The sequence below is a fragment of the Amblyomma mixtum genome, chromosome 6 (genome assembly GCF_055824585.1).
Source record: "Amblyomma mixtum isolate Tamu chromosome 6, ASM5582458v1, whole genome shotgun sequence".
Lineage (NCBI taxonomy): Eukaryota > Metazoa > Arthropoda > Arachnida > Ixodida > Ixodidae > Amblyomma > Amblyomma mixtum.
In genome coordinates, this window is record NC_143017.1 from 40081875 (window position 1) to 40153963 (window position 72089).

The 72089-nt window shown below is 46.4% G+C and overlaps 3 protein-coding genes across 3 annotated transcripts; 1 reads left to right on the forward strand and 2 right to left on the reverse strand.

The window, feature by feature from the left end:
- Nucleotides 1-33479: 33479 nt before the first annotated feature.
- LOC149338813 (uncharacterized) lies at nt 33480-34614 on the reverse strand. Its single transcript, XM_089550368.1, has one exon. The coding sequence runs from the start codon at nt 34488-34490 to the stop codon at nt 33480-33482; it is 1011 nt and encodes a 336-aa protein (XP_089406494.1). The 5' UTR covers nt 34491-34614.
- Nucleotides 34615-37113: 2499 nt separating this feature from the next.
- On the reverse strand, nt 37114-38304 carry LOC149338814 (uncharacterized). Its single transcript, XM_089550806.1, has one exon. The coding sequence runs from the start codon at nt 38302-38304 to the stop codon at nt 37114-37116; it is 1191 nt and encodes a 396-aa protein (XP_089406932.1).
- Nucleotides 38305-40295: 1991 nt separating this feature from the next.
- On the forward strand, nt 40296-41854 carry LOC149338815 (uncharacterized). Its single transcript, XM_089550370.1, has one exon. The coding sequence runs from the start codon at nt 40296-40298 to the stop codon at nt 41481-41483; it is 1188 nt and encodes a 395-aa protein (XP_089406496.1). The 3' UTR covers nt 41484-41854.
- The last annotated feature ends 30235 nt before the right edge of the window (nt 41855-72089 follow it).

The window sequence follows — 72089 nt, forward strand, 5'->3', positions numbered from 1 at the left end:
AGGCAGCTTAAATAGAGATGGATTAAAAGACTTCTCTATAATGGCCTCCGACTGGGGAATGCTTTGACTACAGTTTGCTGACAAACGTTCCTATTGCTTTCTGGCAGCCTTCACGTGATGCCGATAAATTCTTTGACTTTACCTCACAAGCTGAATTTTCTACCATAATTCGTGGAGACCTCCACATCAATGTACTAGGAGCATTGAATGCCAATCGTCATCTAAAGTACACAATCACTTCCGATGGTTTCACTAAGGCTATTGCTACGTCAACAAGGATAACGCCTACCCAATTTAGCACTATTGACTTCTTTATCCTAGGTGTGGCTTCATCCGTTATTTCTGCTGCTACTCATACCTGTGACTTTAGTGACCGCTGTGGCTTTTTTATCCGGACCCTATTTATGTACTTTTCTGAGTAAAACACAGAAAATTCACCTTGTTTCCCAGTGTATAACTGACGCAACACTCGACCGTTTTCTTGAGTGTGAACGCGTTCCGACCTTAAGCCGTATTCTTGCCTGTCCTTGAGTTAATGACTCTTATGAACTGATTTTGATGTGTTTAAAGATATTTGCAATATTTTTATTTTGAAGACAAAGATATTAAACGCTGAAGTCTGTAAGCTATAGGTGACTCCTGTACACGTTAAAATACGGAATCACAATTTCACACTCTTCAAATACCTTAGCCTACTAGGAATACTCAGCACCTGACCGTTTTAAAAATATTGGAACAATTTAAATAGTCAACTGGGATGATCCAAATCTCCCTACTAATCGCATTACATCGATAGCAGTAGGGCTCAGAAATTTTTTCGGAAACTTTAAATAAATTGTTTCTAAAGAAAAAGAAAAACATTTGAGTAATCTTTTGAGTGACGGCTTCCCTGTTCTTATTCTTTGCCCAAAAAATTGAATTAGTTTTTATAGAAGCTTTAGACCCAGTCGTTGCGTCACTGACGCTCTTGGTTTCATTCCGAATACAAGGCAGGCAACTTTTACTTTCTAATTAGCAGAGAGTGAGGAAGGGGTTAGTGTCATAACGAGCCTAGAATCATCAACTTCTATGTATTTCAAGGCTTACGCATAAAGCCATTTAAGTTTCTTGCGCATTTGTTAGCCTGATACATAAACTACATTATTAACCCGTCACTCACGTTAGTCATTTCTCCTGGAAGAATCAAACGTGCAAGAGTGTCCATTATTTTTTAAAGGAGTTGATATGAAGAAGTTGACAAATTGCAGACCAATTTGTATTCTTAATGTATTTTCGAACGCTCTCAGAAATGTAATGCTTAAGAGAACCGGTAGGCTTTTCTCCAAATGTTCTTTATAAATGTACACTTAATTTGGATTTCCGATGGCGGACTCTGTAATCTGCTTTAGTCCAGTAAAATGAAATTATTTTATGTAATATTGAAGCTGAAAACTTGACGCTTTGTATTTTTGTGTCTTTTATAAAAGCATTCAACCTTCTTAATCATGAAATACTCCTCTGCAAACTCAAAAGCTATAGAGTGCGTAGTCCTTATCTTGAAATTTTTCCGTCTTATTTAAGCAGCCCTACGCAAGTCGTTATGGTCGATGATTAAAATCTGGTTTCTTTTTGATTCAATGTGGTATCCCTCAATGGAGACTTCTCGGTCTATTTCTCTTTGATGCCTGTGCAAACGATATTGCAAGTATAGCCCATAGCGTAACCTGTATTCAGTAAGCTTATAATGCAAGTTTTTGCCATAGCTGCTCTTTTGTGGACGAACTAATTATTAGAGGACATCTGATCCTCAGTTCCCTCAGAATTGGTGCAGAGGTGATGGCTTGGTAGGTAAAGCGAACAAGAATAACGCTGTCTGTTTTCGGTCCTGAGCATTGATGATATTCGAAGAAATGAACTAAGGCTAGAAAATAACATTATGCGATTTGTTGACACGTCTCAAGTAGCTAGGCGTCGTGTTCGGCTCTCGCATCAGATGGCCTGACCTTGTAATGCTTATTGAAAGCAAGCTTTCTAAATGTTTCGCCTTCCACTCAAGATGTCGCATAGAGTCTTCGCCGAAGCATCAGCTTACAACTTACCACGCGATGTTTCAATTGTAGAAGAGTTACAGTCACCTTGTTGGGGCACAACATGCAAAAGAAAACTGAACATAATGCTCACGTTCCAAATGGAGGAAATTAGACGTACCGCTGGTGTGTGCTGCGCTGCGCATAGGCGAACTCTATTTCCACAATATCAAATTTTTAGCTCGCAAGCCATGTTTCAGTATTGCTTTCTACATTGCCTTAGGTTCTCGCCGCAATGCTCTTGGTAGACTTAAGCTTAAAGAAAAACCTTCTTCCTCGAAAGCAAACAAGAATGAGACGTTGCTCGAAGGACATTATTTGGCAACAAAAACGCTATTTAATGCGTATTTGGATTCAGCACTCCCTCTGGCTCCTGTAGGAACTCTTTTTGAACGACATTGTTCGTTCCTAAGGCACCTTCTCACCCGCAAAACCTTTTTTTATGATCGACAGTATCCCATTGGATGTTTCCGTTCAGTCTTCTTTGTTTTTGTTTTCTTTTTTTCGTCGTTCGTGCTGCCTTTCTTCCTTTTTTGCTTTTATTACTTGCTATTTCTATTTTTACTTTTTATTTTATTTCTCTCTCTTTTTCGTTTCGGTCATTCCGTTACTCTTAGACTAATTTTGAGTTGTATTTGAGGAATAGGTATGGAGTTTTGTTACGCTACGCGAGGAACTTGTAATATCAAACTAAAAAACTTAGCTTCGCGTTGAAGTAACGTATTTATGCACTGATGTTCTATTCAACGGCTGCATGCGCGAGGGGGGGGGGAATCAACATCCATAACGTCAGAAAGCAGAAAACAAATGAGAAAAACGCCGTCGTTGCTGAAACTTCCATTTCCTGTAAAGCAGTGTCAGCCGGTGTACACGAAGAAAACAAAAAAATAACCCCCGGAATCTGAGAAAGACAAAGCGAGTAGACCTTGCTGCAAACCACGCAGCACGGTTAGCGTCTGGTGGCGGCTCCGCGCCTCGCATTATCCTTCTTGCTCGGATTTCTGAAATTTCCATTGCATATCCTAGACCCCCCTGTGTCGGCGTGAAAAATGTTCTGAGGATCGCATGGCCAAAAAGTGGAGCCCGGTATCGACCACAAGCCCACCCTGAATTCCACGGCGGAGACAGAAGAGAATGGATCGTTCATTCTGTCAAACTCAGTGCCAAGAAGGAAAAGAGAAGAAAGGTCGTCTTGCACGCTTTTTGGTGAGCAGCTGCCGATATGCCAGGGTACAGGCGGACATCAAGTTGAGTTAGATGAAATAAAAATATCGGTAAGTAGGTCAAGGTTCAATGCAAATCCCAGTAAATGCCAATAAAAACAAACATGGTAATGCAAAACCGAGGATCAGAAGGAGGGAATACTGGTGTCAAAATAATCTTAAAACGTGGCAAGGAAGCGGACCATATCGTTTTCCGAAAAGAGCTTAAATAGTGATCGAAGACGAAACGGAAACTTAATAATTTACTTATGGCTAAGCAGGACAGGAGAGGAGCAATGCGAAGTGCGATCTGTTTAATAGATACAGGTATTAAGGCGAAAGCCTTTAATGTCTCATCGTTGTAAGCAGCAGTTGTCGACAGAAATATCACGCTTTTCAATTGGTCGAAACGGTCGTGACGTCACAGTGCGCGAATTTCAAACGGGGCCAATTGTGCTTTGGCTAGTAACCATGCATCCAATTGAAGGGATCATGTAGTGATGCTCCAAGTAAGTGGGACTGAGCTTAGTTAATTGCTTAATTACCCAATTAGCCGAATTAAATTTTCTAGTCAGGCCATACAAATAAATAAAACCGAGTAGGAAATTGGTCGAGCTCGGGAATCGAACCCCGGTCTTCGGAGTGCGAGACGAGCATGCTATCCACTCCGCCATGCCAGCTCGATGGTTTGAAATAAACAAAGGCGCGTCTAGTGAATACGGTGTCTTCGCTCACTCCCATTCTCCTCCCTTCCCTTCCGGCGAGGTTTAGGTGTCCACCGAGATATGACAGACAGATACTTATCCTTTCCTCAAAAACCAATTTACCGACGAGCGAGGCGTAGAACCGAATGGGCGATGGCGTTGCATGGACTCCCTGGTAGCGTTGCAAGACGCTGTCGCGTTCCACATAGAGGCGAAGCTTAACATCTTAACCACACACCAGTGACCGCACTTTAGGTCAAAAATGTGCCCCCTTGAATTTTGACCGGTGTCCTCCGAGATATGTGAAACCGTTACTGCGTAATTTCCTTTCCTCATATACAATTTCCATTTTCTTCATAACGGCCAATCTTTGTCTTTCTTCTTTCACTCCCACTTCCTCCCTTCCTCTACGGTGCGGTTCAGGTGTCCACCGAGATGACACAGAATTACTGCGCATTTCCTTTCCTCAAAAAGCGTTGCGTTCAAAGGGAAACGGATCGCGCCGAACGGGTGGTGGCGTTCCGTGGACTCCCTGGCAGCGCTACAACACACTGTCGTGTTCCACTCCTAAAGGCGAAGCTTAAGCGTCATTAATTAGCAGTTAATTAGTATTCATGCATTAATCAGTAATTAACCATTAATTTGTGATTTGTCATCACTTAGTAATTAGTACTCAATTACATGTGACGCCACCAGTGCCACAGAAGCAGTCAAAGTGGTGCGGAAAACGCTTTCGCCTCTACGCACTTTAGACAGTCAAAGTGCCCCCTGAATTTTTGTAGCAATAGGAAAGTTAGTCCAGTGCGAGATCACCGAGAAAGAAGAGTACAAAATTCGAAATTACACGGGCTATAAGGAACATCACAGTGGAGGGCTCCGTATTAATTTAGATCACAAGCGGTCCTTGAACTTGCGCTTAGGCCTCAGATGACTAAGCCGTTTTCGCAATTCACCTCTATCTAAATGCGTCCATCGCGTCCGTGATCGAAAACCTGGAAACTTAGGAGCAGCAACCGAGCACCAGAACCACTGCGCCACTAAGTCGAGTTAGAAGGATAGAGGGAAACTGTACACCTTACCTTACACCGAAGAGGGCCGATACTGATATCACCGCCGGAATTCAACACACTGTTTGGTTTGGTTTATTAAGGCTTAACGTACCAAAGCGACTCAGGATATGAGGGACGCCGTAGTGAAGGGCTCCGGAAATATCGACCAACTGGAGTTCTTTAACGCGCACTGACATCGCACAGTACACTATTTAAAGGGACACAGGAAACAGAGGTCATTTAAAGAAGGAACAGTGACTCTGAGATAAACTGATAGGGAGAGTATTCTTGTCCAGTCTGTAGACAAGAAGAAATTGCGATCAGTCGCCCAAGCCGTACGTCGCTGTCCGAAGCAAAAGAAAGAACTTCATTTTAAAGCTTTTAAAATTACGATGTTTGCGTCTATTGCCTTGTAAGCAATAATTAAATTTGTGACTATAGGCGTAAGTATATTTCAGTATTATTCCATACTATCCTAAGGAAAACCAGGGCCAGAAACAGTAAGCTCTCATGTATGCGAAAAGTCACATGACCACCACTTAAGAGTAACAACAGGTACACTATGGCACAACAACAGGCACGAAATCAGAAAGTGGTGTCATGGTGTGCCGTTTCAAGACGACTGCTTTGGAGTTGTCTACACTACACGTTCGAAATCTGTGATCATCATCGTGCTGCACAATTCATGCGCATGAAGACGACGGTGCAGAATATACAATGGAAAAGGAGTGAAATACGAAAATGACTTGCGCGACTTTACTCTGATGTGCAACTTAGAGCGTTGTAGGGAACAGCGCCCGTGAGAACATGCGTTGACGGAGAGAGGGCAATGAGATGAAACCTGCGTCAAAAGTATAGAGCTCGGGGAGATTTGCTTCAAAGCCCTATACAGGGGCTCTTGAGGTATCACTGAAAGCCTTAACCATCGGAGCGGTGGAGAACGAAACTTACTCGTACTGTCAAGAGATTCCCAACGCTGGAAATGCATGATGAGCCTCGCGGGGCGGCCCCTAAAGCAAACCCTCCTTGGATATAAACTTCTGAAAAGGATGTGCGTGCTCTTGAAGGAGTTTTCTTGCGAGAACTATGCCACGACTCGGATCGCGAGCAAATCAAGAAGGCGGTACTCCGACTTCGCGGCGCCAATTCAGCGATAACGCGTTTGGGTTTACGTGTTTCGTTCGTAAAACAGTGTGGTGTGATAGACAAATGGTATCGATCTTATGACACCACTGGTTTTCACTTAGTTATAGCAAGATGCGACAGGCGCAGCACAATGGCAGCCATCCGAGGCCCCTGCATCAATTAAATTCCCACCTGTTCGACTTTCGCCGCTACCAGATACTTTAAAAGAATGGGAATTTCAGTGTGTGGCTGTTGGCTTGGTAGCCACTTTCATCACTAAGAACATAAAGACGCTGGGTGGAGCGCCCAGCTTGCAATAAAAATGGCAGAATATTTTCAGGTGGCTGACAATCTTTTGAGTTGTAATCTTTTATTATAATACCTCTTCAAGTGTTGTCGTGAAAGTTGTCTGTGGGGGATGTCTCGGGCAGGAAAAAAATGTAAGGTCACAGGATAAAGGCGCCCAAGGTCGAAAGCATCATTTGTAGTTCGAGAGAGTTCACTCTGCACCTTGTCATGAGCCTCTGCGTTACTTATTTAAGCGACTCCTTTCCCTTTGTGTATACACTGGTTGTTGGCAATATAGGGGATTACTCGTGCCACCCCCGCATGAACGGCTGGCCTCCTTGATGGCTCGCTTAATCGATGCGTCAACATGCGTCGCCCGGAAAGATCTCTGTACGTCACGCAAGCTTGGCCGCCAGCGCTGCCGTGGCGTCAATGGAAAAGCAACAAAACATCGCCCGGTAGACGCGCATAGCAGGCATTGCAAACAGCACCGAGTGAGCAGAATGCGCTGGGGAGCGACGATCAGTAGAGTCCGTTCTCTGTAGAAAACGAAAAGTGACTATGACCTTGGGACCTCCTAGATATGCCAAAATCGTGCGTGCGTATAATCATGGTGTGAAATTTTCTTTTCCGGCATGAAGAAGGCTGCCTTTTTTGACGCACTGGTCAATTAGAAAGGGATCATACTCTCTCTTGGAATGGTCAGCAATATCGCAAATTGTTGTTTGAAAGTTGAGCGTGTTGACTGGTCTTTTCTTCTTTCCCTGTCCTTTTGGCACTTTTAAGACAAAAGCCTTTCTTGGCTCATAAGTGGCGTGTACAGAAGTTTAGACAGAGGCTTTCCGCAAAAGTGGTCCGCTCGAACTGCAAATCATAAAAAAAGAACAAAAAAGGAAAGACACTTGGGGCACAGGCGGGTGTGGAACCCGAGTTGGAGAGCGAGACGAGGACTCTGCCACTCGATCACGACAAGACGTGGGCAAATGGCCTCATTTTCGCCGTTCCTCAATCACCCTCATCAATTAATCCTTGGATCTCACTCATGCTAATTCCCATTTTGTAATATTCTCTGGCCTTCCCTCGCCCTCAGCCTTTCTTCACAAAATTTGTTCGCCCATCCTCGCTATAGCCCTCATTTCATCGGCTATCCCGCACCCTCACAATCAGAATCTTCAACATTCAACATGTCCTTCGTTATCGCTAATATGTGCCGATGTTGCTGAGTCGCACAATGCGCGTACAGGTGTACAGCCTTTGTCAAAAAATTAGAGCCCAGAGGGGTTTGCGTCTGAAGCACACTGTCTGGTTCGTAATGCATCTCCAGTGCTCCAAATTTGCTGAAGGTAAGAAGATTTGTGGTCCTGCCTCCTCCAATGGGTAGGACTACCAAGAATGTTACAGGAGTCCCACTGCGAGTCTTGGAAGCAAACCACCTGGGCTCTAAACTTTGGACAAAGACTGTACGTTGCGTGCGTTTTCGGCTCCGTCCACTGACGAATTACAAGTTACATAACGGAAATTCCGATACTGCGCTAGAAAGCACGCAAAAAGAAAGGACATGTGCAGATTCTCAATTCGTTTTATCGGGACAAACATGCATGTATCGAAATACAGCCCGATCAGACTACTGTGTGTTGCCTACAAGGTATTTACCGAGATAATCGCTAATAGAGTGAACACAGCCTTAGTCTTCAGTCAACAAAATGATGGGCCGGGCATCCGTAAAGGCTACAATACAACAGAACATGTTAACGCTATCAGTGAAGTGATGGAAAAACACGCACAATTTAACCAACCCCTGAACTATATAACCTTCTTATATATAGCTATATAACCTAAGAGAAAATATTAGAAGATACGAGGCACAAAAATACTCCGTAAAGTAAACAATAAAATTCCCGTAAGGAAGGGTGCCAGGCAGAGAGACACGATATGAACAATGCTATTCACCCCCGTTTACTCAAGCTATTGAGAGAAATGAATAAAGAACAGCTGGGTATAAAAATTAATGGAGAATTGCTTAATAGTTTACAATTGGCTTATGACTGTTTTGCTAAGTAACTCAGGGGATCAACTGCAAAATCATGATCAATGACTTTACAAGTTCTGCTCTGCCTAGAGCAGAACGGTGGGGCTGAAAAATTGAAATACAGAAAACCAAAGTAATCCTCAACCGTCTCGGAGGGAAACAGCAGTTTGGAATTGGTAGCGGGGTGCTGGAAGTGCTAAGGGAATACATCTACTCAGGGCAGGTAGTGTCCGCAGATTCGGTTCACAGAAAGAAATAACCAGGAGAATAAGAATGAAGTGGAGCTGATTTGACATGTCGTCTGAGATCATGAATGGTAGTTTAAGAACATCCCTCAAAAGGAAACTATGTAACCGCTGTGTCTTACCCTAATTCATCTAAAAGGCAGGAGCGTGGCGGCTAGCGAAAAGGGTTGAACCTAACCTGAGGACAACCCAACGAGCTGCAGAAAGGAAAATGATATGTGTAACGTTAGGAGACAAAAAAAAATTATTGTAGGACCATAAAAAGAACGAAAAATAAAGCGTCCCTGCCTGTGCCGTTAAGTATATCGGCCGTGTCACTAAGTATAGACAGGAACACGACTGAGTAAGTCAGCGGACAAACGCGGGTGAAGGAAATCCTACCCTAAATCAAAGCAGAATAAACTGGTTACGAAAGGGCATGTAATCCGAAGGCAAGATAATCGATGCTCGTTAACGGTAACTGTTACCAAGAGAAGGCAAGCGCAGCAGGGGGTGGTAGAAGATTATGAGAATGGAGTCAACTTCTATAGTGCATGGCGCGAACTTCTGTTTTCCATGGTGCTTGCGCTCCCCTCTCTGTTAGCAAATTTTACCAAATTGCAAAGGCACGAGAGTTCGTTTGCAGTGGAGGACATAGAGTACACGTTGGCGCGTTGCCCGATACTCTTTAGGCGGTCAGAGAAATTGTGGTTGTAAGGAATGGTGTTGCGCGTTCTTTCTTTAGTGCGCAAGCACTAACACTTCAAGTTTAGAAAACCGCGTTGTCTGAGTGTCTGAGACCAGCTGGACCTGTAGAAATAAAATAAATATGGCCGCGACTGCACCGCGCTTGAATTTCGAACCCCCGGCGGCACAAACAGTACAGCCTCGCTGGCCACTGCATGAGAGCATTACGCTATCTATCAGCACAACTGATGATCACTCGTGTTTAACTCACTTTCTCGTCATCTTCTTCATCAAATTCCATCCGTGTGCCGTGGATTCAAAGCATGCCGCTATCGCATTGCCCTATTAAGGTGCATTAAGCGGTGTCAAAATATTATGGTGCGCTACCACTGAAGCCCGCAATCACCAATTTCATCGATCTTTGCTTGGAGCATGCTCTTGAAACTCCAGCCTCTAACCGAATGCGTAATTAAATAGGACGTGCTGGCGCATAAATTGACGCTGGTGCATATAGTAAGTTCATTAGGCTTTAATTTTTTCGATCTTTCTCTTTGCTTTTAGTACATCACGGAAACCAACAGCCACCGAGACCAAGGAGCATAGGGAATTTCTTTTGTTATTTTTATCACTGGGAGATTAATAAAAGCAGAAGAAAAAAACAACATGCCGCCGGTGAGATCCGAACTCACGACCCTCCAATTTCGCTTGCACGGTTCATAGTTTACCGAGGGTTTCGAATCTGGCAACCTTGATGCCATAGGTAGCATAGGAGGGTTGTAGCACACCTTCCGCCCTCACCGTTCGACACGTGGCACTCGCGGTAATGTAAGACATACTACGTCCGCCGCTATGGACGAGGTGGCGCTGGTGAACACTCTCTGCGTTCGGTTACATTACACATAAATATAACCGAAAGTAGACTGCACAGCCGTCACCGTAGCTGAGTTGGGACAGTTAGGAACGCGAAATTCGGAGGTCGTGGGTTCGAATCTAACCGTCGACATGCGGTCGTTTTTCCTGCTGCTTTTATTATTCTTCCAATAATGAAAAATAACGATAAAAAATCCCCTATGCTCCTTGCTTTCGGTGGCTGTTTGTTTCCGTTATCACGTCTTTTCGCTTCACTTGTAAGCTTAATCTTTTCTTGGAGGAGGGTCCTGCGACAAATTCTGGCAGGTGAGTAGGTTCTTAAGTGCACTTTCAGGTTCAGCTCTACATATTTTAGGACATCAGAGGAAACCCGGCTACAATGAGTTGCTCAGCTTTATAGTGAAAGCTGGACTCCATGGAATCAAAACTATCTGCTACAGGCATTCAGAAGTCACGGTTTGAAAATGTTTCTTTTCACTGGTTTGAAGTTAGCCAGACGAATGGTACGATGGCACAAGTTTCGCCTGCCGTGATTCACATTGCCAGAAACCATGTATGGAATAAAAATAACGGCCTTCGGTTTATAAATTCGGTGCAGTGTTTTAAAGGTAATTCATGTGTCACCTCAAGCGGAACAAGGGTGCCACGAAGCACCTCGTAAATGTTAGATATGCCGGACTATGAATGCTCACGAACCATGTGGACGGTAATCATCGAGTACTACCTGCAAGTCTTGATGACTGCTGTTAAGGCTTTTAATAGCAAGGAGAGAGCCTGTTTCTCGGACGCCAGAAAAGGGTCACTCAGAACAGCGACAAAGCAGGACCCAATACATATAACTTGTCTGAATGAATATGTCTCTTTCCTAACGAAAAAAGTAAAGTATAGCGAGGATAAATGTTTAGCAATCAACTCAAGGAGCTCAATTTCCGGAACACTGCCGTTGTTCTGAAAAGGCAAAACACCGCGGGTTTGACTGGCTTCTTGACCGGCACAAGCAACTTTCGGAAGAATGGACTCCATGACGTCGATCGAAAAGGTTGAGAAGTGCTGGGTCTGATCCTCTAGAAAATATATCACCTCCAAGGAGCTCTTCACCAAGAATCGGTCAACCACTTGCAGAATACGTGGGTTGTTTTTATTATACGCCGCGAAAGATTTCTCTCAAGTTCCCTTTTCAGGAACGATAGCGCGAAGCGCAGAATCCAGTCTTTTAGTTTTCGCTTTGAATTGCATTTTCTCCCGGAGAACGTGCCCTTATTCATGAATTGTGCTAGGCGCTGGAGCTTAAGCTCAGTGCACGGCTCCTTTGCCCTCTGATTCAATAATGCAGAAAGACACGGTGAAAGAATAGGATCCAAAGTCACGAAAAAGCCCTTGCGCTTTTGGTGAAGAAAACGAGAAAAAGCCCTGGCCTTCTTACGCGCAGCGAATGAGCAAGGTGCGGGGGTTCGACAGTAAGCTCTCATGCACACTGATCCTTGAAACGGTCTCTACCATGCAGCTGTGTGTGTAGCTCCTATCGACCGCGTCTGTAGCACTGCCCTTGGCCAGACGCCCGTGTGGGGCCGGAGTGAGCGGAAATGGAGGGGGCATCGAAAAGCCTATGGATAACAGAACGGCCGGCCAAAGAAGGCGTTCGGACATGTGTGGTTTGACTGCATTCTTCAGTTTTAATTTGAACGCATCAATGGATATGGATGGAAGGTCGAAAAGCCTCTGCAGAAATGAACGGCCATCCAGAGATGGCATTCGTACAGCTATCGTTAGACTACAGTTTTTGTTCAGTTGTTTTAATTCGAAAGCACATTGGCATGGGAGTGGGCCATGACGAGCAGTAGTGGTCCCAAAAATTCCATACGACGTCACCGTGGTATCAAAAAAATCATTTCTTGCGAAACGGCGGCCAATGGAGCCCAGGTCTTTTAGGCAACGAGGTAAGCTTGCAAACCATAGGCGCAAAACGTCATGCTAATGAGTAAGTGTGTGATTAGAAAGGAAAAAATTTTAACTTGCAAGGAAATAGAAAAAAATTGCCGGGTGCTTAGCTTTGGATAAGCCTGGTAGGCTGCGAAAGGAAAAGCGCAGCGCGTCCAACTGAAGGAACGCAGTGCGCCGCGTCTGCAGGTCACGCGTGGCTACCGGCAGCCGCTGCGCCATGAATCAAAGCGTCTTCGGTAATTTTTTTATGTTTTGTTTTTGGTTTTGTTGCGACTGAGAGAAAGAAAACATAATCTAGAGCTGGTATGACGTCACAGCGGTAGTAGCGCCACAGGTGCGTGGCACGGCGTAACTGCAGCCGGGCTATCTGAAGGAGCGAGTTGGTCGCCCATATTCACTCCGCTAAAGGTCAAACGTAACTGCGGCTAGGTCCCGCGAAGGCTTGAAAGGGCGAGTAGCATTGCTTTCGCAATAAAAGCGCTTTCATGTTTAAAGTATCCAAAAACTCTTAAGGGCCTTGCACAGTTCTCGTTTAGTCGTCGTCCCTGCGTCCATGCCTGTTCTGAAATCATTAGAACAAACTTTGTGAGACGCCCTCACCCTGAACGTGTCCATCGTTTCCTCCCTAACCCTGACATCATCACATCTGCCTTCCCTCACACTCATCTCACCATGCCCTACCTCACCCTCGCCCTCACACAATTATGGCGCTATAGCTCTCTCACACGCATTCACCGAATGAAATACTCATGAGGTGAGGGTGTGGATGCCCCTTGAGGATGTCCAGGTCTGGCCACAACAGTTCGACGTTTGAAGCTGACTAAAGGCGCGTCTAGTGTATGCGCAGTTCTTTGAAACATATCTTCGAGATATGTATTTAGGCCTAGATGGGCAATTTCGAACATATTAATTTCCGATGGAGCAATCAAGGGAGTACCAAATTTCCTGCGTTTCCGGTAAATTTCTTCCGTGCTGGCGAGAGATCGTAACGCCATCCTGGGTTACCTATTGAAAACCTCCCTCACAATGTAAAGTCTTTGTCAAAAGTTTGGAGCCCAGGGGGTTCACTTCCATGCTTTATACTGGGACTCCAGGAGCATTCATGGAATTCCTACCTATTGCAGGAGGCAGTACCAGAAATCTTCTCATGTCCAGGAAATTTGGAGCGCTAGAGATCCATTAAGCACGACACAGTGTGGCTCAAAAGAAAGCCCCCTGGGCTCCAAACTTTTGACAAAGGCTGTGCGCCATTGGCTAAGCAGATGACACATGTGTCGGACTGCTCACAGCTTTCGCACGAAGGGGGCTTGAGTGCACTTCATAAATTTTTTTGCAATAATTTACAACTTAATTTTGGAACAACTGATTTCGCCACTTTATTCATGTATCCCTGAAGTGTGTTTTGCTTGATTTTATGCTTGCATTGTGGCGCGCCAATCCAACTTTACTGAGAACTGCTATAAAATTATTCCGTCTAGACTCCAGATAATATTAACTGCTAGATTGACATTAGAATTTTCAGACCAAACCTGGTGGTACATGCTGTAACCGTGAAATATATAGCCTTGTTTATAAGGAGGCCAGCATATAAAGTTATCTGATATCTGGGTGAATTGATAATTCATAACGCACACATTGTACAGCTAAAGTCTCAACTTGGAAACAAAGAAGATACACGTAGAATACCCTATATAGTATATATCACTTGGAAGTTACCACCAATTGTGTGCGTAATAATGTAAGATTCTATTTAGTCTAGGTTATTGCTGCAATGAAAACAATTTATTTGCTGTCTCTGAAGTTCTACATCAATAGGGGTTATTTTTAGAAAATAACACGTTGTGTGTTCTTTGGGCGTGTATTGTTGTTTTCAAGACACAAACCTTTTGGATTGTGATTACTGACATCATTGCATATTACTGCTGCTTTGCGACAAGGTATGTGTTTTCTTGGTTTTGTTGGACATGTGGCAGCAATTCGGGTAGAACTGATAGCATTTGTCCATACAATGGACTGGACAAGTTGCTCCATTGCTCTTTTAGCACAAGTATCAGAAAGCATTTTGATATTAAAGTCTGCACCGATTATAATACTGCGCTTATTCTCACTAACAAAGGCCAGTAAAGCCATCAAATGTCGCCAACAGGTTCCGTATATCTCCGCTTGGGGTGTGGCAAGCAACGGCAATAATAATTTTATCCATAGTAAGAATTTCATAGCCTGAGTGCATGCATGAATGCTTTGACAAGGTTTCACAACAAAGCTGCTTTTACCAACACTGCTACACCGCCCCGGCGACCACCAGTTCTGTTTAGATAAAAATTACTGTGCGAGTCAAGCTTAAATGCGTTTGAATTGTCAACATACCACGCTTCCGTTACGGTTACAAATTTCAATTGCAACTGAAATTCAGATAATAATGTTTCAAGCTGATCCACCTTATTTTTTGCGCACTGCACATTCAAGTGAGAAAAAACATAAAAAATATAGTATTATTTACCAGATAGTTTGCAGAGGTCTGAGGGCAAAGCGTAATAAGCATTATCCGCGGTAAACAGTGGGCGCATTCGATTTTCTGCCCCGGACTGCCCGGGACTACATGCGGACTCTAGGCCGGCGTACGATTTTCTCGGGAAGCCCGAAAGCTCCACCCGCCAGTCACAAAGCTGACTGCATCGCCACAGTAACGTGTTCGTTTTTCGCATCTGCCAGTCCGCGGGCTACTTGGGGCTGCGAGGAAGGCAGAAGACGACAGCTTCCCGGGAAGTGAATCGCCTCGCTGGCAGCCATATTGAGTTAGACTCTGTCTGCATTCCGGGCCTTTTTCTTGTTCCTGGAGGACGATATCGCGCGTTAAACATGCACATGAGCTCCGTAGCTGCTCTCTGAACAATCGTACGAATTTTTGTTCTTGCATCTTTGTTTTATTTTCTTAAAAATCCACTACACACTTACGCGCGTTCGTAGCTGCGAGCGCGCATTGTTTTCTCGTGTCTTCAAGAGGTTCTTGTTAGCTTGTTTTGCGGCATGCTGTCTGCGCGCTTACCCGAAAGCATCGCAGGTGAACCACACGTACACTGGAGCCGCTAGCGCTTGTCAACGTTTTTGCGATGGCTTTCTTCGGTCTGCATATGCGCAACTAGTTGGGCTGCTTTGTGCGAACTTCTTCGCGAGCAGAAGCCGCGAGCATAACCCTGGAGCTTAGTTCTGTAACCACCCACGCTAAACTGACACTATGGTCTTCAAATCGACTCAGTCATTGTGATCGAACGCACGGCGTTCTTCTGCGTCGTGGTGGCCATAGCTTGCGTCGTCTGGTGTCAGATGACAGCGGCCTGGCACGGTAACTGAGAGGAAGCCCGGCTTTCGGAGGTGATTCTGCAAGGAGCCCCTGGCAAATAGGCCATGTGACCATGGCGGTGTTTCCTGTCACAGCGGAAGCCGGGACCCGTCAGTAAGTAGTCCGGGACTGGAAAATTGAATATGCCCAGAGGAACCACAGTTAAAACAACAAGGGATCGAGTGAACTAAGCGAGCTTATCTATACTCCGTTTCATACATCATGTGCACCGCTGTGAAGGCTACGAAAGTAGTCTGCAAAACAAAATAAAGAGAGGTGTGTCACTCCGCGCTGTTCTGTGGCCGTGGGAGAAAGACGAAGACGGCGTTCCGAACGGTCGCGTTTTTTGATGCTCTCCGCAGAAATGGATAAAGCGGCCCTAGGCCGAGGTACTGTTGCGGATTCTGATGCCAGTAATACAGTACTGTTCTTCCCCGTCTGCCTGCTGGTAAGCTGGTTTTTAACTCCGTATTTCTGCATGCGGACCTTGCTGGCCCACGACTTTAGACATGCCTTACGGGGTGTCATTGACCTCTTTGACATCAGCTCTATCGGACGGTTTCAGATGTCTCATGTATGGATGATAACATGCAAGACAGCGTTAGCGAAAGCTAAGCTCGTGAGCACTCAGGAGTTACAAGTGAAAAACCGCCGTTGTCTAGTGATTGACCCGGAACCGAAGACAGTAAAGCTCAAGATACTTTGGCTCCCAGAACATCTTGCAGACTTTTACATTCGGGACGCCCTTCGCGCTTGCGGAACGATTACGTCCATCACAGTGGAGCACTGGAGGGTTCCATAAATGGAGGGCATGCGCACCTTGAATCGAGACGTTGCCTTGACTCTTGCTGATGGCGTCACTGTCAACGACGTGCCTCACATTTTGACAATTTGCGGTGTACAATGTCTGGTTTTAGTGCCAGGAAGGCCACCACTGTGTCTCCGTTGCCACAAGGTTGGCCATATACGCCGTCATTGCCGCACTCCTCGGTGTGATGATTGTCGGCGTTTCGGCCGTACTACAGAGGAGTGCGTAGTGTCGTATGCTGATAAGCTACGCGGTGGCACCCGTGCCATGGACGACGCATTGCAGGAGCACTTGATGGACGCAACAGAAGTTTTGTATGCTGCTGGTGGCACGCCAGCCGTGGCGCCCATTGACTCAGCGACTACTGACCCGCTGTCTGGCCCCGTTCCTGCTGTGCAGCATGAGCCTACCCAGCCTTCACAGATGGAGCAGCTGTCTGCAGATGATGAGCGTCGATGCCTAGCGGAGCAGGCTCCAGCTATATGAAGTGCCAGTGATGACACTCTTGGCGCACGTGCCTGTGCTGTGCGTGGGCCAGAGGAAGACAAGGACGACGGTGTGGCTCCGGCCCCGAGTGCCTGCACTGCTACATCTTCTGAGGCTCCTGCCGGATGTGCCACACAGGTAACAGAGTGCCAACCTTGCACTTCACTCCCCGACGGCAACTGTGATGCCGATGAGCAAATTTTAAGTGTGGCCTCGAAGCGCGGTGTGTCTCCGAGTTCTGCCTCCTCTGAGGAGGACAGTGTCCCCGCCAAGCACAAGTCCCGCCGTCGAAAGTCAAAGAATAAGAAACCTCCTCGGCGCTCCACATCAAGGAGAAAGGGCGTCAACTCTAGGGAGGTCTCACCTCCGGAGTGATGCCCCCAGACATCGTGGATGCCTGATTGAAGCTCAAGTTAGCCACCATGGCGTCTAACCAACAGTTGACTGTCGCAACACTCAACATATGTGGAATCCGTTCAAGGCAGAAACAGGTACAGTTACGCCGATTGCTTTGGGGCAATCGGCTAGACATTGTCGCTATTCAAGAAACTAAGATAGAAAGTGAAGTGGATACAGAGATAGCTCTGCGACCTTTCCTAACAGATTACAACGTCTGTGTGTCGCACTGAGTGGGTATTTCGGCAGGTTGCTTTCTTTTCTTAAAGAAAAGTCTACCTATTTCTGACTGTAAGTACCAGGTTGACATAGAAGGGCGTCTGATATGTTGAGACTTTCGACTGCATGGCGAGCCGTGGAGGGTTATCAATGTGTATGCTTCAAATAATCCGGTGCAACGAGCAGTTTTTTTTCATGCCATTGCAACTCTCCTAGGATGTGATCGTTATGTCGTTTTCATGGGTGACTTCAACTGTGTGTGCGACCCACGCGATCGCACAGGTCCTAACCAAAACGCCGATAAGAGCTCTGGTATATTATTGTCTATTACCGAAAACGCAGGTTTAATTGATGCCGGATTGCCATCCGCCTTCACATACATCAGAGGAGCCTCACATTCACGCCTTGATCGCATTTACGTTTCCGTAGATCTCCTTAAACGGCACATTTCATGTGATGTCAAGACTGTTTCTTCATAAGATCATGCTATGGTCATTGCGCGGATTGGAGAATGCGCCCGTCCCAAATTTCAGCCGCAGTGGAAACTGTGGAAGCTTAATTCCGAGCTTCTAAATGATCAGCATTTTCAGCGGCGAGTGATGACAGCTTTGGAATCTTTCTTGGTCATGGATGTTCCATTATTTGCAGCTTGGGAGATGTTTAAGCTAGAAGTTCGTAGCGTAGCTATTGAGATCGGCTCCGTGAAGTCTTATCTTAAGCATGGTGAGGAGAGACGGTTACTTCAGAGTCTTTATAATCTGCATGCGCTTGAATGTGAGGCTCCTGGCTTGTACACAGAGGAAATTGGTGCTGTTAAGTGCAACCTTGAGAAGTTTGATGCAGAACGCTATCGTACGGCCCGTGTACGATCCCGCAGAAGCCGTGCTCTGAACTCTGAGGAGCCTACTAGACAGGCCTTGCTAGATGAGCGTCGTCACGTGGCTGCCAAGCGAATTTCTGAGCTCCACTGTGCTGGTGCCCTGGTCACAAGTACAGATGTCATAGTTACCGAGGTTTGAAAAACACTATAGCTCTCTGTTTGCTGCCACGTCTAGCACTGCTGATGATGATCATATAACACGATTGGTGTCCATGATTAACCCACTCAATGAGGATGAGTGCAAGGCACTAAGTGGCTCTTTAAGCTTGGGTGAATTGCATGATGCAATTGATCAATTGCCGCTTTCGAAAACTCCGGGACCTGACGGCCTCTCAGGAGAATTTTACAAGGCACTTAAATCCGTTCTAGCGCCTGTCCTGCTCCAAATTTTTGAGACAAGTATTGATGTTGAATTCCTGCCTCAGTCATTTACGAAAAGTCATATTGTCTTTATACCAAAAACCGAGGATAAGGAAAAACTTCGATTTGTAGATGGCTACAGACCAATCACGCTTTATAATGTAGATTATAAGATTTTTGCTAAAGTACTGTAAAATCGGCTGCAGCTTGCAATGTCTACTTTGATTGGGCCTCATGAAACATGTGGCTTGCGGGGACGATGAATACAATCTATCCTACATGTAGCGCATACGGTGTTGCAGTGTTGCAGTGACGCTCAAGAACAATTAGCAATGCTGCAAATTGACCTGGCAAAGGCTTTTGATCGAGTGTGCCATTCATTTCTTTTTGCACTTTTAAATCACGTCAATCTCGGTTCGATACTTTCTACTGGCATACGCCTTTGTTACAAATCCTGTACCACGCGCTTGATTGTTAATAGCTGTCTCTCGCAACCAGTCCCAATTCAGTCTTCGGTGAAACAAGGGTCCCCACTGTCTTCGCTCCTGTTGGCATTATATTTGGAGCCACTTTGCATAAGTGTTATAAACAGAGCTGTCAATGGTTTCCGAATAATGGGCCACGAACTGAAGGTATTGGCTTATGCAGATGACCTTGCGTTTTTTTGTACCGATAAGCCAAGCATCGATGAGGTTATTCGTTTAACGGAGGACTTTGGTTCGGTGTCAGGAAGTCGGATTAATCGCTCTAAGAGTTGCGGTCTTTGGTTTGGTGGCTGGGGTTCGACACCTGCTGAATATGCTGGCATAGCATGGACATGCAGGCCACCAAAGTACCTTGGCGTCCCTTTGAGTGCCTATAAGCATAGCGCACATTATTGGAAAGACCGCGTGTCAACGCTTCAGCGCTATGCTCAGACGTTTGTCCCCCATGGCTTCTCAATTTTTATCAGGGCGACCGCCTGTAATCTGTTTCTCGCCACTAAAATATAGTATGTACTGCAAATTATTCATTGCGCAAGACTTCCTATCCTGCGTTTTCACAGGGTTTTCACTACTTTTGTGTGGGATTTGTCTTTTGAATCCATGAGGCGTGATAACCTTTTTCGGCCTGTAAGCGCTGGCGGCCTTGATCTAGTTCACCTGTATGTCCGACAGATAGTGTCACGTTTCATGTTTTTCCGTGACACTATACACCCAATAGTACATTCATTCCTGCAAACAAATTTAGTTCATGTTTTACCCAACCTCATTGTGTCTTCCAATGTTTGTGACCGTCCGTGTTTGTGGGGAAAGAGGTGTATTTGGCTGTCCGTTTCCTACTTGTTCGTTTTTCTCCTGAGTTCCTTTTTTTTAGTGTCGCGGAAAAAATTGTATAAGGATTTGATTAGTATGCTCTTCCCTCCGCCCATGTACCGCTCTCTGTATTTTGGTTTACCGGGGCATGACGTACTCAAAAGAGTACGTAAGATGGCAATCTCGCCCTGTACAAAGACCTTTTTCTTTAAGTTACACACCGGTACGTTGCCCGTTAGAACATGGTTAGAGAAAAAGGGCATTTTTGTGTCTACAGTTAATTGCCGCCTTTGTGATGAACCAGAAACAATTGAGCATTGTTTCATCAGTTGCAAAGATGCAGTACTCTTCTGGGATATCCTGCAACGCACATTTAAAAAAAAGAATTCATCTGACTCCACATTCTGTTCGCTATCTCACTGCGCTGCCATTTGTTGATGAACCCCTGGACATGTTCTTTCTGATTGGACTGCACAGCCTCTGGAAAACCCGCATGATGGACAGACACTGTGAACCTGTTGCGACTACAAAGGTTTGGTTTGGTTTGGTTTATGGGGTTTAACGTCCCAAAGCGACTAAGGCTATGAGAGACGCCGTAGTGGAGGGCTCCGGAAATTTCGACCACCTGTGGTTCTTTAACGTGCACTGACATCGCACAGTACACGGGCCTCTAGAATTTCTCCTCCAAAGAAATTCTAGCCGCCGCGGCCGGGATCGAACCCGCGTCTTTTGGGTCAGCAGCCGAGCACCATAGCCACTGAGCCACCGCGGCGGCTCGACTACAAAGGATCACTTCAGTCGAATGGTTGTTCATCTATGAGACGTGTATGCCCAGACTGAGTACGAACCGGAGTGGCATTCACTGTTAGTGATGTGCTCTGCATTGCTCCTTTTCTAGTGCATGGTCTTTTCAATATGTATTGTTTACCACTGTTTTCATAATGGCTTGTATATAGTTCATGTACATAGAACATTACATCACTGTAATAAATACCATGTTGAAGAAAAAAAAAATTCTGTGGCCGTGTGGTCGAACGCGTCGGCCCAGACGGAGAGTCGACAGGAAATGGGGGTGCATGAATTCAAATCCCCCGTGGTAGAACTTTTTTTTCTCACATTTTTTTCTTTTTTTTTCGTCGCGAGTTGCATTTCGCGTGACTTGAAAGAGAATTCTCGTTTTGTTCACAATCGCTTCAATATTATGCCATGTTCTCAAAAAAACTGCATGCATCTGTTCATTTGATGAATACCGCGTTAATGTGAGCTGTCCGAAATTCGTTGTCAATGAGCTCGCACCGGCCCTTGGTCAGCAGTGGCGGTTTTTTTCCCGGTTCTGCAGCATTGTGACTATACTTTTTAGATGCAAGCTAGAGATTTGAAGGAAAGATGACGTTCATTGGTAGGATTTAATTAATTAGCACAGTGGTGAGTGCTCCGCCATGGCCCGATTAACAAGTGGCCGTCTGCAACTTTCGATTTCGCTGTTGCCGAGGAACGCACTCTTTTGTGGGCCTCTCTTAAGGTATCTGGCATGTTATGAACTATTCCGTGCAACCGGTTAGCGGCTGATCCAGTCTTCGCCAAAAGAGTGTCGGACCCACTTTGGCACTGTGCTGTAGAATAGCCCGAAGGACTTGGCGAGAGAAATTATTTTTTACTGATAGCAAAGTTGCGAAGCAAGATGTCCGTTAATTTAGAATGCTGGTTTAGAATTTAGAATACAGAAGCGCAGAAAACATAATCTAGACTTCTTAATCGCCTGTTTTCTGACTGTGTAATATCTTTCGTTCTTCACCAAAGCGCACTTTCTTTTGTCATTGAAGATAGTTATTACACACACCACCTTGATATGGCCTGTTTCCCGTGTTGTGTTAAATTTAGAACATAGTGTTGATTCACACAGTGACAGAAAATAGTACTGCCTGAAGAGTTAGTTTTGTTGTCGTGCATAAATGTATATGAAGGCAATACATAGGCAAGTGAGCTTGTCTCTATTTCCCTGCTCTCCTAGAAGAGCATAAGCTGCTCAGGCAGGATTTTCATGCAGCCAGGTAAAAAGAGTTCCAAGCTGTGGGAGCGTCAAGTAAGAATGCAGAAAAAGTTGTACAACGCTAGGAAAAAAATATTCGATAAATGAGACAGGACAATAAAGAATGTTGACCCCGCAGTGTTTGCGAGAAATGGTTTATTCTGGAAACAGTCAGTAACCCCCTTGCCTGAAGAAGCAGCCAATCCCGTTGTTAAACCTTTCAGGAAGGCATCCTGAGATGACTTCACAGTCTTGTCCTGCAAGAAGTATTATTTTGTGTGCCCTGCATTGACCCAGGTTTCATCTAGGTAGATGATGCACCTGTAAATGCGAAACAACCGAGTGCACGAGTTAATGCTTGTGAGTAAACAAACATACTGCAGCATGTGAGCAGGTAACCCACTGCAACAAACACACTGCTGACCACTGTCTCACAAACAGCCGTTCAAAGACAATCGATAAAAAGAATTATCTCGGCTTTCTTGTTCCCTTGTTCGGGCTTATATTTCGCGCCCAGGCAGCATTTGGTAGCCAGTGTATATTGACTGTATGTTTGCATGGGTTACTTGACTAATTCGGTAACATTTGAAATCTGTTAACTGTGGCGACTGCGAACGAAAATTCCCAACGTTCGCAGCAGTAGCACCACCGGAGCAACGGGCAGTGTACGGTGGGTGTTTATTCGTTCCTAACGGTGACAACGAGATGGCACTACCCATTGCGGTGCTACGACATTTTTGGCAGTTTTATTGTTTTTGCTTGCAACACCAATTCGGATTTAGCGATTAAATCTGACCCATGTAGACATGTGCCCCACCAAAACGTAGCGCAAAACTGGCCGTGAAACATAACCTCTGAGCAAAAGGTCCGCAACAGCAACGTGGTTAAGACGATTTCCTTTAAATGTGTCATTCTCAACCAGCCCTCACTGTTACGACTACGAGGTTGCAACGCTAACATAAGCTCTATGTGAAGCCAGTCTAAACGTGCTGCGTAAGAAAATAAGCAAGGAATGACTCGTACCTGCCCTGTTCTCGAAATGCATTGATCGCCCGCAGGTACGTGCGACGCCAGGCAATGATGTCACTTCGCTTGATCAGCGCAAGGTTCCGTTTTCTTTTTTCAAATGTGAATCCGATGTCCTTCATCAACCTCCACAACGTCGTTTTCTTGAAGTTCGGCAGGTCGTCGTCCTCGTTGACAGCCTTTAGCACACTGTCCAGTGTTGGGACTTCCCTCTTCGCGTACATACTGTGCGCTTTCACACGGATGGCATGGACTGTGAAGCTGCCATTCTTGACTGTTCGCGAGCTTGAAATCTTCACGTCGCGAGGTCTTTTCTTCGGAGACGCCAAAGGCCAACACAGACGCTCCGCCTTGATTTTGGCAACGGTACGGGAAGATACTCCGGTGGCCTCGCTCACAGCACTCAGTACTTCCCGAACAGACTTCTCCGGAAAACGGATCCTGGTATGGGAGACACGTTTGCAATTACTTGCTTGGCATGCCTTGACAGCTTGGATGCATGAACCTTCGAGAAAATGCGTACAGGAGAGGTAGCCGGGGCCGCTGAGCAGGACGCCATTTGCTCAAAAGTGAAATGGAGCTGGACGGAAAGAGTAAACACGACCAGGGTTGCGGAGACAGCGAAAACGTGAAATGGAAAAATACGACAAGCGCAAAATACAAAATCACAGATCTCGATCGATGCGCTCGCAATAGCAGCGTTTTTTGTCACGCTGATGACAAAAGTGTTATCCATGAAGCCTGCCGGCAAAGCATTTGTTATTTTTCGCTCACCACAAGTAACGCACTATTTTGTGTCACGGATGCAGGTTGCGCAAAAAGGAGCGCTAGCTTTGGCAGCGTTGCACCTGATGTATGAAACGGAGTATAGGTCATTCTCGTTCTGTACGTTGACAGCGTTGTCACCGTCTTTCTGGCGAACAAAGACGTTCCCAAATTGATGCCACATGTACTTAAAGCTATGTGTCCGTGCTCAGTCCTGCACATTCGCAAGAAATGTCCTATTTCTTTTCGTGAGACTCTCAGGGATGTGACATTTCTTGTCCAGCCGCCGCGGTAGCTAAGTGCTTATGGTGCTCTGCTGCTGACCCGAAAGACACGAGTTCGATCCTCTGTGTGCCAGGCGGACACACAACGTATACGCCAAGGGTAGTAGAACTTTTTGACGGGTTAGTTGGTACATTGTCTTGAAAGAATGTCGTACGCCAAAAAAGGACGAAACAGGAAGGAAGCATAGAACAGGAAAGACGCGCAACTTCCAAATTTAATAACAGGAAAGGTAACCAGGCGCTCTTTTATAGCCGCTGAGCTGCATGAGAGCGCGTGAACATGAGAATAGCCAATAAAAAAACTAAAAACAAATGCGGTGGTGGACGAGTGATAACAGCACAAGAAGTCATAGAGAGGTCGCTATTACAAAATGGAGGGTTGATAACACTTGCGAGTGTGAATGACAGCACAGGTTGAAAGATAAGGATAAGGACCAATGCTAAGATCTTAACAATCATAAAACCGATTGAAGGAAGCAAGCGGACTTTGCAAAGGGCCTCTGAACAAAACCGTTCAAAAGTACTAGTTCGTTTCTGGTGAGGAGAACAGAAGGCGTGCTAACGCAGTTGTCTTTACTTTGATGAATATAAAAAGCCTCAATTACTTCTCTTTCAATTTTTTCTTTTGCCCTGACTAGACACCTGGTGTCGTGAAATTTCGGACAACAATGTTTACACCTGCTACAGTGTATAGCTAGGTTGCTTCCCGTCTTGCTTTTTAGGGTCACATTCTGCTGTCGAGCACGCTCATTGAAACACTGTCCCGTTTGCCCCACATACACTTTGCCACACGTCAAAGGTCATACGATATTCGTATACCACATTAGTGGTGCATTTTGTGAACACTGTTTGATGCTTGACAGTACAGGCCTTTTTGACCCGCTTTCCTGACATCACCGGACATAAACTTGCCTGTTTGCAGGGGGCTGAAAAATCCAGCTGCACTCCGTGCCTCGAAGCCACTTTTTTCATATTGTGCGAAAACTCATGCAGGTAAGGTATGACCTGCCCACATTTGTTTCCAATGTCACGCTTGTAGTCCGGTTTCTTCATTTTTTGAAGGAGGCTTTCAGACACGCTGGTGAACAGTTGACATGGGTAACCTGCTGACATAACTCTTCCGATCTGATACTGGAAGCTTTCATTCATCTTATGTGGACAAGATTTTTCCAGGGCCGACCTAACGCAAAGCGAAACTATTCCTCGTTTTACTAATTTGGTGTGGGCGCTATCGTAGGCTAACAGAGATTTCTTTGAACGAGATTGATACATCTAACACACGTGGTTGTTGGTAAAGGAAAGCTGTAAATCTAAGAACGGATGAAGAGGCAGACCATGACTGTATACAGTTATTTACAGTTTATTTTCTTAACGTTCATTTTTTATACAACAACAATTAGGGGGTGCGGAAAAATTAATGTCTGCTAAAGCACCACCATAAACGAGACGCCCACAAAAAATGTAATGGTTTGGCTATTCGTTGAATCGCTTCTTAGTATAATTAGATACTTGAAGCCCACCAAAACAAATTCACAACTTTATGAGGTCATACAAATAACACATGAACTTAAAAAAATTGTAGCACTCCTACTCTCTTTTTTCGTTTTTCAATGATTGCCAACCCAGCAAATGGCTCTGGGAAAAGGTGGGATGGGAACAATATATGCGCGAAAATTGCCATTTTTTATTTTTCTTCTTGTGAAGGTTGCCAGTCATGCAAAGCTTTACCAATTAGTCGCACTTATGGTAAACGGCTTACCTTGCCGACAACATTTCTATATAACTTCATCGAAGTGCCTTTGCCAAAAGTTTAAAGCCCAGGAGGTTTGCTTCTACGCAGTGTAGTGGCACTCCTGTAGCATTCTTAGAAGGCTTGGCGATTATAGGGGCAGGAGAGAAATCTTTCCTTGAGGAGATTTTTATCACTAAAGATGATTTACAAGCCACAAAGTGCGGCTCGGAAACAAACTCTTTGCGCTCCAGGCTTTTGACAAAAACTTTACATTCCATGGAGCCCTGGATTCAAAGAGTGATATCGATTTTGCGCGTCGGCAGCCGTGTCAAATGGAAGGCGAAATGAAGAGCGCGCTCGACTGCGACGGGTGGTGCGCTGATTTTGGCCGGGATCTTCTAGCGGCACTTGTCTTGGTCATATTGGTGTCCAATCTATTCGGTAGGTGCTGAAGTGCGGCCGCTCTAACCTCACCTGAATCTAGAGGACAATCCATACGTTCGGCCCGTCCATCAATCAAGCTTAGCCTTAAGGCTTGCGGGTCTGAATGGTTCGCCCGTTGGCTACATGGCGCTGACCAGGATCGGGAATGACACGCCCCTTTCTGCGGGAGCAGCTGCTTCTCGCTGATCTCAAAAAGATGTACGCGCTGTCGCTTTCACCCTGCCGGTGTACGTGGCACGAAATACAGATTCGAGTATTGTTGGCAGCCTTGGTAGTCTTGAATAAACAGCGCGAACGAAGACGAGCACAAAAGACAAGAAAATGGACGACACAGCGCTGTGTCGTCCATTTTCTTGTCTTTTGTGCTCGTCTTCGTTCGCGCTGTTTATTCAAGATGCTTAACCAACCAGCCCGCCAAAACGTGTTAAAGCCTTGGTAGTGATGTTGTAGAGGCACTTGCTCGGGATGTGATATATCACTTTTGCAACTATTGTGTTCACTTTTGTTTAGTTGCCCTTCGGTATGTTCGTATTTGGCAACGAACACCACACCAAAAGCGCCTTCATGATCTATGGACTTAATGCCAAATGCATTTTTCTTAGCACAGTACAGGAAAAAAATGGTCACGCGGTAAGCCCGCACGGCTTCGCAACCCATTGAGTTTGCTCTCTTCGCCTGGCGACATAACAAAGAAAGGACTCTGTTATCTAGTAGAGATTGGCAGATATTCATAAAGCGGTAAGTATAAGGCGCCCATTCAGCGACCAATGGAGCATCCTGACGGCGGCGTCCACAGTTGCGTCGCGAGACTACGGACTGCTCGAAAAGGTTTCTCGTCACTGTTTGAACAGCGCAGTAGCGAAATTAATGAAAAAAGGAAGAAGACATGCTCCACCATAAGGGTATGATGTCATTGCCCTAATGCGCAGAGGTGCTGAATTGGTAATTTAATAATATATATTGTTTTACCCCGGGACTGCAAATTAGACAACCTACTCTTAGGCAACCCAGCCGCGTTCGTAACGAGGGTTTATACGCATGTCGTGGGGTCTTCCATAAAATGTGGTAGCTTACGGCTGTATGCTAAGGGGTATGTTTGTGATTAGAGAGGCACTTATTGCGAGAGTATGATTAAGCGAGCATCAAAGCCGGTAAGGGATGAGTTTACGGGAACTACTGCATGCTTGTTTCATTAACAGCAAGTGATATGGCTCTACCATGTGATCTAGTGTCATTAGTAGTGCATGTGCTTGGGCAATATTCTAATCAGGTCAAGAGGAGTCGCTGACGGCGCCCATTAACGGTATCGCGGCATACCCTTACAGGCGGTGCTTTAGAGCACCGTTTGTTTATCCTCTAAATTGTGAGGCTGTGTTTTTTCATTCTGTGGTCGGTTTCTGGTGACGGAGATCATGTGGTAATTGAGACACACTGCATCAAGAACAGGACATTACTATTACAAGCCCTGTCGTTTTAGGTTTTGTTGCGTGAGAGCAGATTCTGTCTTGTGTTGATCCCGAGGAATAAAACACCAAGTTATTTGCAACGTAGACGGTTGTGGCCTTCTTCTGTTTGTTCCTAACTTTTATCTATTTAAGTGTTTGATATGCTTCTAGAATATGATGTCTACAGTTACGGACATTGTACGTATCGTAACTTTGTGAATGCTCGTTTCGGCCGTTAGGGTATTTCAATAAAATAAATAAATATGCTGTTCATCAATAAAGGTGAACCATATGAGTGCGCAATGCTTTGCTCTGAAGGCTGAAGTTAGCCACTGATTTTTCGAGCTATTTCCTCTTCAATTTTAGTTCACTGGCGCGTTGTTGCCTTTGTAAGCACATCTTTTCCTTTTTTGAGTGTTCCTTTGTCTTCGATTTTAGCTTGTGCGCGTGCCTGGAGTGTTTTCGATTCCGTTAAAAATATCTCAGCTGCCGGCGCAAATCAGCTTGCAAGCTCAAGTGAGAGGCCCATTTCGGCAGCCAGGGTAGCTAGGACAGGGAGGAGAAATGTACTGAAATATTTCTAACCAAACGTTTTTAAAAAATAAAAATGGCATTCCAGCGCTTCTTATTAGCCTGAGATTCTTCTTCGGGCTGCCCCGAAGGCAGGGCCACGTGACGACATGTGGCGACACGTGCGGCACTTTCCTCTAGCAGCCACCCTTATGTTTAACCTCTAGCTGAGTATTTGCGAGGAAGAAAAGAACAGCTGGAACCGCCTTTCTCCAAGCGCAGCCCGCAAATGAATCTTGCTCGAAGCCGGGGAAAGCCGCAGGGCACCTGCCTTCTAGCGTGCTCCGGTGACCGGAATCAAAAAATCACACTTGTACTCACTTTTTTGAGGAAGCAATGAGGAAGAGCCCTGACTCACTTCTTGACCCGGGGGTTGTAAGCGACCCGACCCGACCAACCTAGCAAGGTAATTAAGGTGTCTCGACATCCTGGGTCTCGGCAGAAGAAGCAGTGCTTAACATCCCGGCGTTTGTCTCTAGTCAAACAGCAAAGCGGTGCCCACTTTGTCCGCTGGCCTTTAAGGGGTGAAGTAGGAAACAGAAGAAGCTCTTCGGTTTTGTTTTCATTAACCGGTTGAGAAAGTCATTAAGCAGATAAGACGAACTGAACTATGAAGGCGCTTTCAACAGCGCTGGCCACAGGAACAAACAAAAGCCCGGCCACTGGGCCGCAAAATTGCTAATCTGTGCGTTTGTCAATATTTTTCGCGCGCTAGCACTAAGACTACCATCCACCTATTTCGCCACTGCCTGTCTGGCTACGTGGGTCGCTCAGGAAAAGCAACCTGGTACACACAAGCTCCACTAGTGGAAGCGCCTTTCATCGCAGGGCAGTGGTGCATCGTTTAATCGCTGCTCCACAGCGCGGAATGGTACGAGGAGTCTCGGCGATCTTTGAGTAAGAACTAGACAATCATCAATCCTACATATAAGGGCTCGCCTAATCAATGCTATCGAGTCATACGCTTAGAGCGGAGCTTAACTGTTCGCTCCAATTTTATTGCGCAAGACCAAATATTTAGGGGAATCCCCCAAGGTGGAGTAGATTTGTAATAAGGGAGTAATTACTCATTGACGTCCACCCGAGCGCAGCCATACGGCCACAAAGGAAAGCTATACAGCTTTCACAGAAACTTCGTAGTTAAAGAAAAATTCGTCCTGGTCCGGGGTTCGAACCCGGAACCACCGCCACACCGGAGCAGTCGCTCTACCAATTGAGCTAACCGGGACGGCAAGCTTATGGTAGGGCGAGAGCGAATTGATCTATACCTCGAAGTGGGAACAGTGTTGACCAAATATTTAGGGGAATCCCCCAAGGTGGAGTAGATTTGTAATAAGGGAGTAATTACTCATTGACGTCCACCCGAGCGCAGCCATACGGCCACAAAGGAAAGCTATACAGCTTTCACAGAAACTTCGTAGATAAAGAAAAATTCGTCCTGGTCCGGGGTTCGAACCCGGAACCACCGCCACACCGGAGCAGTCGCTCTACCAATTGAGCTAACCGGGACGGCAAGCTTATGGTAGGGCGAGAGCGAATTGATCTATAACTCGAAGTGGGAACAGTGTTGACCAAATATTTAGGGGAATCCCCCAAGGTGGAGTAGATTTGTAATAAGGGAGTAATTACTCATTGACGTCCACCCGAGCGCAGCCATACGGCCACAAAGGAAAGCTATACAGCTTTCACAGAAACTTCGTAGTTAAAGAAAAATTCGTCCTGGTCCGGGGTTCGAACCCGGAACCACCGCCACACCGGAGCAGTCGCTCTACCAATTGAGCTAACCGGGACGGCAAGCTTATGGTAGGGCGAGAGCGAATTGATCTATAACTCGAAGTGGGAACAGTGTTGACCAAATATTTAGGGGAATCCCCCAAAGTGGAGTAGATTTGTAATAAGGGAGTAATTACTCATTGACGTCCACCCGAGCGCAGCCATACGGCCACAAAGGAAAGCTATACAGCTTTCACAGAAACTTCGTAGTTAAAGAAAAATTCGTCCTGGTCCGGGGTTCGAACCCGGAACCACCGCCACACCGGAGCAGTCGCTCTACCAATTGAGCTAACCGGGACGGCAAGCTTATGGTAGGGCGAGAGCGAATTGATCTATAACTCGAAGTGGGAACAGTGTTGACCAAATATTTGGGGAATCCCCCAAGGTGGAGTAGATTTGTAATAAGGGAGTAATTACTCATTGACGTCCACCCGAGCGCAGCCATACGGCCACAAAGGAAAGCTATACAGCTTTCACAGAAACTTCGTAGTTAAAGAAAAATTCGTCCTGGTCCGGGGTTCGAACCCGGAACCACCGCCACACCGGAGCAGTCGCTCTACCAATTGAGCTAACCGGGACGGCAAGCTTATGGTAGGGCGAGAGCGAATTGATCTATAACTCGAAGTGGGAACAGTGTTGACCAAATATTTAGGGGAATCCCCCAAGGTGGAGTAGATTTGTAATAAGGGAGTAATTACTCATTGACGTCCACCCGAGCGCAGCCATACGGCCACAAAGGAAAGCTATACAGCTTTCACAGAAACTTCGTAGTTAAAGAAAAATTCGTCCTGGTCCGGGGTTCGAACCCGGAACCACCGCCACACCGGAGCAGTCGCTCTACCAATTGAGCTAACCGGGACGGCAAGCTTATGGTAGGGCGAGAGCGAATTGATCTATAACTCGAAGTGGGAACAGTGTTGACCAAATATTTAGGGGAATCCCCCAAGGTGGAGTAGATTTGTAATAAGGGAGTAATTACTCATTGACGTCCACCCGAGCGCAGCCATACGGCCACAAAGGAAAGCTATACAGCTGTCACAGAAACTTCGTAGTTAAAGAAAAATTCGTCCTGGTCCGGGGTTCGAACCCGGAACCACCGCCACACCGGAGCAGTCGCTCTACCAATTGAGCTAACCGGGACGGCAAGCTTATGGTAGGGCGAGAGCGAATTGATCTATAACTCGAAGTGGGAACAGTGTTGACCAAATATTTAGGGGAATCCCCCAAGGTGGAGTAGATTTGTAATAAGGGAGTAATTACTCATTGACGTCCACCCGAGCGCAGCCATACGGCCACAAAGGAAAGCTATACAGCTTTCACAGAAACTTCGTAGTTAAAGAAAAATTCGTCCTGGTCCGGGGTTCGAACCCGGAACCACCGCCACACCGGAGCAGTCGCTCTACCAATTGAGCTAACCGGGACGGCAAGCTTATGGTAGGGCGAGAGCGAATTGATCTATAACTCGAAGTGGGAACAGTGTTGACCAAATATTTAGGGGAATCCCCCAAGGTGGAGTAGATTTGTAATAAGGGAGTAATTACTGATTGACGTCCACCCGAGCGCAGCCATACGGCCACAAAGGAAAGCTATACAGCTTTCACAGAAACTTCGTAGTTAAAGAAAAATTCGTCCTGGTCCGGGGTTCGAACCCGGAACCACCGCCACACCGGAGCAGTCGCTCTACCAATTGAGCTAACCGGGACGGCAAGCTTATGGTAGGGCGAGAGCGAATTGATCTATAACTCGAAGTGGGTACAGTGTTGACCAAATATTTAGGGGAATCCCCCAAGGTGGAGTAGATTTGTAATAAGGGAGTAATTACTCATTGACTTCCACCCGAGCGCAGCCATACGGCCACAAAGGAAAGCTATACAGCTTTCACAGAAACTTCGTAGTTAAAGAAAAATTCGTCCTGGTCCGGGGTTCGAACCCGGAACCACCGCCACACCGGAGCAGTCGCTCTACCAATTGAGCTAACCGGGACGGCAAGCTTATGGTAGGGCGAGAGCGAATTGATCTATAACTCGAAGTGGGAACATGGTTGACCAAATATTTAGGGGAATCCCCCAAGGTGGAGTAGATTTGTAATAAGGGAGTAATTACTCATTGAAGTCCACCCGAGCGCAGCCATACGGCCACAAAGGAAAGCTATACAGCTTTCACAGAAACTTCGTAGTTAAAGAAAAATTCGTCCTGGTCCGGGGTTCGAACCCGGAACCACCGCCACACCGGAGCAGTCGCTCTACCAATTGAGCTAACCGGGACGGCAAGCTTATGGTAGGGCGAGAGCGAATTGATCTATAACTCGAAGTGGGAACAGTGTTGACCAAATATTTAGGGGAATCCCCCAAGGTGGAGTAGATTTGTAATAAGGGAGTAATTACTCATTGACGTCCACCCGAGCGCAGCCATACGGCCACAAAGGAAAGCTATACAGCTTTCACAGAAACTTCGTAGTTAAAGAAAAATTCGTCCTGGTCCGGGGTTCGAACCCGGAACCACCGCCACACCGGAGCAGTCGCTCTACCAATTGAGCTAACCGGGACGGCAAGCTTATGGTAGGGCGAGAGCGAATTGATCTATAACTCGAAGTGGGAACAGTGTTGACCAAATATTTAGGGGAATCCCCCAAGGTGGAGTAGATTTGTAATAAGGGAGTAATTACTCATTGACGTCCACCCGAGCGCAGCCATACGGCCACAAAGGAAAGCTATACAGCTTTCACAGAAACTTCGTAGTTAAAGAAAAATTCGTCCTGGTCCGGGGTTCGAACCCGGAACCACCGCCACACCGGAGCAGCCGCTCTACCAATTGAGCTAACCGGGACGGCAAGCTTATGGTAGGGCGAGAGCGAATTGATCTATAACTCGAAGTGGGAACAGTGTTGACCAAATATTTAGGGGAATCCCCCAAGGTGGAGTAGATTTGTAATAAGGGAGTAATTACTCATTGACGTCCACCCGAGCGCAGCCATACGGCCACAAAGGAAAGCTATACAGCTTTCACAGAAACTTCGTAGTTAAAGAAAAATTCGTCCTGGTCCGGGGTTCGAACCCGGAACCACCGCCACACCGGAGCAGTCGCTCTACCAATTGAGCTAACCGGGACGGCAAGCTTATGGTAGGGCGAGAGCGAATTGATCTATAACTCGAAGTGGGAACAGTGTTGACCAAATATTTAGGGGAATCCCCCAAGGTGGAGTAGATTTGTAATAAGGGAGTAATTAATCATTGACGTCCACCCGAGCGCAGCCATACGGCCACAAAGGAAAGCTATACAGCTTTCACAGAAACTTCGTAGTTAAAGAAAAATTCGTCCTGGTCCGGGGTTCGAACCCGGAACCACCGCCACACCGGAGCAGTCGCTCTACCAATTGAGCTAACCGGGATTTTTTTTTTTTTTTATTGCTAAAACAACCAGGCCTGCTTAGGCCGGTCGCAAGTTAAAATTTCTTGAATTGCACCAGTTCATGAAGCACACTCAACCATGCAGGTGGGTCCGCCTGCGCTTGGTACACATCTCGTAAGTAACACACACTCTCCACAAAGTTCTCCCTGACAGATCGGATAACAACATCTCCATTCCGGACAGCCATTCGAGTTTTCCATAAACTATGCAGGCCCAGGAGCATAATCATGTCATAGGGGACACCTGTGTCATCTTTGTCTACCGGTAAGTAGCGAATGCCAATTGGTGATATGGGTAATTCTTTCTTTAGCGTACGTTGTAAGACATCCCAATAAAAAATTGGGTCCCAGCATTCAATGAACACATGTTCTATGGTTTCAGGCTTCTTGCAAAGCAAGCAGTTCGTTGTCCATGGCACAAATATACCTTTGTCCGCAAGCCACGTCTTAACCGGCAAAGTACCCGTATGCAGTTTGAAAAAGAATGTTTTTGTGCTTGCCTTAACTGGCATCTTTTTAATTCTTTTGAGAACATCTTGCCCTGGGCCTGCAGAGTTTATTGTACGATACAGAGGCACTGGCATTATGATGTCTATCAGATCTCTGTACAGTTTTTTCCTCTTTACAGTGCTGAGGTACTCCAGTGAAAACCGCACCTTCAGGAATCGCACAGAGTCCACAACTTCTTTCAGGTAACCTCTAGCTCCATAAGCTGACAATCTTACAGTAGACACTACAAAATCGGGCAGAGCGCTGCTCAGTCGTACTTGCATCATTGAACGTAAAAAGGGGTCGTTCTGATCCCTCACAAACATAAATCGGGACACAAGCTGGCGGACAAACAAATGCGCGAGACCAAGACCGCCATCTTGAACAGTTCGAAACAAATTAGTTCTTTTTACCCTCTCCCAACTTGAACTCCAGATAAACACAGCAAACACCCTGTGCATTTTTTGCACATTTACTCGCGACATAGCCAAAAACTGCAAAACATACCACACCTTGGCGATTAAGAAAATGTTGCAAACTGTCGCCCTCGCAAACATCGACAATTCTCGTCCTTGCCATGACCTTGCTTTTTCTTTTACTCTTGGTGTCACCTCATTCCAGAAATCAGCGCTCTTGTCATAGTGCTCTAGAGGCACACCCAAGTAGTTCGATGGCACTGTTGTCCACTGCAGACTCGCGAACGCCGGCGGTGTAATATCCCAATTTCCATGCCAAAAGCCGACACTCTTCTCCCAATTAATCTCAGCACCTGTGAGCTGGCAAAACCGTTTGGCGACACCAACAGTTTCCTGGACACTTTCGCGGTCACTGCAGAATACAGCTATGTCATCTGCGTACGCAAGAATTTTAACATTAGATGACTGAAACCTGAAGCCATTAATTCGATCGTTGTTAATAAGATTTAAACAGAAAGGCTCGAGATAAAGCGCGAACAGCAAGGGCGAGAGTGGGCATCCTTGCCTAACGGAGGAACGCAGTGGGACGGCCTCACTCAGGTTCTTATTGACAATTATCTGCACCGTACAGTTGGTGTAGACCATTTTAAGCCCATCTTGTATTACACTGCCTAAATTCACTTGTTCCAGAACCGAGTACAGGACATCGTGCGCCACACGATCAAACGCCTTCGACAGGTCTAGTTGCATCATTGCGACTTGGCCCCCGAATACATCACAGCATTCAAGGACACTGCGAACAACGTGCACATTCGTGCAAATTGTACGTCCTTTCACTCCGCACGTTTGGTGCGGTCCAACGAGTTTCGTGATCACACTCTGCAAACGTCGACCTAGGATCTTCATATAAATCTTATAGTCAACATTGGTGAGGGTTATCGGACGATAAGCCCCCACTGACTGCAATTTCTCTCGGTCATCTGTTTTAGGGATCAGTACTATGTGAGCAGTACGAAAGGAAGGTGGCATTTGATTTACTCTATATGCTTCTGTGATCATTTCATATAAAATCGGGCTGACTTCTTTTCTGAATGTTTTATAGAAAGCAGCCCCTAGACCATCCGGCCCTGGTGTTTTCCCCAGCGGTAGTTCATCTATAGCCTTCTGAACCTCCTCCAAACTTATACGCTGTTCTAGGCGAGCTCGTGTATCTTCATCTAATCGAGGCATGAGCTGCAAAAAATCATCGCACAGCCCACTCTTCACGCTTCTTTCATTCCCTATCAGCTCTTTGTAATGCTCGACAAACGCCTGCTCAATTTCTTCTCTATCGGTCGTTATTCTGTTGCGGTAACGAATCTGTCGGATTTCATTTTTTGCTGCATATCTTCTTTCGTCGCACAACGCACGCTTGTTGGGCGTTTCACCCGCCCACAGTTTTTCAGCGCGCGCCCTTATCACAGCCGCTCGGTATTTATCTGTTTCTAGGGCTTCTAGCTGGCTTTTAACTTCTCGGATTTCTTTTATGTACAACCCAGGTGCTGCTGTTTCCATACATGTCAAAAAGTTTAATTGGCACTGCAATTCTTCGGCTGTTTTCCTTTGGTTTTGGTGAAGGATAGTTCCTCTTTCTATCGCTAGCATCTTGACGGCGTTCTTAAAGTTTTCCCAGTTACGTGCGCAGCTTCCTGACTGGGCGGAAGACATTTTAGTCACTTCTTTTTTAACTTGTTCAACGAAGGTTTCGTCTTCTAACAGTTTCACATTAAATTTCCAAAGTTTCCAGTTGAACCGAGTCTTAACGGCTTTACTACCAAAAGTTACCATCACAAGGCTGTGATCGCTAAATGAAACGTGTTTAACTTGATATTTACTGCACACGGTCACAAATCCTATGCTTGCATACACTCTATCTAGCCTCGCATTGCTGCCGCGTTGGAAGTGCGTAAAGCATGGGTGCGAGCCTTGGGACAACATCCAACCAATATCTTCCATTTCATGTTCTTGAATTATTGCATCAAGGTACTGTGCACTCTGATCACGCACCGAAACGTTCGGAACTCGATCCTCTGGCAAGCACACGCAATTGAAGTCGCCCATCAAAACAACACTTTTCTCGCAGCTCAAATACAGCTCGACTTTTTCAAAAAAACTCACACGCTCCTTTTGACTATTAGGAGCATAGACACAAATCACTCGCCAAGCACATCCAGAAAAACTAAAATCAACAACCAGCAACCGTCCTCCTTCGGACGCAACAACAGTTTCATTTGCAATGCCCAGATTATTCTTCAGAAATAACGCACAACCTCCGGATCTGCCAACCGCGTGACATATACAGACACTGTATCGGGACCGAAATTTTTCAACCATGCGCTCTGTGTGTTCTTGGCTCTCAATCTTTGTTTCTTGCAATGCGACTATATCCAATTCATTTTCTAGGAAGAGGCGACTGACCTGGCATTGCCGTTTCCTCGCCGCCAGTCCCCGCACGTTCAGCGTGGCTACGCGCAGTGGCACGTGAAACATTGTTCCTTCATCATTTTTAAAGGCACCCGCAGTTCGAGGAGTGCTCACCTCAGGACACCACGACGCTGCAGAGGGTTCCGTACGCTGGGGCATCGCAGCTAAGCTGTCCCTCGCACTTTCACAGTCCATGGCGAAAGTTTGACGGTCGCGCACAAAGTTCCCTTCCATGGTTTATGGTGGGCACCGTTGCATGTTGATCCGGACTCGGCAGTAGCGCGTTACCGCAGTTGCAGCGCTATTTAGGCGCCGCGTCCGCTGGTCTTCTGTCTGGTGGAATAATTGGCTTCGGCTTGAAGGACGCCCGTCGCGTCGGCGCCGCTTTGGGGGGCGGCTCCTCCGAAGGGGCGCCGTCTGTCGATTGGTCACCTTGCACTGTTTCGAGATGAGCGCGCTTCGTGGATAAAACCGCAGCGTTTCCCATTGTGATGTCGTTATTGTCTTGCCCTATGTGCGCCTCCTCTACTGGGCTCGTAGAAGTTCTGACGGCAGGCTGCATCTCTTGGCTCGCCGTTTCCTCAGGGGCGTGTTGTAACTCCTGAGGTGGCTTGACCAGGCTTGTCTCGCTGTGCTCAACGCTTGAATGTTGAGCGCTCTTCTCATCGGCTGCTGCTTTGCCACCAGCTGATCCTGACGCTTCCTCGGCCTCCACCTCATCCATGACATGTTCAGCCACGTCAATATTCCTTGCAGGCCCTGTCATGGTCGCGTACGTGGGTACACATTGGCTTTCGTCATGACCAAACCGGCGACATCGCGAGCACCGAGGCACTCGACAGTCGCGACGAATGTGGCCCTTCCCTTGGCATCGGAGGCAGAGTGGAGGCCTCCCAGCGACCACCAAAAGCGCAGGTTCACCGGCAATACGAAGCTGGTGAGGTATGTCCTCAACTGTGACGCTTGACTTCAACTTCAGGCTTAGTACTCGGGTTGTTGAACCTTTTTCTGTTACGCCGAACACACGCCAGCGCTCCTTCGAGAGCTCGGTCACTTCGCCATACGGCAGGAAGGCCACACGTACTTCTTCGTCAGTCACGTTGTGGAGAACCCAGTGCACTTTAACACGCACCTCTTGCTTGTTGGGGTCGATCACGAGACACCAGTGCTCCTTGACGCGAATGCTCCCGGCAGCGAGCATTTTCTTTACAGCTTCAGGGTTCTTAAACGTAACCGCCCACACATGATTCATTTGAAATGCTCCCAAGGCCACAACCTCGGGAAGCAGTTCCAAACGGGCAAGGGCGTCCCTGTAGTCCTCGACCCTATACGGCCGCGCTCGAACGTCGCCGTGCAAAAATACGGTATTCAAAACTATACGACCTGTAGGGAGGTGGGGCAGCATAACTTCGTAACCTGCTTCGCTATCTTCAGCAGCAATCCTGTTTCCGCGGCTCGGCTGAGCCGCTAACACCGCTCCGCCGGAGCTCATGATAACACGTCCGTTCACTGCCGTGGCCGGAAATGGAATCCTGAGCTAACCGGGACGGCAAGCTTATGGTAGGGCGAGAGCGAATTGATCTATAACTCGAAGTGGGAACAGTGTTGACCAAATATTCAATGAGTAATTACTCCCTTATTACAAATCTTCTCCACCTTGGGGGATTCCCCTAAATATTTGGTCAACACTGTTCCCACTTCGAGTTATAGATCAATTCGCTCTCGCCCTACCATAAGCTTGCCGTCCCGCTTAGCTCAATTGGTAGAGCGACTGCTCCGGTGTGGCGGTGGTTCCGGGTTCGAACCCCGGACCAGGACGAATTTTTCTTTAACTACGAAGTTTCTGTGAAAGCTGTATAGCTTTCCTTTGTGGCCGTATGGCTGCGCTCGGGTGGACGTCAATGAGTAATTACTCCCTTATTACAAATCTACTCCACCTTGGGGGATTCCCCTAAATATTTGGTCAACACTGTTCCCACTTCGAGTTATAGATCAATTCGCTCTCGCCCTACCATAATCTTGCCGTCCCGGTTAGCTCAATTGGTAGAGCGACTGCTCCGGTGTGGCGGTGGTTCCGGGTTCGAACCCCGGACCAGGACGAATTTTTCTTTAACTACGAAGTTTCTGTGAAAGCTGTATAGCTTTCCTTTGTGGCCGTATGGCTGCGCTCGGGTGGACGTCAATGAGTAATTACTCCCTTATTACAAATCTACTCCACCTTGGGGGATTCCCCTAAATATTTGGTCAACACTGTTCCCACTTCGAGTTATAGATCAATTCGCTCTCGCCCTACCATAAGCTTGCCGTCCCGGTTAGCTCAATTGGTAGAGCGACTGCTCCGGTGTGGCGGTGGTTCCGGGTTCGAACCCCGGACCAGGACGAATTTTTCTTTAACAACGAAGTTTCTGTGAAAGCTGTATAGCTTTCCTTTGTGGCCGTATGGCTGCGCTCGGGTGGACGTCAATGAGTAATTACTCCCTTATTACAAATCTACTCCACCTTGGGGGATTCCCCTAAATATTTGGTCAACACTGTTCCCACTTCGAGTTATAGATCAATTCGCTCTCGCCCTACCATAAGCTTGCCGTCCCGGTTAGCTCAATTGGTAGAGCGACTGCTCCGGTGTGGCGGTGGTTCCGGGTTCGAACCCCGGACCAGGACGAATTTTTCTTTAACTACGAAGTTTCTGTGAAAGCTGTATAGCTTTCCTTTGTGGCCGTATGGCTGCGCTCGGGTGGACGTCAATGAGTAATTACTCCCTTATTACAAATCTACTCCACCTTGGGGGATTCCCCTAAATATTTGGTCAACACTGTTCCCACTTCGAGTTATAGATCAATTCGCTCTCGCCCTACCATAAGCTTGCCGTCCCGGTTAGCTCAATTGGTAGAGCGACTGCTCCGGTGTGGCGGTGGTTCCGGGTTCGAACCCCGGACCAGGACGAATTTTTCTTTAACTACGAAGTACTGTGAAAGCTGTATAGCTTTCCTTTGTGGCCGTATGGCTGCGCTCGGGTGGACGTCAATGAGTAATTACTCCCTTATTACAAATCTACTCCACCTTGGGGGATTCCCCTAAATATTTGGTCAACACTGTTCCCACTTCGAGTTATAGATCAATTCGCTCTCGCCCTACCATAAGCTTGCCGTCCCGGTTAGCTCAATTGGTAGAGCGACTGCTCCGGTGTGGGGGTGGTTCCGGGTTCGAACCCCGGACCAGGACGAATTTTTCTTTAACTACGAAGTTTCTGTGAAAGCTGTATAGCTTTCCTTTGTGGCCGTATGGCTGCGCTCGGGTGGACGTCAATGAGTAATTACTCCCTTATTACAAATCTACTCCACCTTGGGGGATTCCCCTAAATATTTGGTCAACACTGTTCCCACTTCGAGTTATAGATCAATTCGCTCTCGCCCTACCATAAGCTTGCCGTCCCGGTTAGCTCAGAAGATTCCACTTCCGGGCGCCGAAGCGAACGGACGTGTGATGACGGGCTCCGTTGGAGCGGCTACAGCGGCCATGTCTGGCCGCGGAAACAGGTTTATGTCAACTGATAGTGAGTACCAGGTTGTTCTGCCCAGTTTGCCTACAGGTCCGTTTGTTGTAAATACAGTTTTTTTGCACGCGGACGTAAGTGCTCGCCCGTACCGGGTAGAAGATTTCCGTGACGCCCTCGCTCAACAGTCGGTGCTCACCGAGGTTATCGCCTTGGGGGCGTACCGCATGAGCCATGTTTGGGCTGTCACGTTCAAGGACGCTGAAACGGCAAAGAAGCTAGCCAGCATTGGTGAATTGCAAGTGAAGAAGCAGCGCTGCCTCGTCATCGACCCGGCCAACAGGGACGTCCGCATGAAGGTGCACTGGCTTCTCCACAGTGTACCGGATGAGGACGTACGCCTCGCCTTCGCCCCGTTCGGCAAAGTCACTGAAGTTGCCCGCGAGCGTTGGCGGGTCCAAGGAGTGACCGACAAGGGCTCTACCACCAGGCTCGTGACACTGAAGCTGAATGCTGGAGTGCAAATTGACGATGTGCCCCATCAGCTAAGTGTTGCAGGTGAGCTGGCCCTCGTGGTTGTGCCGGGCAGGGCTCCGCTCTGCCTTCGCTGTCGCGGCACGGGTCATATTCGCCGCGAGTGCCGCATCCCACGGTGTGGTGCCTGCCGGCGCTTCGGACACGAAGACAGCCAGTGCGAGCGGACATATGCCAGCGTCACCGGACTGGGGAGCAAAGAGGATACGTCCGACTTGCTAATGGATGAAGCGGACGTCGAGGAGTTATCGTCGGCGGGAGGCAGACAAGCAGCGCATTTGCCAACGGCAACTCAGGCTCAACTGCAAACTACGCAGAAACCTGTCGTTGTGGCAAGCGCCGCGGAACAGCAACAACCACCTGCCCAGGACGTCGTGGCTACGCCGAAAGGCGTGGAAAAAAAGCAGCCTGAACCGCACGTGAGCGACGACCACACCGCGGCAGAGAACATGGACACGTCCCGTGAATCAACGAGTCCCGCAGCCGGGAAGCGGACGCATGAAGACACCACCAGCATGCTGCAGCAGCGGGACGAAAGCGGCGGGGACGAGCCGCCGCAGAAAACGCCAGGTAGGCGGGCGTCGTTCAAGCCGCGACCGAACATTCCGGTCGACTCTCGGCAGGCGGGTAAACCGCCTCCGTAGCTTTGTGTTGCCTTCGTCATAATGGGAACGGGGGGATTTCTAAGCTCTATGGCTGTTTCGATGTGCCGTTTTCTTTTCGGGTCGAGGCAAGGTGCTGTTGGCACCAAGCTTCTTCCTGCATGCCTCAGTGTATATTTTGTTGGCAGACTTGCGGTGTGTATATGGGCACACAGACCTGGAGAGCGAGAATTCTTTCCGGGGATGGGCACCATTCCATTGTGTTACCATGGCTCTTAATCTCGGGGAAATGCTACGCGTAGCAACGTTAAATGTCCGGGGGCTAGGTGCAAGAAGGCGACAGTGTCAGTTAAGCCGCCTTCTTCTTGATAAAGAATTACACTTAGTTGCCGTACAGGAGACGAAAATCGAAAGCCAAGAACTGACCGACCGAATGGTGTCCAATTTCCGTACTCATTTCGATGTATGCGTTTGTCATGCGAATGGTGGATCAGGTGGTTGCGCCCTTTTCATCCGTAATAACTTGGGGATCTGTGTACAGTCAGTGTTGTCATGCCAAAGTGGTCGCCTTTTAGTTGTTGATTTTGCTGTTTATGATTTATCTTTCCGTGTCATTTGCGTCTATGCACCCAACGTTGAGACCGAGCGTCGATCTTTCTTTGAACGTGTTGAAGCCTACCTTAACTGTCACAAAGTGTTGATATTGTTGGGCGACTTTAATTGCGTATGTACAATGGATGATCGCGCTAAACGCACACGAGTTCGGGACAAGAGCGCAGAAGTATTAAGTGCCCTGGTGCATGATTATGATTTAGAAGACATTGGTAGCGTATTTACGAATGGTACACGTCCTCAGTATACCCATTTTCAGCGTGACAGCCACGCGAGATTAGACAGACTATACGCATCACCCGAACTGGTTTCTTCATGTGCAGCATATGAAGTGCAACCAGTCCAGTTCAGTGACCACTGCTTGGTAACTGCAACGTTTGGAAGAAGGCAAAACAAAAGTCGCTTCAACTGGAACCTCTGGAAGTTTAACGTGAAGCTTTTGGAAGATGATGCATTTGTTAGCGCAGTAACGGAAGAATTAGAGAAGCTGCTCACACTGGAGCCAAACCAGTTCGGAGTTGAATGGGAAGAGTTTAAACAGAGAGTTAAAATAATAGCCATCGAAAGAAGCAGCATTATTAAGTTCAACCAGAAACAAAACGAAACAAAACTTCGCCAGGAACTAGAATTCTTGATAAGCATGGAAAACATTCAGCCCGGTAAATGTACTGAACAAATAAGGCGGGTGAAAACACAGCTCGAAACTATAGACACAGAAAGATACAAAGCGGCAATTGTACGAGCAAGATCCGAGAAGCTGTGGGCGGGAGAAACGCCAACAAAGCGCGCACTATCCGACGAAAAAAGATACGCATGTCGGAAAGAAATCCGGCAGCTTGCCAACGGAAACGAGATCACGACTGACCAAAAGGTTATCAAGACAGTGATGGCCGAGCATTTTCGGAACTTGATAGGACACCCACGTGATACGAAAGACAGCTTCCAGAAAGAATTTCTTCCCTTTATGCCACAGCTGGACGAAGAAGTACAGACGCAACTGGAAGAACCGATAACCGTCAGTGAAATAGAACGCGCAATAGATGACCTGTCCCTTGGTAAAGCACCCGGGCCTGACGGCCTAGGAGCTGCCTTTTATAAAGCCTTCAACTGTTCGGTTGCTCAGATTTTGCACAATGTCATCACTGAGGCATACGACAAAAAGCGAGTTCCTTTATCATTCACAACGTCGCACGTCGTGCTGATACCAAAGACTGACGATGAAGCAAAACGTCTCTTGCCAGGGTCTTATCGCCCGATAACCCTTGTCAATGTGGACTACAAAATATTTATGAAGGTTTTAGCGACACGACTTCAACGCGTTATAACAAAGTTGGTAGGGCCGCATCAGACTTGCGGCATCAAAGGCCGAAGCATTGCAACAAACGTGCATGTCGCGCGAACGGTCCTCGAGTGTTGTGACGCCTTTGACGAGCGCGTTGCGATGATGCAGCTTGATCTGGCCAAAGCCTTCGACCGTGTCTCGCACGAGGCTCTGCTCTGCATTTTAGAGCATTCTAACGTAGGCTGCGTTATCACTGAAGGCGTCAGAATGGCGTACACTGACTGCTCAACGCGAATCATCGTAAATGGCGAACTGACAGACAGCCTGAGCGTTCGCTCGTCGGTGAGGCAGGGATGCCCTCTTTCGCCCTTGCTGTTCGCGGCTTACCTAGAGCCGCTATGTTTGGCAATTGCAAACAATGAACGCATAACAGGATATAGAGTACGTGAGGCAGAAATAAAAATCTTGGCCTACGCGGATGATATCGCCGTATTATGCGCAAACAAAGAAAGCATTAAAGAAGCCACAGCTGTTGTTGAACAATTTTGCGAATACACCGGAGCCCAGATAAATTGGGACAAAAGTTATGGATTTTGGCATGGAGACTGGGACGCCACGCCGGAGCAATTTTGTCGCCTTCATTGGTCAACAGTTCCTAAACCATACCTCGGTGCGCCCCTGGAGTGTTATCGTGATCCTGAACAATACTGGACCGATCAAACAACGAAGGCAAAAGAAAAGGCTGATGCATGGCAGGGAAGACAGCTGTCAATGTTTTCCCGTGCGACTGTCTCCAATGTCTTCCTAATTTCAAAAATATGGTATGTGATGAACGTGTTGTGTGCATCGCGAACGAGCATACAAAAAATCCATCGGGTCCTCGCTATTTTCATTTGGTCCTCGACCTGGGAGAGATCTAGCCGAACTAATTTGTTTATCTCAGTCAAGTGCGGTGGGCTAGGTCTGGTTCACTTGTTTTTGCGGCAAGTCGTGTCACGATTTCTTTTCTTAAGGGATCAAAATGACCCCTTTCTCCGCACCGTGATGCAGGTGAGGCTACGTAGACTTCTGCCAGGATTCATTGTGACGTCATGTGAGAACACATGTGGCGCTGTGACTGGTTATCTGCGCGAAGTAGTGCTCGCGTTCAGGTTGTTAAACGTGCGGTTTTCACAAGACTACTTGTGCACTGTAGTAGGAAGAAACTGTATAAGGACCTTGTTCACACCATGCTACCTTTACCGTTATACCGTTTACCACACCGTGGACGCCCTGGACAAAACGTACTCAAAAGAGTAAAGAAAATGCCAATATTACCTTCAGTTAAATCCTTTTTCTTTAAGCTACATACCAACACACTTCCAGTTAAGGCCTGGCTTCAGGAAAAAGGCATCTTCATACCGTGGTCAACAAACTGCTTTTTATGCAAAAAGCCTGAAACCATAGAGCACGTATTCCTAGATTGCTGGGACCCGATTTTCCATTGGGACGTTCTCCAGCGCACATTAAAGAAACAGTTGCCTCTTGACCCATATGGAATACGATTCCTGCCGGTAGACGCTTCGGACGATATACCGTACGATCTTATCATGGTCCTGGGCCTCCACGCGCTGTGGAAAACGAGAATGCAGTTTGAACATGCCGAACCTGTCGTGCGTTCTGTCAGAGACCACTTTATCGAAAGTATCGTATGTCTCAGAGAAGTTTATCGAGCGCTCCCTGATCCACCAGAATGGATTGCTTGTCTGGATGCATTGGTGTCTCTGAAAAAATTTTAGTGTCATGTTAGCCCAAGTGTGGCTGATATGTTTTACGCCTTGTACCCTTTCATGTTGACTATAATCCTGGCAATAAAAAAAAAAAAAAAAAGTCCCGGTTAGCTCAATTGGTAGAGCGACTGCTCCGGTGTGGCGGTGGTTCCGGGTTCGAACCCCGGACCAGGACGAATTTTTCTTTAACTACGAAGTTTCTGTGAAAGCTGTATAGCTTTCCTTTGTGGCCGTATGGCTGCGCTCGGGTGGACGTCAATGAGTAATTACTCCCTTATTACAAATCTACTCCACCTTGGGGGATTCCCCTAAATATTTGGTCAACACTGTTCCCACTTCGAGTTATAGATCAATTCGCTCTCGCCCTACCATAAGCTTGCCGTCCCGGTTAGCTCAATTGGTAGAGCGACTGCTCCGGTGTGGCGGTGGTTCCGGGTTCGAACCCCGGACCAGGACGAATTTTTCTTTAACTACGAAGTTTCTGTGAAAGCTGTATAGCTTTCCTTTGTGGCCGTATGGCTGCGCTCGGGTGGACGTCAATGAGTAATTACTCCCTTATTATTGCGCAAGCACTGAAGCAGTACTCATCGATTCCGCCTGTCTTTTTCTGAAGCTTGCTATGCTTTGAGATCCGAGTCTTGAACCAAAACCGAAGTGAAAACCGATGCCTTTGAGCGCCTAATTCGCATTTGTCCTATCCAGGCTGGGTCGTCCGTCATTTTTTCCCACCATGAAGTCGTGAGGACTTTGAGAGAGAGTCATAAACCTAAATCCGCATTTAATCACTTACCCAATGCTTTCACTAGCACACATCTATTTATTTGTTATTACATTTATTATTCCAAACAGCCTGAAATAGTCTCTGCTAAAACTTGATATCCCAAGGACCTTCCTTGTAACAATTGTAGTGAGGCGTCACTAGCTCATGTCGCCTTCAGGATATCGGGAACACTGGCAGTGCATAACGATTTACCCGGCGTGTCCACGAAAGAAGCCTCCCTGCCTTCTTGCTTTTGACAGACGCCGCATACATTTCTACGTTGTTTCACGGGAGCGCATTTCGGCAGAGTGTGGCTGCGCGCATTCGCTTTCAAAAACTTCACGCTTCCGCACGTTCGGGTCTTCCTGTAACGCACACTTAAATGTGGCGCGTTACGATCGGCTTATGTGTTGGTGCCAATCTTCTGCTTTCTTGCGGGACTGCGGTGGTCGAGACTTCCGGAGCCCTGAGCTACGGCGTTCCTCATTGCCTGCGTCCCTTTGGGACGTTAAATCCCCATAAACCATAAACCAATTTCTAGCGCACTCAGTTCGCTCTCCTGCTGCGTCGTTCCTACCCGTCTATGACATGCAAGAGCTTTTTATGCGGCTGTACTGCTTTACTCAGTGAAACCGGCTCAGCCCTTTTACAACAGTATAATGGCACCCTCTAGGAAGTGCTTAAATTTTGTCTGCTAGTCCTTGAGAGTTACCCACCTGTACGACAAAAGAAAATCCGCTGTTGTGAGGCCTCAACGTCTGATGGCAGGTAAGAGTTGTGTGCTTTTAGAGGTCGCAGTTTGTCGCTTGCAACTGCCACCAACACAAACTGCAAGTGCGCAGCACAAGATGGTGGTTTCGTAAAAAAGACTTAAGCTTAAGGAAGAGAAAAAGAACAGAGGCAAGCATGTGAAGGATCGTTACGTGGAAAACATGGTTTACCGCCAGCGTTAGTACTCCAGGCTGTCCTGTGCAGCACTGCAATCGTGTGTTGGTCGTCAGGCATGTGTACTTGGCACAGGGATTGAGTGGTTACCGCGCTCGGCTGGTGAGCCTGATGACGCGGGTAGATTCTTGGGCAGAACCGCCACGTTTTGTTTCCGTGAAAAGCGCAAAAGGCGCCCCTGTGCTGTGCGTTGTCAGTGGACGCTAAAAAGCCACAAGTTTGTATTGTGTACCGGGTAATGGCCGTACTAATAGGCGGAAACATTAACGCTCCGAACACAGCATGTAGATACGACCATGACTCCGAGAGAAGGGACAGAGTTTACCCGGAAACCTGCATTACAGCGCCTCTTTCTCTGTACCTTATTTCGCGCGAAACCACTATTTCTGTGGTTCAGAGCCTAAAAAAAACATCTCTCGTCGATTGTATGTTCGAATAGCGCGACAGCTTCCTCCCGCGGCACTTCAAGATTTTCGTCGCCTTCGACGCGGCACTAATTCTGGAGATTCAGAGCCTATCAGAATCGTCTCTTGCGGATTGTACAGTCTTTGTGAAAAGTAACCAGGCTGCATGGTTTGCTTCTAGCTCGTACAGTGGAGCTTTTACAGCTTCCCTGAAGCTGAAATGGTCGTTAAAGGTAAGGACTCGGGGTCTTCTTACCTTCCAACACGTTTTGATGTTTGGGAAAGCCACAAAGGCTCCACTATACAAGCTAGAAGGAAACCATGCAGCCTGGTTACTTTTGACAAAGACTGTACATCCGAGAAGCGCAAGCGCTCCGTCTCTCGGCACTGCACGTTCCCTGTCGTCTTCTACGAAGAACTAATCCGTTCTTTCGGACTCATTCGAATGTAGTAAACATCTCTGTTAGTTTTTTTACTTCCTCCTTCATCCCTTCCCTCCTTGTGTGGTGTAGGCCATCACCGGGAGCAGAGACAGGTACTGCGTCTCTGTTTCTCTAATAAGAATTTTTTTTCAGGCAGCTGTGACGTCATGTCGATTGTGATGTGCATCATAGCTGCCTATTTTCTACCCAGGAAGCTTGTTCTCATCTACCATTAGTGGGCGCCCGACAGGAGTGTGCTGTTGGAAAGAAACTTGTACGCGAACACTTTGCTTCGCTTCGAGCGGCTGAGGCCTCCTTTAAAACAAGTCTTCTGCCACAAGCGAAAGCCACTCACCTGCACCGGCTGCACAGTGAGTCTGGTTACACGCCACCATAGCTGTACACACATTGTCGCATGCTGTGAAGTATGTGCTCGAGCTGTGCAGATGTCTGTGGCATACGATATTTTACGCTTGTTTCCGTGCTGTGCGCATGAGCGCCATATTTTTATGTGCAGCTTAAGCCGCCGGGACGTGTCTCACTACACTATCTTTAACTTCGTTTTTCCTGTAGTTCAACAAAGTGCGCCGGAGGCGGTCATAGAAGTATTTTTGGATTTCTCAGGGCACACAGGCCTCTCGCGACAGTGATAAGAGTCCATTGAGTGTTTTGGCACATGCTGCACACGCTTAACAATTACCTTCATACAGGTTAAGCACGCCTGGAGTTATAGACAACCACCATCCAAACGGCGATGGTTCCATGGCATCGTCTGTTTTACTCCACCTTTAGTAAGCCCCAGTTATGTTACCCTCTTCATGCTATCTTTCCTTTGCTTCGCACTGGTTCGTGGATGGTGTTCCAGGGACCCAACCGATGTAATACCTCGAGCAGTAAAAATGAAAAAAAATTTGATGAGGAGAGGAAGACCGCAGTTATTGTCCCATTTTATCTGGACAGCTCTTGAGCAGTTTGTAAAAGGTGCAATGGAGTAATGAAAGAAAGACATAGGTGTCGTATTGATGTTGTCCGCTTTGTTTAAAAAAAAACCGTGGTGCTTTACATGCGCGGACATCAAATTGCATGCGAACGTCTTTCCCCTTTTACCGCCACTGTGAAATTCTGTCACCTTCTTACCCTTTATTTAATACCAGGGCCAATAACGGAGGCAAGATGCCCACTGTGACACGCATGTGAAAAAGAGGACGCGTTAGCACTCTGGCATATGATCTCGCTCGCACTAGGCGTAACGCTGAAGCGCAAATTATAAGCCGAGGAAACTCATGATAACTAGTTATTTGCTGACCCGGTGGCTTACTGGTTATGGTGCTCGGCTGGTGACCCGAAAGGCGTGGGTTTGAACCCGGTCGCGTTGTTCGAATTTCGATGAAGGCAAAATTCAAGAGGCCCGTGTACTGTGCGATGTCAGTGCACGTAAAAGATCGCCAGGTGGATGAATTTCGATGAAGGCGAAATTATATATACCCATGTACTGTACTATGTGAGCGCACATAAAAGAACCCTAGTTGGTCGAAATTTCCTGAGCCCTTCCCTCTAGCGTCCCTCATAGCCTTAATCGTTTTGAGACGTTAATTCTTATAATCCATAAACTATTTATTTATTTCAAATACCATGAAACTCAGCATTAGGTTACGTAGGGGTGGTTGCGTGAATAAAAGCTTAAATTGGTGTAACAATGCCCAGGAGGAGCAATGATGTTATAACGATAAGTCAGTGATAAGCCATTATACGCTGGGTTCCACCAGATCATCGAGCTGTGTCGCACACGGCGTCAGGAGGCGGAGAAACGTTTGATGGAACGACTCGTTAATTCAATCTTGCCCTTTTTTTCAGAGAGGCGGTGTCGCAATAACTCTCTGTTTAAATGCAAAGAAGAAGGAAAATGAATACAACATGTCGCCGTAACCCTGGGTCACTTCGCACTCTGCAAGAGTTGTAGTTTCGGAGCCTCCCACAGCCACATCGACAATATAATTGCTGAAGAAAGACATTGAGGGCAGTCAACCTGCGCGTGACATGCAGGCAATCAAGGCCTGAACCGATCGGGTACGCGCTGAAAAGTGTCAACGGGGTTTTGCTGTTATGCCTACTGGGGCTCGCGAACCCTCGGCGCAGATAAAGTGCAAAAATCTTCAGACGATAATGAACAACCGGGTCGTCACTGCCACTAAGGTGCTGCCCAAAGGTTCGGGACATTTGAACATTTCCCGAGAGCTGTGTCTGCAACGCATTTCCGCTGGTATATATGACAAGCAGACTTCTTTATTAGAGCGCAGCTCTTAGGCTCCCGTTCCTCTGTTCCGCATCGTAGTCGTCATCGAGGTAAAACGGAGCCTGACAGGTCGCGTATTAAGTTGTGTGGCTGGTGTCATTTTGGCCTGTCGTAGTAGAGCAAAACAACAGTTGCCACTGCGAGAGCGGACAAACTGACAACAGGAAGGTGGCTGCCGTGGGAAGATTCCGGACGGTGGCTGGCAGCGTAACACGGCACCTGTCAGCGGTGGCAGATGGCATGTGAAGAGCTGCGCTCAAATTTTGTATTAGGGACTATCGTAATCGTCTGTCAATTTTTATCACTCTGGCGACACAAGTGCGCCTCAGAAGATGCACTTCTTCGTTCTGTTAGATTTTGCAAGGCTATGTTTCATTGATGCTGTGCTTTCCTTTTCATCTGAGCGACAGGCTTTATGAGCCGAGAATCCCCGCTAAATCTTATATCAAATGTAACAAAACTGCAGCTGAAACTCATCGTATCTGACAGAAAGCCTTCTGGACGACCGTAACTATGATTACACCCAAAACGATATCAGAATTTCACACTGGTATACTTGCCGATCTCAAGCAACCAATTTCTGATGTCTGTGATAAAGTGCAACAGCCATAAGGAACGCTGGACAGCGTTTTGAACGAACGTTCGGAAAAATAGAAAAACTGGCTGCTTTATCATGGCAACGCACCCGCTCACACATCATACGCTGTGTGACAGTTGCTGTCTGTCGAAAACATCCCAGCACTTCCAAACCTGTCCTATTAGCTGACGTTTCCAATTTTGAGTTTTTTCCTGAAAATTAAGTTGAGGCGAAAGGGTGCCGGTTGAACAGAACTGAAGAGATCCAGTAAGAATTTGAACAGCTCCACAGCGCACTCACCTTTGGCAACTTCCACGGGCGCGTGCAATTATGGGACAAAGTAATGAAAACGGTGTATACATGCCGCTCAACCTGACTATTTCGAAGGAAACGGTGTGAACTAAGAGTTAGGCTGACCTTTTTTTTTTACGGCAGAATTCTCTGAACTTTCGGTTATCACATTACACTACGCTTAGCACCATCGACTGAAAAGACGAGAGTGGGCGGCGCTGAAAACATGAATTAGGGCCGCAATGCGCACCATCATTGCCTTTCCAGAAGCTTGCACCCATCCAGACTCTCCAGCGATACATACAACTCAGCACACTGACTATATCTATTGAACAGCCAGAGAATCTAAGAGCTCAACAGAAAGTGTGTTACGCCCCGTCTCAACCGTACACAATGAGGTGCAGCACAAATACAAAAAAAAATCACAGGCCCGCTTCATTGGCACACACGCAAATAATTATAAACAAGATGATAAAGGGAAGCCGACAACTGCAACTGTGACTGACGGGTGTGGTTATTCCGAACTGTACGTGCACACCATTTACTGACGTGTCTTTTACCGATAAGGAAGTTGGAACGGAAGTGACTAGGTAGACAAATGCTGAGTTAATCACGCATTTTCAGAACGTCAGGGACCACTCGGGCCGGCTGGTGATAGAGCTTCATAGTACCCGTAATGCTAAGCAGGCTGCAGAAAATCACTGCGCATGCTAGAAGCCTATTATCAAACGAATTCCCTACCGGTTACTAAACACCTATAAATAGTTACAAAGACGCAAGGTATCGCTTATGCGGTTAATAACAAGATAACAAAACACATCCAGATAAATAGAAGATAAGAAGGTGCTCAGAGTGTTCGTCCCAGGACAGCAGACGCCCTTGAGCACCTAGCCCAAAACACCAATGCTTCTGGTACTTGCCTACCTTTGGATCTCTTCGCCGATATTTCCACGTTGCCCTACATTTTCACTAGAGGCGCACGTGCGCTAATTGCCCGTGCACTTACCCGCTTCACAATAATTAGGCGAGATTGCGGGAGGTGTCTTTTATAATGAATAGGGGTGGAGCGACTCTTACAAAACCAGGGAGGTGCCGATGGGGCTGTTAAGAATTCAGTGCATAGCTTATATACACGAAATGTTCTGTGCCGACCGGTAAGTTGAATATTCGACACTTGGTGTGGATGTGTCCGGAATACAGACCTCATGTTCAAAGCGAACGTAAGAAGATGGACGTACGGCTGGAAGGGAGAAAGAGCTGAACCTCTCCAGTTCGGACCACAATAAGATCGAGAGGCTGCTCAGGTCGCAGAATAAAAAGAGCCGCCACGACTTTCAGTAGCATATTTGCCGAGCCATTTTAAGCCACACGGCGACTCCTTGAAATAAAATAAGAGAAACTCTCGCTTTCCGGTTGACACCCCAACCGCATCTTGAGTTAAGCGAAGAAAGAGGAAGTGAAAGAATAAAGAGACACGTCCTGTAGTGCGGCGCATCTTCTCAGGATCTTCAACGATAACTGACTGCCCACGAGGCACAGTCACCTTTTACGCTTGACCTTCATCGAAATGCGGCCGCGGTTGGAGCCTAACAATGAAGTGGTGTTAGCCGAGCCCATTTTTGTTGCGCGCTCAGCTGCTTGAAAGCAGTTGCTTAGAGGCTTCATCCCAGAAAAGCATGGCGTGCTAAGTCATTAAAAATGATGGAGTGGTAATCATAAAAATCGCTGGTTGGTCTAGAGATGACTTCACAGGTTAAATGCCGGACTTGGCCGAGCACTCAGTGCTCGACGAAGGTGTGAAGTCATGAGACTACGTGACAGGGATGATGTGACAGGTGTGCTCCTCACGTGACATGGCGAAGCATAGTGGCGGGCTCGACGACGGTTTCGGATGTGCCTGGTAGTGAGCAGAAGTGTCTAGATAGCTGTTCGTATCAGGTTGAAATGGAGCCATGTGTATCCACAGAATGCCTTGTGTGTCCACAGTAGTGGAAAATCCTCGTAAGCGGTGAGGGCGACCGCGCAAGTATGTTGCTAAGGGCGAGATAGTAGTAGTAGTAGTAGTGGTAGTCGCTTTATTTGCATTTAATATGGAAGCTAAAAGAATTTTGCTACCTCGGCATCAGCTATCGCGGCTGGAAGCACCTGAGCTGGAGCAGCGGAAATAAAGGATATCAGGCAGTGTGCGGAAATGAAAGGAAAGAGGTGAGGGGATAGTGGAAAAGACAGGGGAATGGGTACACTGACAATAAATCTATTTACACACGTACATGATAAATATAAATATATACAAGTCGCACGCGCGTGAAGGTCTGGTAGGACACAGTGCAAACACACGCACACGACACAAAGCACGAAACAGCTGGAGTGGGGACGTCCAGCTGTTCGTCGTTCAAGGTAGCACACGCGGAGCGTTAGGTCACTGCACGTAACTACCTGGCGGAGAACAGGCGGGACGTCAAGCCCGCCTGTTCGAGGAATGCACAGAGGCTCACTATTGTTCGCTCACGGGTGCGCACACTGCTCTGCGGACACAATAGCGTTGTAAGAGCGTCTGGGAGAATGCCCAGCGCCCTGTAGGCCGCAAGGATGTCGCGACGGGCATCGGCGAACTCGGTGCAGGGAAGGAGCAAGTGCTCTAGTGTTTCTGCCGCACCGCATCCAAAACACACTGCACTCGTCGGGAACCCGTGACGCACCCGTCGTTCCCCGGGCCACACGCAGCCAATATGCAAGCGAAGGATCATTGCGCGCTGCTCCCGCGTGAGCGGGCGAGAGTAAATGCGCTGACCTCCTGCGATGCGGGGATGGAGGTGCTGCCGTCGGAGATGATCTTGGATGACCGCACGCACGTCCTCCAGCGCAAAAGGAAGGTTGCTGGAAGGCAGCTGATGTGCGGCGGTCGCGAGTTCGTCAGCTTCCTCGTTGCCGGCGATGCCGCAGTGACCGGGCACCCACTGCGCGCGCACGATGCATCCGAGGTGCGCTAGCTGCGCGATGTGCGATCGGATTGCACGCACTCGTGGGCTGCCACGGCCGTTGGTCTGCAGCCGGCTGAGGGCGGCGCAGGAGTCACACAACACAGCACACTTGGTCGGGGGAGGGACGAGGGTGAGCAGCAGTTCCAGCCCAAGCTGAATCCCCATCAGCTCCGCCGTGGTGAAAGAGCCCAGGAAATTGAAATGCTGTTGGCTGTGCGGTCGCATGGCGGGGATGGTGGCTGCCGCTGTGAGCGAGTAGCTGTCGCGAGCCACGGAGCCGTCGGTGAACACGAGCAGGTGGTCCTCTAGCTCCTCGTGTATGCTGCTGCACAGCACAGAGGGATGTGCTCCGCGTTCCCGCAATGCCGACTATCTCTCCCTGTACCTCCGAGGCAGAAGGCCGCGCAGATGCCGTACGGAGGCGAGCCTTCTGTTAACTGCTCGTATTCGAGCAGCGCCGTACCCATACGTGAACGAGGGTGCGAGCGCAAGCGCTGTAGGGGCGAGCCGCCGTCTGGTGCGCGGTGAAGCCGACCTGTATGATTAAGAGCCCTGCGCGCTGCTTGGACCTGCAGTGGCCACGCTCCTGCCTCGGCCAGCGTTGCGGCGCACTGTGAGTTTCTCGGTAGGCCGAGGCACACGCGCAGGGACTTGCGGTGCTGTAGCTCCAGCTTTTTCTAACAAGGCTTGCGCACCGAGACGAGCGGCAGCTCATAGAGCGTAAAAGCCGCAATGACGGAGAAGCAGGCAAAGCACTGCACAGCCATTACCGTAGCGGAGTTGGTAGAGCACTGCACGTGACTTACGGTTGTTCTAAACTCGCACCCTACCCCCAGCTAATGCGTAGGGTTTCCTGTGCCAACATATCACCTTTCATGTAAAAATGGATACACTACCTATATGTCATTGATAAAGTGGAGAAATTTAAAAAAGAAGATTTTCGCCTTTGGTTTCGTTGTTTTAATTGACTGTTACCTCCGTGGATGTAGACCTCATCACAAGCACTTCAACTGCCTACACCATTGCCTGAAATTTGTGGGAACTCCGAGGCTGTGCCGCTATGCCGGAGGCGTGTCATGTTTTGTTATGCAGCTAGTCAATGATTCTCTCTCTACCTTACATCATGGATGGCGTCAACGCTCTGTTTTTAATGTTCAAAGCCATGCGGCGCATAGTGGTAGCCAAGCCAAATAGAAGCGGTTTTCCGAAGATCAGTAACGTTTCACCAATACAATCCTGAATTCCTCGTATTATCATCTGCTCCCCAGCTCATAGCACAGGCGCGCACACGTTCACGGCTTCTTTGGATCATTGGATTGCTCTGTTCTAGAACAAATAGAGTAGAATTTCAGTGAGGCAGCTTTATGACGCACGTTCTTTTCGTGCTTCCGTTACCCGTATCCTTTCGAAGATGCGTACTTTGCCCCTTCACTTTCGAGTAAAAATAGCCTCTATGAAGCGGAGTAATTTTGATAAAATCTCTAAATCATTGACGTGCACAGTTAAGTTCTACACGTAGTCTAGCTGACCGCTTTATTTTGTAAAATGAAAGGTGGTGACTGCATTAATTAGGTACACTTAGGTTATTACTACAGTTCACTAATTACCTTCAGAAAATCACATTTCTGTTGCATGCCACCAGTATTCATTTACGTTAGCTGGTATCATGGGCGCTTGAGATTCAGTTGTGACTGAGGCGGAGGGCTAAGAAGAGAAAAATGCAAAAGCAACATTCGCACAAAAAAAAAAAAAACGGCCAAGTTTCTTAGAGAACAAAATGGCGACGATCGCGACTTGATGTTTTTTTTTTTTGATCAAGAGTACTTGAGCGAAAATTTGCAGGACTGAGCAGGCAGTCAGTAATCACACAGGCAATATTATTAGCCGCCACAGGTCAAAAACGTATCGTGGGACTGCGGCATCATGCTCTAAGGTGAGATCAGAAAATTTGGTTAGATCAGGTGATTATGGCTGGTGCAGGAAAAGTTAGTCGGAGGTCAGTTGTGGTCAGAAGGCGGAATACCGTTCACAAGTACGGGAAAAACACTCGACGTGTAAAGTAATATTTCTACCTGGTTTATAATTACAAGAAAAAATTATTTGTTTTGGTTTGGTTTGGTTTATGGGGTTTAACGTCCCAAAGTGACTAAGGCTGTGGAGACGCCGTAGTGGAGGGCTCCGGAAATTTAGACCACCTGGGGTTCTTTAACGTGCACTGACATCGCACAGTACACGGGCCTCGAATTTCTCCTCCAAAGAAATTCAGCCGCCGCGCCCGGGATCGAACCCGCGTCTTTCGGGCCAGCAGCCGAGCACCATAGCCACTGAGCCACCGCGGCGGCTAAATTATTTGCAATGTGAAGTTTGTGGTATACAGCCGGGCGGTAGGAATATTTCTTATAAATGATATAGGGACCTTTTTCCTACCTGAATGTAATCCAGAGGACGTGCGTCTTTCTATCCTAACAAAGGCAGCGTAGTCATGGGACATACCTGGTCCCCTAATAGTTTGTGCGTACAGGCTAAAAATATACGCGGCTGCTGGTTAGGTCACCACTGGAGGGCAATGTCGCCTTTATTCTTATGAAGATTGTCACATTTATTTGTGTTCAAGAAGCTCAGATTTACAGCAATCGAGGATTTGAGTCAGTAATGTCTGACCCGTGCTGTCCTGGATGCCTTAAAAGGGATGGACTACTGCTGTTTGTCAACATACCAGATTTTCCGCGTGAATGAAAAGATGATGGAACAAGAAAATATAAAGTCATACCGGCAGCTTCTGGTTCTAAGTGGAATGGAATTGCACACTGAAGTCAAGTTTTTCTTCCTCTGGGGTCTCTCGGAGCTCACGTTCACAGCCGTCCAACCTCTTTTTCCGACCATCTTGCAATTTCCTCCTCAACGTAGAGACGCCGGTTTCCACAGTGTGGTAAAACGGCCGCAAAGAAGCAAAATCTAGAAGCGCACGAAAACAGAAATCGGGACCCTCCGGCTTGTGCGGTGGTGTCAGCAAGATTTATACGTAATGCGTGCCCCCAGTGCACTCTATAACAGCTCCGTGGGGCGTGAACATGAGCCCGTTGGGAGCATTTGCGATTGCGCTGATTTTTCTGCCCGTGCCTTGCTCAGAAGAGCGGCGCCTTTTTATTATCGCATAAATCTCCATACACCGCACCGAAAAGAACGCATTTCGGCGTCTATCGATGGAACGAGACCGACAGACAAATTTTTGTTTATTCTTTTACAAAAACCTTTACTACACGAAATCTAGATGCTCAGAACTAGACGACTAGATTACTTTAAAGTGGTCACGTTTTTAATACAGTGCATTTAAGCACACGTTAGTTCAACTTATGCTTCAAGAAAACGATCAAAGGTAAAGAATACGAGAAGAAGTGAGCAGTGGTTGAAGGGGGAGCGCTGTCTGCTAACGAACATTTCGACAAGATGATTTGTGTTCGTTAGTTTGGTCAAAAATGTTCAGACTTCCTCTGCCTAAGGCTGCTGTTCGTTCTTCGATAATACATGTCCTTTAGGGGTTCAGTTACCCGTACACTCACGTCAACAGTATTGACGTGAAGCGCAAAATGAAGAAAACTTTGGAATACTTGCAAACCTAATGTGAAGAGAAAATACACTTGCGGAATAACATAAAGTGCTGTACAACGACGACAACTACAATGAAATTTTTATTGCAGGTAAGACTGATGTGGTAGCGTCGCTGTATTACACTAATTAATTGATACTCTGCTCATTGCTTTCTCTACCGCGCAGCCCAAGCTTCTCCACTGTTATTGCAAAGTTTGCCGCTGCTGGCTGTGAAAACAAAACAAAGCATACTCATTTTGAGTATTAGCTGCGAATCACTGACAACAAGTTGCGTTAACGCAAAAACAGACACCGTGACGAGGTCAACGGGACTAGTGCAATTTCAATCTTGGGCAGGTACGTTAGAAGTGCTTCTTGCTGGGATAGGTGCGTCATGGTACCAAACGGCGATCAACAGCGCTAACGCACACTCAGAAGATAGCAATGGGTTCGGCGTTATGCCCCTTACTAATTTCTTCAACGGGCTCTACATTTTAAATTCACCAGAGGCGACAGACAAGACTGTCGCTTGTCTGTAAATACGCCTACGTTCGTATTTTTCTGTGCGGAACGTTTTCACTGCAGCCGGGACCGCGATAACGCAATCACTGGCCCTGAAAGGGCGCTGACGCTTCCCTGTAAAGCTCTGCGTACTGGATCGCGTTTGCACTTCTAGCAATTAGGATGAGTTTGTTGCTTTGTAGTTGTGTTGTTCTGCAACCCAAATACGCAGGCATGCATGCTACTTCATAGCAACGGTCCGCTTACTACCTCATTACACACACCACTGATTAGACCAACACACATAATCTCTGCGATGAACTCTGATACCGAAAATGAATGTTGACCGTCTTGCTACCTGTGCAAACAGGAAGACTTTACTTTTGTGCACAAATAAAAACAAGATCAATATTCGAGCTACCCAAAATGTTTACTTCGCCTTTGCCTCTATTCTAGGTGTTCGCAAAGCGCCAGTATGGGCAGTTTGATATTTAGGTTTTCTTTCATAAATGCGCATTTTTTACCTATTAGGAGGTAATATTACGTCACCGCGGTGTCCAAATTACCCATATAATGTGTGAATTATATTTAGAGTAAGAGAAGGTAATTTAACGTCTTCATGCTTTCAGTCATTCATGTTACATGCACTCAAAGTCTGACAAATTTTTGAGCACAACGTTTTTTGTGTCCACTCATAGTCGCCTCATTTATTTCATTTTTACTGCGACATCTGGGATATACTTGAACTTTCATCGGCATTTGCTTCAAAGTGAAATGGTGTGGCCCTCAGGCATTTTCTCTAATTTCGCATGCAGAATCCCAACACTCAAAATTTTAAGCAGTCGAGAGTCATTTCGCAGCAGCAGACAGTTGAGAGAGATACTAAATGGGAAAACTGGTGTCCTGGAAATTTAGGGAAGCAATGGCGGCACTAATACGTTCTATACGTTTTCTGAGTAATCATTCTCCAACCCCAAGCCTTGTCTATTGGTATCACTTTTTATTGATGTCTTAGTTCCAATGCCCGCAAGGCTAAGTAAGGCTTTGTTAATAGCATGGACAGGCGCAGCATAGTAAAAAAAAAATATATTTTGGGGCAAGCACACTGCCGTTTCTTGCATCAGCTGCAGTTGCCATAGCGTCACTGTCGGTGCAATATTCCCTGCATTGTGTGCAGGCCTCTAAGGTAGTGCGAATCCAACGGGTCTTGAAGAATTTTCACTGTCACGAAGTGCAAGCAATAAGTCTGCTCTGGCAGAAAACCTCTTTCTCCTCTGCCTCTCATCCAGTCTGCCAACTTCACTACAGTGAACTGGGCTTGCCATTGGAGCTCACGCTCTCCCTTGCTCGCGGTCACGTTCGCATCCGCGAGCACGTACGGCTGCCTCTCCATTGATGTTGGTGTATAGATCCCAAGACAAACAGAAGCACGCATCACGTCTGAAGACGCTCTCGTCAAGCCCGCCTTCTTTCTTTGCCGCGAGCGCATATTGATGTTCAGCGCTGCATCCTGTAGACTAACTCGATTCCGGTGCCAAAAGTTGAAAACTTTCCAAAAATAGAGAGCATGTCACGTAGAGCAAATAAAGTGGACTGATTGAAGGAGTTGTCCGTGTAAACGTAGAAAAAAATGTTTGTGACTCAGAGCGCTAGCTGTTGCGAGCTTCTACCACGAATAATTAATACGTGCCCGAAGCACGTCGAGTTTTCTAGCGGCTACCTTGTGAATTATGCACAAATTGGACGAAAGCTTGGCCCAGTGCCGGAAAATAACAGTAGGAAGAAAAGACGCCCTGGGTTGATACTTTCACGTTGATGACAATATCGAAGTCAAATGTAAAACATCTTAGTTTCACCCTTCGCTTACAAGTTACGTAGCGGAGCAAGTGCATGAACATTTTTTTTAGTGACAACCTTTCTTGCGTTGCCCTTTGTCTATGCATGAGATCAGAACATTAAAGAGCATGTATGCATTCCTGGAGGTGGAAAATCAAGGCGTAGCATGGATTACATTGCTGACTTATTCTCCGAATTAGTTACCATTCGCTCGAAAGCCGCGAGGCCACTTTGTCTCTGGTAAGTTATGCTTAGAATCGTCAACCGGCAGCACCTCAATTCGGCATTGCATAATTTCGGGGTTTCCACTAGCAGCTTTACCTCTCCGGGCAAGATATCCAGGCCTCGACCACAAGTCAACCGTGACGTCCAATATTATAGTATGATTCCAGATCCCCGCGGGCTCATGGAGTCATCCTTGATTTTGTCGGCCCCTGCAAGCCTCGCATGTTTCCCGCGCTGGCAAAGTATTACCCCTGCTGGTTAAGCAGTCCAAATCGGCCCCGCTGAGAGGACTCTGGCTCCCCGCGAGGGCATTCTTCGGCTAATATTGCGTCAGGTCAGCAACACGTTGACGCTAACAATACATTCGCTTATCAGGGTGATGTTCTAGACGGATCACAGGCTTTTTATGCCACCGCCATTGATGAACGCGTCCACAGCCTCTGCGGAAAAAGCTGGATGCTGCGAACACCGAGGCACTGCTTTGGATTTACCAGACATAAGTGCGGGCTTATTAAGATGCCGCTTGTCCCGCGTAGAGGAGAAGCACATTGAACGCCCCAATGGCATCTTTACACTACATCAAGCTTACAAGCTGGCTTTTAAAGCGAGGAAAATATTGGTTACAAGGCAATGACAGGCGCGGTAACGGTCTCAGTTCTCGGTGGACGGCTCTTACGCGCTGTATTACAATGAAGGAAGACGGAGTGAAAGAGGAAAGGGAGAGTGGTCCTTTAGTGGTGGAAGCTGGAACTATTTAGAACACCTGGCGATGTTTATCCTGCACTGACACCTCACAGCACATAGGCGCCTTTTGCTCTCCGTCTCCATCAAAATGCGGCCGCAGCGGTCGGCGTCGCACACGGGTACTACGGCTCAGGAGTCGAGCTCGCTAACCACTGAGCCACCGTGGCTTGTCACTTACAGGAAAAAGTTTTATGCGGAGCCAATCTTTGACGGCCTGGAGACAGAAGCCCCAAGCATGCTGGCAGCGCAGCAACGTGGCGGCACAAGTTCTTAAAGTTGCGCGCTAAAAACAGCATAAGCTAGTTTGTTGGTTAATAACTTGATGGAATCCCCTGGGTACAGTGTCATTATAGAGCGCCTCCTCATCCTGGATAGAAGTTTGGTTTGGTTTGGTTTATGGGGTTTAACGTCCCAAAGCGACTAAGGCTATGAGAGACGCCGTAGTGGAGGGCTCCGGAAATTTCGACCACCTGGGGTTCTTTAACGTGCACTGACATCGCACAGTACACGGGCCTCTAGAATTTCTCCTCCAAAGAAATTCCAGCCGCCGCGGCCGGGATCGAACCCGCGTCTTTCGGGTCAGCAGCCGAGCACCATAACCGCTGAGCCACCGCGGCGGCCTGGATAGAAGTGGGTGAGCTAACAATGCAATAATAGTAATAACATCTGACCCATGAAAAATCTAGTGGTAAGACATGGTGTAAAAGTTGCAATGAATTTTGTATGCGTAAAACTGCATTGTCTTTAAGGAAAGTAATAAACAAACATTAAAAATTGAGCAGTGATAGTCAAATGAATTAACAATAATAAGGACAAGAATGATAGCCAAGGAGGGCAGCCGCACAGCTTTTGTCGTATTTCCAGTTAAACACGAGCAGAGCTTTGCTTAGCCAATCCAGAATTTTTTAATGGAAGAATTGCTACTCCCTTTAAGAAAAGAGCCAGCAGTGTTTATATGTGTGTGTACTCGCAGATGGCACAGAAAATCCCAGCGACGGGAAGGACATTCCGGCACCATCGTCAAGCGCTCGCATGGCGCACGCAGTAAGCTGAACACCACCGTTGTTCTTCTATTTATGCACTCGCCACAGGCCGTCCTTATGGGGCGCCAATTTGCCCGACATTCGGGTACCAAAAAATTCAGGGGGCACTTTCGCTCTCTAAAGTGCTGCAAGACGAAAGCGTTTCCTGCCGCACTGCGTATTTTTTATTTTTAATATTTAAGTTTTTATTTCATGTTTTTGTTTCTTTTTTAATTTTTTTTCTTTTTCCATTTATTTTCCATTTTTTTTTCATCTATGAAACGCATGCATTCACTAGATGCGTCTGCATTCATGCCCAAACCACGAGCCTTCGTGGCGGAGTGGTAGCGTCTCCACTTCAAATGCCAAAGGCCCTGTTTTGTTTCTCAGCCTCGACAGAGTTTCTTTTTAAGTAGTGACGCACGAAAGGCGGACACAGTTGCTAACATTCCTTGGTCACGTCAGTATGAGGCATTAAAGGCTTTGACTTTAAAATTTTTGACGCAACCGCTTGTCGCACATGAGTTCCGCGTGATGTGATACATTTCTCGCTGCATGTAGGTTATATGTGCTAGTCACGTTGGAGGCCAGCTTGTAACAGGTATTCAAACTGACGACAAATGCTTCTTCAATTGTATGCCTTCCCGGACTTGAACATCAAAATTGTTATGTAACCGCTATCGTACTGCGTTCCGGGTTGCGTCATACGCGCATGTTTGTGGCACGTGGTTGGTGTAATATATCGTGGCTGGATTGCATTGCGGCCGGTTTTGTGTACCCTCGTGCAAAGCCCAGTCAACAACGCGAAGAGCTTCGACGCCGGCAACACCGGAGGTGAAAAGGGGTCGTCCGTCAAAATAAGCAAACCCTGAAGAAGCGCAACAGATGCTGTGATGATGTCGCCTTCCCACTAGCAAGCATTCTTAGTTTTCTCAGCTGAATTTTTTTGTTGTTTCATTTTCTCCTTGCATTCGCTCCATATATATGTGTGCTTCTGGTCCAAAGAGAGAGAGTGAACGGCACGATACATAAAGTTCAGCCTAATAAGTCCAATTATCATAAAGGGAACCAGCAGCAGCTCTCATTAAATTGACTGGAAAATAAAAAACGAGAAAATAAGTTTCCCAGCGGACCGGCGTAGACATGGCAACCAGCGATAAAAGACAAGGACGTCGGAATGCTAAGAGGGTGTGACGTAGCCCCTGCGCTTTATGCGTATGTGGGCGTCTGCTTCTTTTTCTTTGTTTTGTAATTTTGTGCGCTTGGCTAGCTCTATAAGCAACCGAAAATCAAATCCCTAAAGACGCCATCCAATTGAGAAAGAAACAACAAAGTAGGTGATTTGAACTCCCACTCGGAGCATTAACATAACTATTCAGTTGCGCGGCCAGACGAGACAGTATAAATTTACTGACCGCACCCTTCTCCGCTTCGTTGGTTGGGAACCAAGGCGAGGCCAGAATTAATGAGAAAACACAGTAGGCGCGTACGTTGTCTTCCATCACTTCTTGTGTCTTTTCCTGTTCTTTTCTAGGCCTACACGGCATCTGTGTCTCCTGGGCACTCGGCAGGCTAGCGTTCGAATCCCAAGGGGAGCCCTGTCCTGGCGTAGCGAAGGACGTGCCTCGGAGAACTTCAGCGCGCCTTACTTCTGGCTACAAACTTTCCGAACTGGTTTCATCAGGGGCGCGGGAAAGGCTGACAAGAATGTTTCTGTTGCGCTAGTCGTTGATTGCTTTTCCTGTTACTGAAGAAAGGGCTTGCTAGGAGACGCGACGTCGACGTTTGCCCGCAATTCATCAACCAACGGAGTGAAGAACGTGCGCTTACTCTAAGGAGCGCAGGCGCGATCCATTTCTCTTGATTTTCCTCGCGACTGTTGAAACATTTCTTTACCTGTAAAGTTTTTTGGGTGCGTAAATAAACATTTTTTTTTATGGGGAGAGCGGGGTCTAAAGCCCTTCGTACACGGCGTTCATCGTGAACAAGGCCTGCTTAGTACAGCCTTTGTCAAAAGTTTAGAGCCCAGGGGGTTTGCTTCTAAGCCTTGTAGTGCGACTCCTGGAGAATTCCTGGCAGCCCTACCAATTGGAGGAGGCAGGAATAGCAATCATCTTACCTGCAGCAAATTTGGAGTGCTGGAGATGCATTGCAAGCCACGTAGTGTGGCTCAGAAGCAAACCTCCTGGGCTCCAAACTTTTGACAAAGGCTGCACACCTTAGTGTGAAAATGCATAAAAAATTCAAACCCGGCTCGTTGGTCAACTACAGCTCCATTCTAAGCAACGAAAAGTGCATCGCAGTGTAATGAGCTCCTGCTTTAACCAAAATTTCTGGGCTCTCGCACTTTCAATTAAACTTTCATAAAATAATTCAGTGAGACGCGGCAGTGCCAACATGTTTGACAACGTCACGCGTCTGTAAACAGATTTTTAGTTATTTATTATTTCTTCTTCGGAATTTTTTGCTTCCACTTGCACATTATGCAGATATAAGCGTAATTCTTTTCAACTGCAGTAACGTTTTTTCTCATTTTCTTGCTCCTGTCCATGCTGATATGACAGACTTAGTTGGATTGTGAACAAGAACAGAAAGTCTATTACTGGGCACACTTCACCGTGAATTAAATGCGTTTTGTTTCTGAAAGATTGTTTTAGTTTTGTTCTTCAGAAAGGCAGGAATGCTGCATATAGCCATGCAGTGCCATATGGCAGCTTCCTTCTTCTTAGAAGATGGTGACGGAAGCTCCAGCATTGAAAGAAGCCGCCCCGACTACGTATGCACTGTTCCCCAAAAAGCATTTTTCAGAGCTTTCCTTGATGGCATTTACTTTCAAAGCAGACGAGCCGAAAGAAAATTAGCGCAAGGCATTGCTAGTCCATTTATCAGTGGTACGCGCCTCTGACAAAATCCAGAAAGGCTCGCGAGTCTGCGGACTCGTCGGCAGGCGATCTTAAAGGAGTTGCACTATTTCCATATCTTTCCGCGATTTCACAAACGCCTGCAATGTGCAGCGGAGGTGCAAATTTACAAAATAATGGAACCATCACGGCTGTCTGCACAATTACAGGGCTGGCCAAAAGTTGTAAGTTCACAGGGTCTGCTTTTGAGTCATATGTGGTATACTTACAACTCGAATGATATACTACAGGCGCCTTGAAGTGAACATGAGAGTTGTTTTCAATTACAGAGTTTATCTCTTCAGGGCTTTCGAATCACTGGGAGGCGGGAAAGATGCCTCCTTGGGATGAAATGTTTTGGTACATTCTTTAGCGGCCCTGCCTGGATTCGTGTCAGTGCTCAGCGTGCATGGCTTTATACGCACAAGACTAAACAGTTTCCTTGCATCACAAAATGGTGATTTAAACCGTGCTCTCATCGGAATTATAGCGTTTCTTTACGTTCAGGTAACAAAAAAACTGACCAGTTTTGTGTCATACGCTCCAAAGTTTCGTAACCGCCTCGGCGCTCTTTCGCGGGACGAGCTCCTTAATTTAGAGATCATTTTCCTTTCAAATTTTGAATTTGTAAAGCAAGGTTGTGAAGAAAATTTCAATATTGTATTGTGTGTTGGCGCAAATTTGGAAACTAAATCTTCTTTCAAGGTGAAAACAAAACGTCTGCTAATGGCCTTCTTAACATCGCAAGATGCAGGGCTCACGGCAAGAATGAAATCTCCAGGGCTTCCTCAAGTCGGGACATGGTAGCATAATAAACTGGACAATGTCACGTGCGCAAAACATGTGCACACAGAAACGCTGGTTTGTCACTTCCAGTCAGTATAGAAAGTACATTGGCCGTTCGGTGTGATGGGACTAGAAAAATTAAACGTCATATGCTCAATTAAACCGGTCGACACTTTGAAACAATTCACACAACGCTGACCACTTGACTGACACAAAAATAGGACTCACAAGCACTGGCTTGTAACTTAACATTACATTGTTACATTTTTTGAATTGCCGCCAACTATTCCCAGGTTCCACTCTTTACCATTAGGCACTTACTCAGAGCTACCGCATAACAAACAGGCATTTATGATTGCCTTGAGGTGCGTAAAGAGAGACTTTGCTAAGCCAATGTTTGTACAGAGGGGTTACGTGTGATTGTGGAGCATTTCTGTTGCTACTACGATTACCTTGGGAAAACATGTTACCTATTTCTAAGCGTAAAGCCTGCTATGGCTAGCATACCAAGGCGTTTATGGGCTGCTTACCCAAAATGACACTTGCACCAAATCTTCCAAGTGAAGCAATAAAACAAACCTTAGAACAAAAACCAAAGTAGACAAAATGCAGAGAGTAACTTACGTTTTATTTTGCCTGCTAGGCTGGCGATTTCATTCGTGTCAAGCCCTCTATATTGGGTAGAAAGGAATTAGTGCTAACTTAACTGCCTGCATCCCTTTCTTTTACGAAGCAGAAAACATTCAGAAAGCGGCGCTCGCTTGAAATGACTGGAATGCCCTCAGTTTTTTTTTTTTTTTCAAATATCAGGTGACAGAACGAACGAATGCGTTTTTATCTGGTATCAAGGGTAGCAGAAGTAAGCGTTCAGCTAAAAATCTAGTCATGAATATTGCGGTGTTTCTTGCACACTTGAGATTTCTTAATTCTGTTACGGATCTGAAACTAACGCTTGAAAACGACTATTGTCATATTTTTTCACGTAGTATGTGCTATTCGTTCTCTTGAAAAGAATAAAATGCTCTTTTTATCCTACGAAACCACAAGAACAAATCATTTCACTAAGAGCCTGAAAAAAGGAAAAACTATGCACATTCGTTTACATATGTAAGAATATTCTGGAAAACAAGAAAAAATACAACCGCGTGCCACCGGTTCGATCACGCTCTTGGAGATCACCAGGTGGTGTGAACTCTTTTCTTAGGTGATGTAGGCAGGTGGTTGCGTAAACATAAACTGAATACACAACTATTTTAATTCAGTTAAGTATTCCATGAAAGCATTTCGTAATGATAAAATGAAGGTGCTCTTACTTATCGCGGCAAAAATAAAAAAAGCCATTTCGAACTCACTACGGTATTTTTGTCCACAGAGAAATGGGCGAGTCCAGTTGCTTATTAATATTCAGAGAATATTGCACAGAGGCTCTGCACGCTTTGTCTATTCCTGTGGAGTTTCCGCCGTAGTTCTGATGCATACCGTTTCTAGTCAAAGGCACATCGTTCGGTTTCGTGCCTATGCAAATGGTTTTGCGAAGAAATATAGAGAGTGCCTTCCTTTCCATTCCTTTGTTTCAGAGATTTTTGGCGTTACGATGTACACACCTCAACACGCACGTCATCTTCCTTTCTTCCCGCTTTATATTCTCAAGAACATTAAAGGTTTATTATGCGCTGCTCCTGGACAACCCTACTTCAGGAACGGATGCGCGCTGTGGCGTGCTTTGGTCCCTTGCATATACTCCGAGCGTTGTGAGTGCACAAGCTTTTACAGACTGGCTCCGTCGTGCATGTTTCCTGCGCCGTCGCCCAGGTCGGCAGCAAAGTTGCCAAACTACACTTCAAATGAGACTTCACACTGCGGGGAAAGTTCCTCGGCGGAAGAGTGTAAAAGGGTTTCGTGAAACCTTTGCTGACATTGTCAGTTGCGCTGCGAATTGAGAACAGTCGTAGCGTGTGGAACTGCGTCGATTATTCTGTTGTCTTTTCTGTTCACCAGCACGTTCACAAGTTGTTGCCCAAAGCTTTGCTTTCAGATTAACCTCGGGAGCAAGGAAAAGGAAGCGAGATTGTTAATAGTAGGTTTTCATCCTGTAGCTGAACGCTTGTTGGAAAATGAAAGCGGAGTGTTATCTCCCATAGAGCGGCATCTTTCTAAGATCAATTTCCTAGGCTTTGTTTTATAACGGCTGACCGCTCCTGCGCTGCACATAACAGCGCAGCTCTCAGAGACAGCTGTTTTAAGCAGATTTAATCTCAACGCCAGAACAAACTATAGAAAAGTTCGAAATAGCTATTGTTGTTGCACTGGCCTTTTGTTACTATAACCTTTTGTAGTGCTTGGTATCTGGGCAGCTAGCACCCAGTTCTTTTTATTTATTTTTTCACTACTGTCAGCCTTAGTAGGCCAAAGCAGGAGGGGCAACACAATGAGATACAAGGCAAAGTAACATTTAGCACACGACATAAAAGATAACAAATCAAACAAAAGACATGCATGATTCACAAAAAATAAGCATATTGAACACAATGTCTCGGCAGAACTGCAAGTACAGCATACCAAAAGCCGTTATAATAAACAGGCAATGCTCTCAGTGCTTAACAGTGCAGTCAAAGGAAGCTTGTTCCATTCAGTAATTGTTCGAGGTAAATAAGAATATTTATACAAGTTGGTTCTGGCATGATACGGCGTTAAGGACTGGGCGTGACGATGTCTCGTTAATCGCGTCACTAGTGGTTTTATGTAAGGGTCCGGGCTCATTGCTGACTTGTTATTTTTTAATAAAAAGCAATTTTAGTCGCAAAAGCTTTCTTCTAGATTCCAGTGCCTGTATGTCATTAACTTCCATTAAAGTAGTAGAGGAATCGGTAGTGTGGAATTTAGAAAGAAAAACGAACTGCTTTCTGCTGAATCATTTCTAATACATGGATGTTAGCTTTAGTGAAAGGATCCCACACTGTACAGCCATATTATAATTTCGGTCTAATGATTGATGTGTAAGCTAGGAGCTTGGTTGCGGAAGGGGGAAGGATGATGCATAAATGTTCGAAATGTGAGCATTCCAACTTAAGTTGTTAGTTACTGTTACAGCAAGGTACTTATACTGCGTTACTTCTGATAAGCGCCATGATGATAGGCAGTATTGTTAAGATAGGCTATTTTATTAGTTATTCTGATGTAAACTGTTTTTTCAGCATTTAGTTTCCTGTCGAGTCTGCGACACCAATCGTTAATACTGTTGAGGTTACAGTTAAGGACTACTTGGTCCTCCGGGGTTTTAATTTCTGTGAACAAAACGCAGTCATCCGCGAACAGTGTAATTGGAACTGGTTCTGTAATAACGTTAACAATATCGCTTATATAGATAAGAAATAAGAACGGGCGAGGGACGCTTCCTTGAGGGACTCCAGATGTTACCGGAAAGGAGCGTGAGGAGTGACCACTAACATTTACAAATTGGGTTCTGTTAGTGAGGTATGCGGTGATCTATTTGATTAAGAAAGAAGGCATACCAGCAAATTTCAGTTTACATATTAGTTTGTTATGTGAAACAAGATCAAACGCTTTCGATAAATCTAAAAATATTACATCTATTTGACCTGACTTATCGAGGATTTCTGCGAAGCTGTGGACAACTGAAGTTAACTGAGTTACAGTTGAGTAACCTTTCCTAAACCCATGCTGGAGTGGAGTTAGAAAACCTTCGTTATGTACAAAGTCAGTTACTTAATTGGCAATGATATGTTCTAATATTCTACAACATGATGAATATCTTAGCCGCCGCGGTGGCTCAGTGGCTATGGTGCTTGGCTGCTGGCCCGAAAGACGCGGGTTCGATCCCGGCCGCGGCGGTTGAATTTCTTTGGAGGAGAAATTCGAGGCCCGTGTACTGTGCGATGTCAGTGCACGTTAAAGAACCCCAGGTGGTCGAAATTGCCGGAGCCCTCCACTACGGCGTCTCTCATAGCCTCAGTCGCTTTGGGACGTTAAACCCCTAAACCAAACCAAACCAAACCATGATGAACATCACTTCGAGTTATTGATCAATTCGCTCTCGCCCTACCATAAAGCTTGCCGTCCAGGTTAGCTCAATTGGTAGAGCGACTGCTCCGGTGAAGCGGTGGTCCCGGGTTCGAACTCCGGACCAGGACGAATTTTTCTTTAACTACGAAGTTTCTGAGAAAGCTGTATAGCTTTCCTTTGTATCCGTATGGCTGCACTCAGGTGGATGCCAATGAGTAATTACTCCCTTATTAGAAATGTACTGGAATCTAGAAATCTGACTGGAATGGCAAAAAAAACAGTGGAAATATTCATTAAAACTATTAGCGATGACTTGTCATGAATGATAGCACCGCCATGCATGATTTGATCTACTGGCTTTCTCTTTTTGGATAAATGACTCGAAAATTTTTCAGGTTTGTTCTTTATAAAGGCTGGCAAAGTAGTCCTAAAATAGTGCCGCTTGGCACTACTCACAGCTTGAGTAAGTGTGGCCCGTGTACGATGAATGATGCTTTGGCAGAAGCCACTTCGTTTTCATTTTCTTTGTAGGATACATTGGATAGGAACTTGAATTGAATGTTAACAAAACGAAATTTATGCTTTTCCACGCAAAAAATAAGCCAGTAGATCACCACATCTCACTTCAGTTTAATAATTTAAGAATTGAAGAAGTGCATAGCGTTCGGTTTCTTGGGGTGTATTTCCTCAGTGATCTTGGGTGGACCGATCACGTGAGTAGCGTCAGATTCAAAATGGCCCGATCGTTATCTGTGGTTTATCGAATTTGGCACCTTCTGCCGCAACAGGTTAAAAAACAATTATGTTTTGCTCTGGTTGACTGCCACCTAGTATATTGCTATCTCGTATGGGGTACCTGCAATAAAACTGATTCACAAATTATTTTCACTCCAGAAAAGAGCGTTACGTGCCTTATGTCCAAGTACAACTAATGAAACAAATCTCTTCAAAACTTTTCATTCACGCAGTTTCCTTAACTCCTACAACTTTAGTTTAGCAATTCACATTTTTCATAAAATTAAAGAGGATTTCACTTCTGTCTGAAATATGTATCTTTCTAGAAACATTAAATACGAACAGCGCACGGTTTCTCTATCTGCCATAAGATCCAGAACGAATTATGGAACGCAAAGTGTAAATAATTAATATGCAGCATTATGTAATGCGCACCCATCTTTAGTGGAAATAGCTCAAGAAGCTACGAGTTGTATTGCCTTTAAAAAGAAATTGATGTTGCTTTTTCCTGTTTTGTAATTTTGTGTATATTTGAGTAGGTAGGCACTGTTTTTTTTGCTGTTTTTTGTTGTTTTACCAGGGTTGTGGATTCCTCTCTTTCTTGCATATTTGTACTCCAGTGTCTGTTGTCAATTTCGCAGAAGATTATCAGTTTGTTAGTATTAGGTGTATTTTTCTGGATAGAGAGTTAGGGCGTAACGGTGTCATGTTTCTGTTTTTTAAGATTTTAAGACTGTCTTTCTTTGTTTCTCTTTGAGATTAGGCATGTTACCCTAAAGTATGCTGTTCTTTTCATGCAAAGTGTTTGTTTGTTTTTTGCATGTGTGATTTGCCATTTAGTCACCTGTGTCCTGATGGGTTAGTCGGCATGTAGCCCTCGTCAGTAGGCATGCTTTCTCTGCCTCCTTTTGCCTCTCCCCGGGGACATATTGTAAATATGGCCGAATAAATATTTCATTTCATTTCATTTCAATGGGTTTGTTTTGTACGCTTCCTGATTTTGTTTGGGATGAAATTTTCGAGACAGTTTATACTCATTGCATTGAATACCTCACTAACAAGAGCTGCGAAGGTGTATCTGTGCATGTGTGATGCGAACTTTCATGAGATATGGTATACGCAGTATTATAAGAAATATGATATGGCCTTTAATATATGAGGGTGGCGATACTTTTGGAAGGTGTATCATACTCACCACCAGATGCACTTTACAGGAATGCTTGATTGTATGCACTATTTGTTATTATTTCTGAATATTACAGAAAGGCATAGTAACTGCTCAGACTTCATTACTTTTTCACTCTGCACTCAAGCGGCCAAAATACCATAACTGGAATGTATGATTTGAAATAGGAGCGGAAATGTGGATTAGCAAACGAAAAAGGTCAGCTTTTATAGAAATATATTCTGGGTTCTGGGTCCAGTACTATTCAATATCTATATAAACGACCTTCCAGAAGCTCTCGATCCTTCTGTGTCCGTAGAGCTGTTTGCGGACGATTGTATTATATTTAAGTCTATCAAATCTGTGTCTGACCAGCTTACTTTGAACGCAAATCTACAATATTTAGCTAAATGGTGTAATGAATGCGAAATGGTTATTAACTTTGACAAAACAGTTTCTCTCTGCATCTGTAAAAAGTCCACGCAGCATAATTTTTCATACAACATTAATAACATTGCAATCAGAGCTGTAAAAGAATATAAGTATCTAGGTGTCACAATAACGTCACGGCTAAAATGGACGAAACACATCGAAAATATATGCTCCTCCACCCGCAGAAAACTAGGATTTCTGAAGCTTTGGATGAGCGGTTGCCCTAGTGCCCTAAGACTGAAGGCATATAAATCTAATGTAAGGCCAAGCCTCGAATATGCCTGCATTGTATGGGGCCCCTACACGATAGATGAAATCCAAAAACTAGAAAGAATGCAACGTCTTGCGGCACGAT

Coding starts and splice junctions, on each gene's coding strand:
- LOC149338813 (XM_089550368.1), bottom strand. CDS start 34,490: ATGTTTGCGAGGGCGACAGTTTGCAACATTTTCTTAATCGCCAAGGTG.
- LOC149338814 (XM_089550806.1), bottom strand. CDS start 38,304: ATGAGCTCCGGCGGAGCGGTGTTAGCGGCTCAGCCGAGCCGCGGAAAC.
- LOC149338815 (XM_089550370.1), top strand. CDS start 40,296: ATGACGGGCTCCGTTGGAGCGGCTACAGCGGCCATGTCTGGCCGCGGA.